This window comes from Leuresthes tenuis, unplaced genomic scaffold, assembly GCF_036924035.1.
Source record: "Leuresthes tenuis unplaced genomic scaffold, fLeuTen1.0.hap1 SCAF_9, whole genome shotgun sequence".
NCBI classification, from domain to species: Eukaryota; Metazoa; Chordata; class Actinopteri; order Atheriniformes; family Atherinopsidae; genus Leuresthes; species Leuresthes tenuis.
Window position 1 is genome coordinate 17,381,349 of NW_027325363.1, and position 72,089 is coordinate 17,453,437.

The window sequence follows — 72,089 nt, forward strand, 5'->3', positions numbered from 1 at the left end:
TTAAGACTATTGTTTCCTCTAATCTTGATGTCGGATGGGAAAGTTTGTCAAACACTGACAGAAATTATTTTTACAAACAAATAAGGGATTGAGCAGCAGGTGGCACTTCTCCTGCGTATGTGCCCACATTTTCATGGGTTTCTATTGTTCAATGTGGTGGAATGAGATAGTAAACACAGTAACATGGCAGGTTGTTCTTTTCACATGGATGCTATGTGCGAATGCTTTGTGTGTTTGACTGAGACCAGAGCCAGTGAGCAAAAAAAACAAAAAAAAAACAGATGATGTGTGTGTTTTTAACTTGTCTTATCAGTGACTGCATATCTGCATATGAGCCTGATGAATGGATCTGCATGACTTTGTTTTGAGCTGACCACGTGTTAAATCGCTATAGTAATACAAAGGTACTGAGAATGAGAAAGAGAGGGTAAATATAGCTTTCATCATTCTTGTGAGGGAAATGGCCATTAAGCTTTACTTACTTTACAAATAGAAGCTGAACGAATAAACTGCTCTTGCCAAGTCCCTTGCTAATTCTAGTCACTATCAACTTACAAAATCATTTGCCGTGCTTTGTTTACCTACATGGGAAAAAGATACGAAACTCGTGTTGCAGTATCTGAACAGACTGTGTGAGAATGGTATGACGTTGCGTAACTTATCTTAAAGCATTTGCTACCTCGAAACAGGGTGGGGATTCCCACAATGACCTCATTGTAAGTGACTATGATCACAAGTGCAGGCATTTGTTCAGTGAGACAAGAGAAGCAGTAAGCACACACTCTGAAGTGAAAAAACGGAATGAGTGAATGAAAATTCATTAAACTAAATTCAACACTTGTTCAGTATGACCTGCAGATTGTGTGAATTATTGAGGCATAAACAGTCATGTGATTTTAGAAGAAACTGTTTAGCCACTACAGGAAACAATCCAGTGATCACTACTAGTTAAAACACGTATGTCCTTTTAGTGATCACCATCATCATTTCTATCCTGATGGAGGTGGAGTCTTCTGGGAAAGCAATGCTTCACTCCACACGGCTTGAACTGTCTGTCACATGCACATGCTTTGTATAGTCACCAGATTTAAACTTTTACAGGACATCTTTGTGAAATTTTCCACCAAAATTTTTCACAGTCCACCGCCTTTATCCAAACAACATGTGAAGGGATTATGTCCAATTCCTCCTGCGAGGTTCTGCAGTCTTGTAGCATGAATGCAAGTTTAGCATGTAAAGGCACAACACCTCGTGATGACAATTAATGTTATTTTTTTTGCTTCCATTTGTCAACAGCATGCTGAGGTATTAGTATGACCACAAGGTCTATAAGTCAAGTAATGTAATGCTATAATATCAAGCCATAATGCTATAATGTCTATATAAAGGGTGACTGGGATAGTGTTGTGGTATGATTGCCACCTTTCATGAGGGAGACCTCCAGTAGGGGTCCTTAGGCAAGACCCCCTTACCCTACCTGCCTACCTGTAAGTCGCTTTGGATAAAAGCGTCTGCCAAATGCATGCATAAACATAAACACAATGTCAAGTCAGTATACTGTTCCAAATTACACACAGTCTGATGAGAAAAGAGATGCAGCAGCATCCCATAATCATCACAAAAAGGTGGCCTCAGAAACTGAGTTGATTTAGTGTTTTTTAATATTAGTCTCAATATCAATATTAGTTCCATCCAAAACTCCTGTATACGTAATGATTATCTTATAAATGCGTGTAATGGAGACTAAGTCTCCAACAAAATGGACATGTACTAATGTAGAACATGTAATCTGTTATATTTTTGTCATAAAAGAATGTCAGAGTTATGAACATCATTTGTATTTTTCCAACAATCACTATTGCTGACACTAAGCAGTATGTGTTATGTACAGTCCGCTTGATAATTTATTGTCTGTAGGGGATTCCCTGTGATGTTGTTTCTTCTTATGACAGATACTGCTGCTCAAAGGGGGGTGGGGTGAGGTTATGTAAGGGTGTTTCCACTTCACTGTTCATTGTTGGTCATTTTTCCTGCTGTGCTGTTGATATTTTGAACTTCAGGTGAAAATTTGAGCACAAAAAAACTATATACGACATACAGCTTTTTAATTTACCTCTCATTTCTCCTGGTAAATCCTCACGCAAGGATGAAACACTTCAGACACAACTCTCCACCTGGGAATTTCCTGAGATATGAAGTCACTATCAGATGAAAGGTCAAGACGGAATTCATTTCCTCTCCAACACTTTTAGATAAGTTCATTTGAAAATAGCGAATGGAAAAGGAAATCAGTATTTTGTCTTGGATTAATCTGACTTTTAACACAGCGAGTCAGAAATTTACAGCAGAGGAAATGGAAGTACTGTCTTCATAGTTTAAAACGTTCAGTAATCGATTTCTGTAAAACCACAGATGAGCCAACAGAAAACTGAAAGAATCAATTTCCCCTCTCCAGGTACAGGAATACACCCTTCTCAATCTTAACATAAACAGGCCTTCTCTTATATTGCTCTTGGGGCTTTCCTTTGGCTTGACAGTTGAAAGCTCTCTGGGTGTGTTCTCTTAGGATGAGTGAGTGTATTTTGTCTTATAGTGTAGAACCAGACAGCTATTCAAATGAGTTTGCTTCTCACTGCTTTAATTAAACACACACTGCATTTAAAAAAAAAAAAATTCAAAGATGATTTTGATAGTGTAAAAATGCAAATGACATGATGGTGGTTTGAGAGGACCAGGAGTGCATTTGTGGGCTGGCTGATTAATTTTTTCTTCTGTAGTCACAGAACAACTGCACAATCGCCACACTTTTTGCGATAGATCATTTTCTTTTCCTTTTTAAGAAATTCAACCACTCACCTGATGATTTAGAGCAAATCTGACAGACAGAGACAGTCTATTTTCAGTAAAGGCCAGTGTTCAGTTATAAACTTGCCACTGTCTGATTAATGCTGTTATTCACCGATAGCACATTTGATCAGAAAATAATCCATCCTCTTACAGTGGTTAACATGTTTGTCCTTTTCTACAGGCATCAAACTGCAGAACACAGAATCCTCTGTAAGTAGCTCTCTCCTTTCCCATTGCAAAATTTCAGAGGCGAACAATGACACCACTTAGTAGCCTAAATGTCATGACCTCAGTTCTCTTAATCCTACTTTTAATGGGTGTATTTGGGTTAGCTGATGCTAAAATAATGTAGACATGGAAATGGGTACCATCATAGTCCATGTGAGTCACTGCCAAGAGTGAAACCTCTTTTACTCAGAGCTGACTAACCAACTAACTAACTAACTAACTAAAGGACAAAACCAAAAAATTACCAGGAAAGTCTGAGGCCTAAATGAAACATTTAATTAATATGTCTAACATGCCTGTGGCTGATCGTGTTTACCACTGGTTGGAAAAATATATTTTACTCTCCCACCACTTAACCAACTTCCAAATGTGCACTTTGTTGTTTTCATTTGTCCTCATTCCCCAACACATTCACCAATCATTACCCTGGACATTGATAAAAATGTGCTAATATGTATAAATGTAATTGCATGGGCTCCTGACAAGCATCTGTAGGTGATGAGTTGCAAGTGAGCCTGAAAAAACTAAAGATGCATGACAAGTTCTTCCTCCCATAACTTTTCTGATAGTTAATTTGGGTGTCGAGCCATTATTAAAGTAAATTTTACTAACTCGCAATCTTTATATCTTTGAGTGAGTGCCCTTTTTTTTTTTTGCTCTTCTAAGGATAGTTAGAACCATCTTTTTGTTTTATTCAAAAGAAGAACTGGTGACTCGTTCGTTTAAATATGGCAAATCTGTGTCCGATTTTTTTGTGGCTTCTGATGAACTTTGTATATGTATCTCTTCGTGAGTGACTGCCGTGCTTCAGCACTACCTTCCGATATGAAATGTTTCTTTTTTTCTTTCAGTTTTTTTAGAAGCCCGTGGCTTCTGTGTCTGCTGGCTCTGGTTTCAACTCAGTTCTCAACTGTCATAGGTGAGCAGTTCTGTTCTATTTGCACTTCTGCTTTACAAAATGATCCCATTGAGGATTTAAAGTGGCACCTCTTGCATATCAAAGTACAAAAGTAAGTGACTTCACAGCACTATGCTTGGTCGCACATGAATAGAGCAATAAGCGTGACTGAAGACCTATGCAACTATGTTGCTCAAAAGAAAAAGTTTTACTCTTTTAACATGTTCAGCCCCAGACGTCTTTCTGGGATTCTTACTTGAAAATAAGATGCCCAAAAACAATTTGTCTGCAATTACAAACACTATGTAAACCATCTTGATATCAAAGAGAGCTAACACTTGTGAGACTTCATCAGAAGCAGATCAAACCGGAGGTTCGCCTCCTGCCCCCAGTACCCCAGGCTCTGGGATTGAAGAGGTTATTTTATTGGTTTGGTCACCTTCTTTTTTTTTTTGTTTATAAAATATATTAATTTGTTTTCTTGTGAAGAATTAAATTAGATGATTCACGAAACTCATAGGTCTCTATCATACATAAAAGTTACATTGAGGGCTATGTCTGGAAACCAAAGGAAACAGACAAGCTTTTAAGCCCATTGTAAAACCACTAAGTGTAGACTGGCTAACTGGCTGCTGTTTATTCTAATTTTAACATACAGACATAATAGTGGCATAGGTTCTCTCACTTGAATCAAATCAAGTGAAAAGTTAGACAAATTTCCCAAAATTACTTTAACTCAGTTTTTTCTATAAAAATCAAACAAACTGAAATACAGTCAGCTACCTGCCCAGGACTAAATAAAAGACAGCATGTTATGAAAGCTTAACTCTACCCCGTTAAAGACAGACAGACAGGGGCCAAAGCAATCTCAAATAGGGCATTCAAGAACCTTCAAATCATAGACATGAAAAGGAAAAAAAAACTGAGGAACTGAAATGAGTCTACCACGTCATCCAAGTTTCAGCAAAAAAACCCTTAAAAACCACATATACCCACAGCAATAACAATAGTTTACCCTACATTATATTATCTAATAAATACTTTATTTTGTCTTTCATTAGGCTCGTAGGACATTTTGTGATTTCCCACTTTGTTCTTACTCCTGCTTCCTTTTGTTTTCCCAGGAAGTTCTTCTCAGCGTCAGTATACAGGGGAGATCGGTGGAACCGTAACCTTCCAATGCCCAAGGAAGGATGACCAGAACAGGAGCATCCGACTTCTCTACTTTCAAAAGGGGGACAAGTTTGTCAATGGATTCTATGCCACGAAACCTGTAGACGGGACCTGGGAGAACACAATATTTGACCGTCAAAGCTCAACACTTCAGATATTAAAACTTAACACCTCACATATTGGAAACTATCAATGTCATATCATGTACTCAGACGATGGGAGTGAAATCAAGCATGAAATATACCTCACTGTCACAGGTATGCATGTGCAACACACACACACACACACACACACACACTGCACACAACGCACACTCTGCAGTGCAGACTCCTGTACAATGTGCTCCAGGCGATGTGGACTGTTTTGGTGTATTTCAAGACTATTACTTTCCTCTGGCACATCAGAGCAGCACCCTAAACACATTATTCACTGAATAAGAATATATCAACAAGAATTAGAAAATAGATGAAAAGTAGCCACGGCAGTGCAGCTTTCAGTACTAGGCGGTATAGAGGGCTGTGAGAGGAGAGATACAGAAGCTACTGATTTTCGGCACTACAATTAGGATTTTAGCATCATCAATACAAAATAGAAAGCACAATTAAAATGAAATACAGTAAATATTTTTACAATTGTCCCCTCCTCCCAAATTTCACAAGCGATTTTATCAGGCAAGTTCATGTCTTATTAAATAGAGCCTAAGTTCTGCAAGAATGTGGGAACAAACTGTAACACAATTGTAAGCAATAGCATTTTGTGTAGCACAATGGGGTTTTGAAATATATGTTCATGCATTTGGTAGACGCTTTTATCCAAAGCGACTTACAGGTGGGCAGATAGGGTAAGGGTCTCTTGCCTAAGGACCCCTACTGGAGGTAGTATCTTTCATGCAAGGGATTTGAACCTTGGTCTCCCACACGGAAGATGGCAATCATACCACTACACTATCCAGTTATTGTTGATCAAATTCAGAGAGAAGTCATTTCTACTATATTCACTGGTCATAACAATGTGTTAGCAAATAAGCCATCTTCACAAGAGTTGGCAGGTTAGCAAGACAAGATTTAGTCAACTTCTTGAAAAATGTAATGACTTTTTTCACTATTTAACTTGTGACCCAGCAGAATTTCCCTTAAATCCCATGCTAAGCAGGACTTATTGCAGTGTTGCCTTTGTTTGGATTGTCTGTGTGGATTAATTACTGGTAATCATGCTACACTCTCTTTAAATTGGGAAATACAGAGGGTCTAGGACATTTGCATATTTATTAGGTCATACTCCTGTGAGAGCATGAGCTGAGATTTGTACTACTAAAAGAGATTCCACATGATTTCCATGGCAGCCAATTACACATATCAAATTAATAGTGTTTTCCGCTGTTAATAAATGCTGAGCTCTCAAACCGTATGAAACCAAAAATCCACACTGTCTGTTAGACCAAAATTTGCATCTAAACAGTCAAAGAAGGATGTTTGTTTGTTTTTTTGTTTCGACTACTTAATCAAACCACAACATATAGATATATGAGTATATATTGGAATTAGAATTAGAGAACTGACCACAATCACTCTCCCTCTGCCTGTCTTTTCTGCAGCCCCCTACAGCAAGCCTGCAGTCACAAAAAGCTGTAAAGAGGAGAATGGTGTCCTGGGTTGCCACGTGACATGTTCATCACATGATGGCTACCCAAGACAAGAGATTCAATGGAAAACGGATCAGATTGCGAATGTCAAGCATCAGACAATAAATCCCATAACAGAGCTGTTCAACATTTCTAGTACTGTATACTTCAACTGCTCCAGCGGAGAACAGCAGCTCAGCTGCTTTGTGGGGAACACCACCTCAGATACCTTCTCAGTCTGTAAGTACTGAACTCAAACAATGCAATGATTACACCGACAGAAGTCTGTCTTTTACTTTCAGTCACTTGGCAAGTTTTAGGAAGTACGATAGCCAATGGAAGCCCCTTGGCAAATGTACCTAATTTCAATGGAATACGTGAGGGAATTTTTTTTTGTAACTTTTTAACATCATTTCATAAAAAAGTCCAGTTAGTGTCTCTGAAAGAAGAGTTTGGAGTTTATAAAGAGTAACATTCTGTGTCCTGCGTTTAAAGGCCAATTCATGATATCCACTATGCGCATACCGATTCAGATTCTGCAGATACGCACGTGATTCTACTCATATGAAAATTTAGGTTTGGGAGGAGCTTTAAAAAAGTTTAAAATACAAGAATGAAATAAAATAATATTTCTTGAAAGATTAAGACTTGAAAGACGTCTGGATGGGCAAATTTTCTCTCAGTGTCTCCTCAAGTGTGTTGTAGAGACACATTACTTTGTGTGTTAACTGTGGTAACAGGCATTCAGATTGTAACATATAAATAAGTTTATTTCTAATTTAATACATTTTTTTTGTTAGTTTTCATTTGATTATATTGCTGTTACTTGACTTGACTTGACTTGACTTGACTTGACTTGGCTTACTTGACTTTTTCAAATGTAATTTTGATCATTTTAGCTTCATGACGACGTTACGCAATGTTAACGGTCTATAATTGTTGGATTCTAAGCGGAGATTCCAAAACAAATATTTGAGGAACAGAGCAAATGACACCCACATATTATAGTCTCCAATCAGTCATTGGGTGTTTTTAAAAAAGAAATTTCCTCCCTCTGCCTCCAACATGCCATTCACTGGAGGTTTCTGGCTCTTGACACTTTCTGTCTGGTCTATTCCTGTGTGCTATAACCTTCCAGTTATGTCCAAACATTATTAGTTTGTTAGTGGATTCCACTTATTCCATTTTGCTGCAGAAAAAAAAAAACTTGATCCAGAGACACTGTACCGCTCACCTTTCAGAAAGCTGTTCAACCTTTACACACACAAGAAATACAACATTTTTAGATTTTCATAGTATATCCCTCTTAGGATAAGATAAAAGGCAACAGACGAGTAACAAAGTAAGAAAATGTTGAAAGTTTTCTGTGGGATTTGTTGCCAGTAGGAAGAGTATGAAACTTGTACTTATACAGTTAACTCAGCCTTCACAGAACATGCCTTTGACTTCGATGTATGTTTGTTTTTATCCGAAGGCACCGTGGTTCAGGTCGACTTTTCGAATACATATGTGATAATTGCAGTCGTTCTCGTTGTGATTGTCGTGGTTTCGGTGGTACTGTTTCTGAAATTAAAGAAAGAAAATGAAGGTAAGGACAAAGTTGATAGTTATCAGAGTATCACAATAAATCACTAAATGTTGATGTGCATAAAAAAACTCACAGTAAGTTCCATGTTGACTTTTAGTGCCAGAAGAAGACAATTTGAGAGGAAATGAACTGGAGTAAGTGGATGTTTTTTGGACACGATATACCACTTGGATTACATGGGTATAACACAGCAAAGCACAAAATGCAGTAAATTATGCTCCACTTCCTTCAAAATGTTCTTTATAATCTGTAATATCTAACATATTGACATCCATTAATAACCTTACAAGCCCTTTTCCTTTTCATTTCATCTAGGGAGGCTGTAGTCCTCACTAAAAGCAGAGGAATGCCAGACGCGTCCTGAGTGCTCGACTGATGAGGTGTTGGAAGAATTTTCAACTGTGTTCTGGCATCTAGGACACACGTTATACGTTACTCATGTGTACATTACATTATTGAGTGACAGGTTACACTCAGCCAGGTGTGACCACACCAGTCTGTGACTCACCAGGGACAGTGTTTCAGTTCAGTGACACTTGACATTTGAGTGTTTGAGGAAGTTGTTTCCTATTTAGTGAAGTACAGTGCGTCACTAAACTGAGAGTGGCCAACTTCTTCAAAGAAATTACAGTTCCGGTGGTATGTGTTGGAAATGTTATCATGCTGTTGATGTATACTCGTAAAACTGTATGAAGTGGGAATTCATTTACGGAGTTGGGAAGCTCTCTTTTAAGAGAACTTCAGACTCCTAAGAGGAAGATGTTGGACATTTTTAAACAGCATTTGTCTTTGAAATGTTCTTTGTTAAAGTTGTATAGATCTGTCTATTTAAATTATTATGTCAAACTTGAACAAACAGTTAATAGAAAAGTGTAGCATTTATCTCTTTGTTTTTTAAATTTTATAGAATATATTTTTGGATTAGTGTTCAGAAGATTTTTTTACAAACTTTTCTTTTTTTATCTAATGGAATAGTCATTACTACTGCTACTTTCTCAGGTGACTGTTCTCATGTGAAAAAAAAAACAAAAAAAAAGAAGAAAAGGATACTTGTGCTCATCAACAAAATATTTATTTAACTGTATGCTGCGTTTTCATCTAACTGTAAAAAGTTGAACCTTTTCACACTATTTTGAGAAGAGAGCCTCCTGCTCTCCCCCTTACTTTCATTTCCTAAATGTACAGTACTGACAACACTTCTCGTCACAGGCTGTTGTGACTTCTCTTGGTTGTTTGACATTTAATATCCCGTCTGTACCTCGTTTCAATCTTTGTAGTGTCAGGGAGGAAATTCCCATTCCAATTGCTGCAATGGATTGTATTCAGGCCCTCACAATTATCTCCTTCAATGAAAAGTAAATAAATAATTTAAAAACTGCTATTTATTATCTACAAGTATCCATATCCTTCACTTGATACCACACTGATAAAGAATTCTGTTCCTGCACAAAATTTGTCAGGACAATGACATATTTATAGAAACAAGACACTATCGCTGCTAGACAAACAAAAGACAACCAATAAAAAGTTAAATATTCCAATATAAATGTTGGCTATGGTATTTAAATAATTTGCTAATATTGTGCTTGTATTTTTTGTAAATGCATACTATTTGAATGAACTTTCAACCCCTGGGAAAAACAAATAGAGCTTCAGCCCAGCCAGATCTTTTTTGTTGTAATGTTGTCAAACCTCCACTAGATGTCACACAAGCACCACAAAGTGAACCTGAATCTTGACCTCCCTGCTGCTTTTGCAGCAGCTGTCATAACTTAGCCTGAAGGCAACCCAATTTCTACCTTTTTTGAAAGAAGAATAGCAATGCATCCAACAAACTATGTATCATCAGAGCAATGGGAACCCAGGAATGCATGATGTCTCCTGCATGGACTAAAATGAGTAATCCTTGCTCACTGAAAAATCACGAAAGCAGGAACGAGCTTGGAGAGTAGAAGGGAGATGAAATTTGGGATAGACAACAGTGGATTTAAACATACAAATAGAAACATCAAAGTGTCTTTGCATATCTTTGTAAACTTTGTTCTTCTCTTTGTTCTCACTTTTACATCTCTCTTATTGCCATTGTCTGTCTTTGCAAACACACCCATGTGTTTCTCTCTGTCCCATGAGTCCCTGTGACAGACTGTCAGTCGACGTCTCTGCCTTGTGTTTACATTTGGGCAGCAGAGCAGCACTAGGCTGGTTGCACTTTAGGAATTTAACCCCACGGCCCGTGCCCTCCCCTAGTCTCCCCTTTATCTTTCCCATCCTTTTTCCTCCATATCTTCTGTCTTGTATCACCTCTTTGTACGAGCTTGCCCATTTCGCTTCTCCTCACTTTCCCTCTGCTCCATCCTCAATCATCCCAAATCCTCCTCCCAATTATCCACTCCTCTCCCCCATCAGCCTGTGCCCCTCTGCCTGTCCTCTCTTTTTACCACTTTTCTATCCTTTTTCTTTGTACCCACCCTTTTCCCCTTTCTCGCCCCCAGTCCTTTACTCCCCTCCTGCGTCTCCTTTTTCTTTTACCATTTTAAAATTCAGAGCATTGTCCAAACTCACTCACACCCCCTTTTTCCCTGTCATCATCCCGTCGCCTCCCACTCCGCTCCATCTCGGTGTCCCCCCTCCCTTCATTCCTTTGCTGTCTAACCCAAACAAACCAGGGAGGACCTTCCTCTGCAGTGGCTGCAAGAGAAACACACCACATGTCAGAGTTGGCTGAAACATAAACATTAGTCAATTTGAGGCACTGAAAAAGGATATGAGGCACTTAAGTTCAATATTGAATAGAGATACCGCAAGGAAATCTCTATGCTAAAACATGCCATAGAAAACAGTATGACAATGTACAGTATATTGAAAAGAAAAGACTCCTGAACTGTGTAAGTTTGTTGAGTTCAAACTTTTAGGAAGCACAAACAATTTTCCTTTCCAGGAGGTCTAAAACACACCAACAAGAAGAGACTTTGTAGACACAGAGAGAATAACAATGTAAAAAGAAACTATGTAAATGAGCAACAAGCTAAGCAGAGTTTTTGTGTGTTCCAGTGACGCAGCGTGGTGTATAATCTCCTGCTTAAAGGGAGAATGCTTTCATTCGAAACAGAGTCCTGTGGCATTTCTCAGCAAGAGGTTTGTGACCTCTGCCACACTGTTCTGTGTGGGATTTATAATCAGATTATACTAGTTATGAAAGTCAACTAGATTAGTTTTAGTGCAGAGAGCTGGAGCACAAGGCATCAATTCACAGAGGGAGCTGATCAGCTTGAGGGAGACCGGACTGTTAATATCTTTAAGCTTCACAGCGAAGTAGAACAACGCAAAGAAGAACGACGATAAGGTGGAGCTACTGACATGACAAAAAGTTCAACTGAAAAATCCTGTTCACTTTCTTTGTACTTTTTTCTTAATATCTGACAGCAAGCTCATAATTGCTCTTTTCCTGCCTCTGTGATTGATAGAAATGTGCTGACAGCTAAATGTGAAGACAGCATTGAAAACATTACGTCAAATAAAAGCCCATTCATTTACATTATGAGTTTAAATGGTGGCAAAAAAATAATTGTGTTCTTTGTATTGTAAGACCTGCTACCAGGTTCAGTAGTGCTGCGCAGCCCCTTTGCTCTAATTTAACAGATGTCTTTTTGTGGATGCCGTTTTTTTTTCTTTTTGTTAGAATGAAGCTGATAGAGCAAAGGCAGAAAGAGAGTAATCAGGACGGCAGGGTCAGCTCTGGTGCTGCTGCAGCTGAATGATCACGTTGTTGCTGTCACTGCAGAAACCCTCTTCCTGACCCAAGAGACAGGAGAGGTGACCTGGAAGCATTTATCACCTTGGTGCTGTCTGACCCGTGACCTGATGCCTGAGATAGGGTAAAAAGCACAAATGCATCAGGGAGTAGAAGGGAGGAGATAAAGAAAGAATTATGGAAGGGAGTCACCAGTGCAACATGTAAACTGTAATTTCTTCACCAAATTCCTGACATAGAACCATTTCTTATTTCTTATTGGACGAATTTGTGTACTTGTAGAAGAAGATTCACTGTTCGTACCCAGATGGGTACAGTGGCAGGTTCGTGAAGGTACTGGAATCCAGCGTGGGTCATACGTGTGTGCGCCCAAACCTGGTCAGATGACGAAAACACTGCTGATGCAAATGTGCGGTGTTGGTTTGGTTGACCCTTCAAGCCACCAGCAGAAACTTGAAAGAGCCTGAGCTCGTTTGCAAGACAGAGAGATGCACGTTGGCTCAGAGCCCAGCAGAAGTATTATCACCTCTCTGTCATGGAGATACACCAAAAAGCTACTGTGAGGGTGAGAGCCTTTTCAACTGGGCTGTGACCCAGAATGCAAAGTTGCGTGTGCATGTGTAGATGAGCGAAATCTGAGCAGACACTGACAAGACTCTTAACTCCTTTGAATATTTATAGAACTGCTTAAGATTTGACCTTAACATTTGCACACATTCACGGGGACCTGTAAGTGGTAACATTGCTTTGCTGCCTGAGACACTCAGACAGGTGATCATAGCTGACTCTCCCGTGGGGCAGGGGGGGGGTTGAATGAGGGGAGCCAGTGAGAGATACAGAGACCAGAATAAAGGACCGGTGGGTGAGATGCCCATTTGGCTGAAGAGACTTGGCAGCCTCATGTTTCTGCAAAAGCAGAACATCAAAGACTAACAGCGGTATTTGTAACATGTGCTGAGGAATACAATAAGCTGCGACTATGTTTCCTACTTACTGCAACATCTCACAGCACACATGCTGTTCCACAGTACACAGTCTAACACCACACCCTTATTTACCTATAACTACATTTGGCAGAAGACAACTGCAAAGAAATATAATGCAGATTCTCAGTTTCTTCACTTTAACGTTCATAAATAAGTAGGGCCTCAAGAGGACTGTTGAGAATATTCGATAGATAAATGAATGATTAGGATTGTTGTTATTACGACAACAAACATACTAAAAATAGTAGCAGCAATAATCACAATCATATGTGTTCAAATAATCTTAACAATGGTATCAATATCAATGATAATAAGGGTAGCAATGATAACAATGATGACCATAAAGACAAAGTTGAGTTCAAGTGAAGATATTTAACTTTAATCTTTATTATCGGTTGTATGTGTCTCTTACATTTTCCTTTGGGATAAATAAAGGTTTTATCGGTTTGTGTTATACAGGAAGGCAAGTAGTACTGATAAATGGAGTTCTGCATCGACTGAAAGAGTCCATTTGTTTATTTTGTGTCATTTGTCTTCCTATTGAATTGTATTCTGAGAGTAGAGTTAGACACTGAGATTAAATTTATTCAAATGTATTATTATCACAAGCATATTTATTTATTCATTACATTTTTTGTGAATGTGAAGATAAATCTTGTAGGAAAACTAGAGCACAAGACATGAGTACAAAAATGACTCAAAAGCCAAGTGATTTTAAACGGTATCACCGTACAATAATGGCATCAAAAGTTGAACAGTAAACATTTTTTTTCTCTTATGCATTCATGCATTTTCCAATTTATCCAATTCAGGGTTATGTGGGTGCTATCAATCCCAGCTGCCATCGGGTGAGAAGCAGGGTACTCCCTGGACAGGTCACCAGGGCATCATAGGGCTATCACAAAGACCTGGAGTAAATCAATAAATTATTATCACTATATTATCTTTTTTTTTCATAATCATAATCATTGAAATACGACAAGGGTTTATCATCCTATATCCAAGTCAGGTGAGGTGCTTGATCACATCAAAGTTTTCACTTTTCTCACTTTGATTTTAATAGTGCAATTTGGGCTGTTGCCATGCTGAAATATCCCTCTTTCGCCAAGCTTCTGGAGACGGGGAATTATCTTGTCACTCACTGTTTAGCCTACCTACAGGCTTAAATTGCAGGTTAAATTGATGATGTTAACACCTTTTGTACTCGTACAGCCCCACATCATCCCACTCTCTCCTCTGTGATTCACTGTAGCAGTTCTGGCCAGGTTCACACCAAACATGCTGGACAACATCGAAGCAGAGCTAATTTATTATTGCTGTCATCTGACCAAAGAATGAGCTCACAACAATCAGCGGGGTTCTTTTCATGGGATTTGGCATACTTTAAGAATCTTACTCTTTAATATGTTTTTTGTTCTTCTTCTTTCTTTTGTTACATCTGAAGCTCTTGGTTATCTGAGCTAGACTTCGTGAGTAGAGCACAGTTCATACTGTCAGACTATAGTACCTTTTTTTTTCCATGGGAAGGAATAATTCATGCTGAAAATAAACACGGCCCAAAGGTTCACAACGGAAAGCAAGTGAATAACAGATTAAATCAGGCTAACTGGATACCCTGCCTCTCTCCAAATGGCTCCTGCCTCCCCCGCGACCCTAAATTGGATTAAGCGGGCATAGAAAATGGACGGATGGATATCACGTGTACACGGTTTTGTTTCAGTGATTATAGTTTTTTTTTTAAATATTTGGAAGTACTATACTTATCAGCTTAGAAATGATAAGCATAGTAAAGGATTTACAACAGCATCTGCAACACCACGAAGCAAAACAGCATAATGACGTCCAAAGAGTTCTCCAAACAGGTCAGGGACAAAATTGTGGAATTCAGATTAGGGTTGGGTTATGAAAAGAGATCAAAAAACTCTGAATGTCTGTCGGCACCCTATTGAATTCATTATAAGAAAATGGAAGGAATGTGGCACCACAACAAACCTGTCAGGCAATGAGGGCATTAATCAAAGAAGTAGCTAAGAGGCCAGAGGTAACCCTGAAAGGGCTGCAAATCTTTACAGCAGAGATAGGAGTGTCTGTCCACGAGGTCGCTCTAATTCCACACACATTTTATGGAACAGTGGTTAGAAAAAAGCCATGCTTAAAAGAATCAATTATTTTTTTGAAAAAACACAGCTAAGAGGGCATCTTGGAGCCGATAGTGTGGAAGGAGAGATGGAAATCTAACTTTTCGGGCATCAAAGAAGCACTACATGTTGTGCAAATTCAATACCTGCCATGGCTTTGAGGACACCATCCCAACAGTGAAGCATGGTGGTGCTGAGTCATCAGCAGGACCAGGACATTTTGTCAGTACTTAGGGAATGGTGGATGGTACTAAATCCAGGGCTTTCAGCGCTCTGGACAGTGGAGACTGGGACAGAGGTCCACCTTTCAGCATGTCAGTGACTTTAAACGTAATGGTAAAACAATGCTCGAGTGGTTCAGGTGGAAACCTTAAGTATGTTTTAATGGCTAAGTTTAATGGCTAATGTGTAATATGACTTGCAGCTGTAAGTGCTGCTAAAAGAGGCTCTACGAAGTACAGTGACATGGGGGGAGGGGAGGGGGGGTGAACTTTATGCATGCTGAGGTTTTAGGTTTCTTTGCTGGTTTCATTTCTTGTTTGTTAACATGACATGAGACAAGTGAAAAGGTTTTGCACCTTCAAGGAGACTGGCTTGTTGCGTTGGTCAAATAATTCAGCACCTGCAAAAATAAATATTTTCATGTCGTATTGCAGCAAAATAGGAAAAGCTTTTGGCAACAATACTTACATTTCAATTAAGCCAGCAAAAACAACAAAAGATGATGGCTTTAATATGTTCTTGGACATGAATATGTGTGTCTGTGTGTGTCCTGTATCTGTATTGCAATGGCTGTGACAGCATATCGCTGATTGAATCATCTCCAGCAAACAATACTATATCTTCTGTTTGTCAACTCATACAACAGTAAGAGGTATGGAGACGGAAATGGAAATGTTTCTATGCTCCTGTGTGAGCTTGGTCAAAGGGCAGTGACAGAAGGAGGCACAGTTAACAACCGAATGCGAGAGAAGAAAAATGGCCAACATACTGCGCAATCAGGGGATACCCGACACCGAAAGGTCCCTAAAGCAGTCTCGATTTAAAATGTTCTTTAACTTCACAGACGTGGTGACGGATTTGAGGAGGGACGTGGTCCACACACACTAATGTGGAAGAAATGCAGAAACACTTGAGAATTTTGTTTCCATATGTTAGATGTATTTGTCAGACCAATGACCTGTGTACGTTTTTTTCTGTAGTCCTGCCTATGAGGCCGACTGTGTAAAGAATGATGTGTGCGAGTGTGTGTGTGTATTTGCGTGCGTGTAATAAGAGACACCTGAGACAGTTAGAAGGTCATTCCTGCAGTCTGGTCACATAGCTTTGATCATTTTCTCGTCGCCTCAGAAATAGACCAGAGAGGAAAGGGCTGGCACAAACACTCCCTCCCCGTATGTCTGTGTGTTTCCAAGGGAGAGACCCAAGGCAGAGTGCTAACCCAACAGACTGGCAGGGAATCGGCATTTGTTTGCAGTGCACAAGCCTGTGTTTGCATGACTAAACTAATGCATTTGCACACATGCTTTTATTTGCCTCTGCTTTCATTTACAGCGTGAATGTGTTTGTGCACACTTTGCAAATGCTTGAAGGGACAGTCTGTTTGCACAACGCGAGTGTTATAGGTGGGATTCAGGTCTCAATTCTTTCGCTGTCAAAACAATGAATTCATGCTTGGCTCTTGGATATGATTCTGAGAGATGTCCCAGCACAAATAACAGCCATGATTTTATTGTGCCATGTGTTTGCCACGTGCGTGCCACTTCAGCAGCATATAATCTGATTTCAACAAGCTAAAATTCATTAGATTGCAAGTAATCGATGTAACAGTTATACTGAAGGGCAAAGTTATATATAGAACAACTTCAGATCAGTTTCTTCTCTCTGACCATGACTTTATTATTGGATTTGTGGGGTTCTTCTGTTTAACTCATTACAACCTGATGTAGTATAAGTTCTTGCTTTTATCCTAATTCTCTTAATTAGAAAATGGATGAGGACAAAGTCAATAATGTGTAACAAAGTAGATGGTTAAACCTCCCAAAAGTATTTTTATTGATTTTTCAAGGAGCCAAAAGGAATCAAAACTTTTAGTGGATAGTTTTCCAGAAATCCTTCAGGTTTTAGAAAAGCGTTTAGAAAAGAAGGTCATGATGCGTTAACAATTTGCATGCATGCATTCGCAGCAGACGTTACAGACAGAGTCATGTTATTGAATCCTGACTGCAGCACAGCTGATAAGACAGGGAGGCAGCGCAGAGGCCTTCTTCAGCGCAGAGGCTAAAGAAGGCCTTATAGAATTTACCAGTATAACAAGACGTGTGCGTGAGAAATCACGAGGGACACGATTAAAGAAAAAAAAATCTACAATGCAAATACAGGTAATCCACCCATAACTTAATCCATCTTTAGGGGTTTAAATAATTTATTAGGACACAAATGTTTGGGATTGCTCTCATGTAGGAAAAAAAAGTACAACCAACAACTATAAAATGGCCATAACAGTATGAAAGGGGCAACGATTTATTTTTTTTTTTGACAAATGTAAATTGTCCTTTTAAAATAGAAGAGGAAATAAGATCCAGAGAGAAATATCCCGGAATTCTGTAAGCCATGTAATGAGATCACAGTGTTATTCAGACTGGCACAGTCGCCGTTTTATAGTCAGACGTATCATAAATTCTTCAGCCAAATGAGGTCCAAACTTTACACAATGCGGTCCATAAACTCTCTGATGCATATCCTTTCAACGCACCTGCACTGCCTGGTTACGAGAAATGTAATTCCCTCCAACTCCCCCCCTGTGAGAATGTTAGCACAACTGAGGCTGAGTGTGGTTTACACAGTTAAGTTTGCTGATTACAGCTTAACAAACTGTAACATGTCCACACGAAGGAACCCTTTTTTCCCCCTCTATTTTATATACCCATAACAATAAAGTGTTCTGGTGTTTAATGACCAATTAAGATCTACTACAAGCATGGCAGATATTTGGTCTTGGTGACAATTGCCGTCAGCTGTCATGATTGTGTTTGTTATGGAAATTTCAAAAGTCATCTCTCAATACATAAGCATCAAAATCAAGTCCATATAGACAGATTTGTGTGCAGCAGCATGACAGAGGTGCATGCACAGCAAAGGGGGCAGAAAACGGCACTTTGACCAGTTCATTGGTAGAACCAAGCTTTTAACAAGGCAGTTAACTTTAGTCACCTAAAATATCAAATGAAAGGCAATGAAGTCTTTACAATACTCACCTTATATCTCATAATGCAAAACTCTGATCCCATGTTATAAGACTGGTGTCTTAGGAGTGCCCAGACAACGCCAATACATGCATCCAGGCACGTAGATTTTCCTTTGTACAAACAGTCAGCGACATCCATGTTGCTGTGTATCAGGCCATGAAATGACTCTCAGAAATATGACAGCAAGCTCAGTCTGGGACAGAGGCTGTTTACATGAATGAACCTGTTAAATGTAGCTATATTCCATGTAGTGAAAATAAAGGACTCTTGAATGAGAAAATGCGAGACTCTAAGACTATTCCTGACAATGAGTGATTTAAGGTGTCTTGTACTGTAGGTGTCATTTCTGTTAAATGTGGCAGGTTGTAAAGAACATGTTGTGAACATTTTACATATTGAGCCCAGAGAAAATACTAGTACTACCATGTTAGTGATTTTCTATAAAGATCAGACACACGACCAACTTAGAAAAAAAAATTATTCAAAAATATTGTCCACAAGTCAAAAGTCTGAACTATGAAATAACATTTTATGTTTGTGTCATTCAATTATCGAGTCAACAAGAATTCATAAACAAATACAGATTTTTTCAAGGAGGGTTTATAAGAATTCAACAGCAGTTTTGCCCCCCTGGATGTGCTCATACGGTAATGTTTGCTAGCAAGAATCCTGTCTATGAAATTTAAACCAAAAGCAACACACAGCCATCATCACCTCTGAGAAGACCATGTTGTCACTGGCATACACAAGTGGGACCTGCTGAAAAGAATAAAATGTGTTTGAAGTGCAATCCCCATTTAAGATAATACTGCCAAGCAGTTTCCTCAAAGCAACAGCAGTAAATTGTGTAAAGATAACATTCACCAGGTGTTAAATTAGATATGAGGTCCGGGGCAATGGGAAAGAGTCCATTCCCTGGACTCTCATTAGATTGATGCTCCCTCTGTGGGTTGTTCTACACAGGATTTCAGCCACACATGGTCTTTGTCTGTGCTAACCTTTGCTTGATGAGGATTTGGGCTTAGTTTGGAACCTTACATAGAAAAGTCAAAGCATGTTTGAATCAATGCCCAGAAAGAAAAAAAAAAGGAGTATCTTTGTTTGAAACTCTGCATAAAGACCATTTTTGGTTGTATTTCAAATCACAGAAAGGGCCCACAGGCACCATCAATCCATTATAAAGGTATTGCAGCATCTCATCTTTCTCATAGTGGGGTGGAACGGAGCGTCAGGGTGCGATGCAATGCATGTTTGGCCATCTCTCAACAGTTCCAGGGAGGAAAATTTCTGGAAGCAGAATATTCATTGTTAAAGGATGTCACAAAGGGACGTGGTCAGGCTCACCTTCCTGTTTCACAACCCATAAAAGAGATGAGGAATATGCATTCACAGAGAAAAAAACACATTGAAACATGAAGGCATGGACTCTGAAGCCAGAGGATAAACAAACACTGAACACACATTCATATTCACAAGGGACTGGGTGTAAATCAAAAGCATGTTGCATGCAAACAGACCAGGGGAAATCAGAAACCCTGAGGATGAAGAGGAAGATTGTGAGAGAATTTCTAATGAGAGAGTCGGGATTATTGATAATCTATGTCTACAACAAATGTGAATTCCTTATAGATTCTGTGAGACAATTCTACCCATGTCTGTGAACAGGAACAAAAGGATGTATTGTGAAGAGAAATTCAAATGTGCAGGAACACCAACACAAACAAAGCGTTGCATTAGGATACTGTATGTAGTCAGTTGGCAACAGACAAAATACATGTATATGTCTTTATACTTGGTACTTACATTGCTGGTATTTCGTATGAGAGGACACAGTTTAGAAAATTGATCAATCTCTTGGTATTTGGCTCAGTAAGCGTTTCCCAGTTGAAAAAATTACAACGGACACTGGGGGACAAGACGTTTAGAATGAGGGCAACGGATAGATTTTTTACACACTATTTGAAGACGCTGATCAGGCATCACATTTAGCCCACTTTTTTCCACATTGCCTTTCAAAAGCAATGTCTCTCCAGCCAGACTTTCCAGGATATTCATGTTCATCGCTCATAACCAGAGCAGCACTGCTTACTTTCTAAATTGTGGAAAACAGAAGTAACATATTCAGTAGTAAATGGTATGCAATATTTTCTGCGCATGTAGTCAAATCAAACTACATTTTGGCAGTTCCCTGTTTTGCATTAATGCATCTACTGTATCCGCTTACATTACTGCATGATTCTCCAGAAACCTCTTGTTGGCAGCACACAATCTATTCATCTTCATAGTCCATTAAACATTCGATGTGATGAAATTACTCAAACCGCATTTGGCCTGCCAATGCAATGTGACTGTAGAGGAACAGCAAACACTTCTAAACCCTTACATAACAATTGAGAAAATGATAGAAACAGCTAAACTCATTTGTTTTACCTGCTATGCTGATGCAGCCACAATCAAGTTGGCTGAAGTGGCTGAAAAAGTATCCAATAAATCAAGTGTTAGTTGATTATGAAGCTTTTCGGTTTTGTATTCTCATATGCAGTCACAGTTGGAGTCATTTACTTTAATACCTGCATTTTGCTTTGCTTTTATGTGCAGTAATATATCCACTATCCCTTTACAGTACAGCATCCCTTCATGAATCTCTCTTTCCTGGTTCCTACAGGCATGAACCCACTTGCACACACACATGCACACAACTCACACCCATGCATTGTCAGCAGGGATAACAATAGAGTTGTATTGACGCCTGGATATCGATATACATCAAATATACATCAAAGGACCACATTGATTGCAAGACTTGCAAGAGAGACAGAAGTAAAAGAGAGAATTCTGGTGAAATGCATGAACACCATACATTTTCTGGCAAAAACATTGTGTCTGGAATTAATCGTAGTTTTACTCACAAACCTACACAGTTGACCAGGAATGTACTTTTAAAAACATATTACCTCCTTGTTATTGATTTCTTTTTTTTTTGTCTTCAGATACTGACTTTATTCCTGTCAAGTATTTCTTGATTTGTGCTTCATTTAAACATAATCCAACAGAGCACAGTGTAATTATTTCTTCTTTTGGGCAGCGGCACTCAGCTTGGCAAACAGAAATACCAAAAGAGCCAAAAATTTCAACTGAGTCAACTTCATATGAAATACCGTTAAGTATCTGGGTTAGATAAAGTTTGTCGATGAAATGCTGAGATTAATTGTCAACGAAATGGGGAGTGCTTGTTTTTGTGAGTCTTGTCTTGTACTTTACTCTCATAGCTGATCTCTGATCTGACCAAGAAGCGATATAAATCCACAAAATGAGCGACGTGCATCTGGGCCAGGAAAAATCTTCTCCAAACACTGCAACAGCCAAGGCACATTTCTTAAGTGTGAAAAATATCACAGAATCCTGCCAAATAATACTCCAAAGAACAAAGCAGCTGTCTATAATTTTGATAGAAAACCAAAGTCTCTCCTAGTGGTTTGAACAAAAACTTTTTTAAAAAATGGAATGTAGTGTGAATGTTATGTGGCTCCAGGTTTGAGCCAAACCACTGAAAACATATTGTCACATATCAAAATTTCATCATTGCTTATAAGAGGGGAAAAAAAGTATGAACAGTTGTTCCCAAACTTTCAAATTGTAGTGTGATGTTTCGGTGGGTTACCGCCGTTTTTTATAATTTAATTCATAGAGCCAAAAATATTACAGAATCAGAATAATCATCTGTCTTACATGTTGTTTTTTGGCAGTGCTCCTTAATAGGGAATAAATTGACTTGGAAGTATACCCAACCAGTCAGTCTGTCTGCCCTCCCTCCCTCCCTCCCTCCCTGTCTATCCAAACTTCCCTCCACCCCCTGCCTCTTACAATTACCCCCTCCTTCACAGCTCCCCTGTCAAGCAACCCTTTGCCCTCTTGTATCCGGCCATTTAGCGTGACAATACATTATTTAGACGGCTCCCAGAGAAAGAATGAGACAGATAAATGGGCAACACTTTGACTTTCAGACATGGGCCCCTATTTCTTATTTTTTTTTTAAAATTCTTTCTCATTCCTCTTCTTTGCTTTCTTCATCGATCTTCCTCCTTTCAAATCCTCTTCAACCACCCCTCAATTCTCCCTTTCCATTTTACTCTCTCCTCCAGTTTAGAGTTTCTCTGTCCACACTTAATTGTATTCCCTGCTCGTCGCTCCCCCTAGTCTCCATGTCTTTTTCTCCCTTCCTCTTTGACTCCATCTCTCCCTCATGACCCACCCTTCCTCCCCACACCCTTTTCATTTTCCTTACCCCTGCAGCCACTCTCCACCCCCCTGACTGGTGCACCATCTCTGTTTGGCTCTGTGTTGCTTTGTTGCTGGCAGCCTTTTTGGAAACTCGATAAGACCTATAGAAAGAAAGAAGCCAGGGTTTAAAATGTCTCAAGTCGATCCCACCACTCTGGCCCCATCCAAACAGCCTCTACTTATATATCAACCGTAAAATCACCCCACCCAAACACACATACACACACATTTCCCAAAACTGGCCTTCCAGTCTTCCGACACCCTGAGCACCCTCCAATACCAACTCTGTCCAACTTCTAGTGCAGCATCTTTGCTAAAACTACACAGGGTGTTTTCTTGTTGGCTTGAGTTTCAATTTGGTAGTAGTATTTACATTTCTACCCATCTCAACTAGTGTCACAACCTGCTGTAAACCCCACTCTTTCTTTATTAATTTATATCTGAACTCACATTGAGGTGATACTCAGCTCCAGATCAAATTACAGTTTGTGAAATGATTTGATTAGAATTCAAGCAACATAATATTGTTCTTGTAAAGATGATGATAAATACCACAAGAGCACCTTCACAAAGTTATCTCACTTGCTTTATGGCTATAAAGACAGTAAACATAACCTGTTTAAGCAAATTGGGTAGAGTACTCTCATTACTGGTAATTGGATGGTGTGCTTGTGTCACGGTGGACATTGAGCCAGTCAGATGTAAAGCACCGGTTTAGATTGAAATTGTGGTATTATGTGAAAAAAGGATGGGGTAAAGGAATTTTTAGAAGCTATATTTTATTTTTGAGTGTCAATACTATAAATAGATAAAATAAAATACTATATGCTAAGTGAATCAATAAACACTGAAACCAACAAAAATCTAACCAGCACAAGATCATAGAAACATTAAACCAACTTTAACATGTAAACATTGCATAAAGAAGTCAGCCAAGGTACCTGGGTAAAACATTGTCATTTAATGCTTAATGACACCTCAGATGTATAGTTTCAATGTTTCCGTGGATATGCACAAGGGCATGAGGCAATTAAGTCTTCATTTAGAGGGTGACTTCAATTGCTGGACCTTTGTATGGTACATCTGGGTGCAAATCCCATGTAAGATCACTTTAAGCAACAAATCAACTGAGCTTTAGAAAAACATCATGTTTTAGTATAAAATGATACAGCTTTATGTATCTTTCTAAAAGCGTCAGAAGTTGGAATTTGTTCCAAATATAGCGCAAAGTGTACCCAATTTTCAGAAATTCAGCTACATTTAAAGTGATTAAAGTAATTTCATCAACATGTGAAATGTTATTATAAAGAGTGTGGTCATCAACATGGCAGCAGTTCTCCGGCCACGACTGCAGCAGAAGAGGGAAAATGAAATTATTTAAAGAGCACTGATCTAGCCAAAAACTAAGGAAAACAAACTGCGTTTCAATTAACGTGATGAAAAATCTAGTGATGGAAAGCATAGTGGACAATCAATTGGAAACTTTTTAACTACCGATACCTCTTCTTGGAGATCTCGTAACAACCCCATGTGAAACTCTAAGTCATGTGATTTCTGAATGTCAGTGAGAATTTATGTGAATGTATTTCCACTGCACTTGCTGTATTGTGAGCAGAAAAACATATTCTACATTTCTGTGATTCTTATGTGCTAGATAGATATGGGCAAAAACTCACCTTCGTAGCAACACAACTACCATATGACAAGATGCAAGTGGGACAAACTGTTGGCTGAGAAATGTTGATATCGTAATATCTTACATGTTTGTGAAAACATGGAAGATAAAAGTAAAGTAGGAGGTCATTTACAAAAAGCTGTATTCTTTGGTATGTCTTTATGTTGGCGAACACCCGGATTATATGTGTTATAGACTCTTTGTTGAATGTTTATGTGCGGCTCGTAGATGCATAATGTCAGCTGTGGAAGTTCAGCAAACTGTAAAGTTATTTCTGGCTGAGTCGAATAGTCAAATAGCGGCTGAATTTTTTAAAATTACAACTAACTGCTGTGAAAGAGTTTCATGACCGTGGAACAATCATGTGATTAAAATGCATGCAAAAGAAAAATTACCCATTCCCTTCGTTTTAAATTGTTTTCACTGTTCATACAAAACACCCAAGCGCCCCCCTGACACCCCCCCCCCCCCCCCCCCCCAATTCCCCAAGGATTCTGTAAAATGTGTGTCAGGGCCTCAGTAGCATGGCCAAGGCAAACACCTGGCAGCACACACTGATTTGCTACATTTCACCTTCTACCACGGAAATATGCACGAAGGGAGTCCATACGCACTAACATAAACTCGTACTACAGTCCAGTCTCAGTTTCAGCGAGCGTGTGCACATTAACACGCACAGCAGATGCTGATGAATGCAGACACGCACACACACATGCAGGGTACTGCACAGGCAAAACGTGGGCTCCAGCGCCTTGTCTCTCTCTCTCTCTGCCTCTCTCCCCGGTGGTGTGTCATGTTTCGGGGGATAATAGGTGTCACAGTGAGACCTCTTTGGTCTTAGCAGTCTGTGTGACTCTAAGGACACACACACTCACACATGCACACGCATGCACACACATCCCAGTACAAGAGGACAAGCAGCTCATTCTCTGGACCATGGGAACCACAGATGACTCACCACTTATCTCATGATTCTCTACCTTTACCAGTTTCTTTCTCTTCCCTCCTCACTTTCCCTGTCCTCCCCTTTGATTCTGGCCTATACACAGCATAAGACTCATCTGCCTCAATTCTGATCCACTGCGCTCTCAGGTGATTTCACAAGTGGCTAACTGTTGAGGTCTCTTCTTGCACTTTCTTTCCATCACTTGTTCAGCTTGTTTCAAAATTGAATCCAGATGTCAGATTAAATTTGGACCTTATGAGGTCATCGCAGAGTATAGCAGGAATAAATGTGAATAATTCATAAACCGTTTGCTTAGATTTGGCAACTCAGCAACATTACGGAGACAGAAGTCAGATGCGGGAAGTATCACAGGCCAGCTATTAAAATAGGTTTTCAACAATCTTGCTGTTTAAACAAAAATGTAGCCCATAAATTGACGGTAAAATTGCTACTTAAACTGTTGTCAGGACAGATCAACTGCCTGGATCAACTTCAAAACAGTTGTTAAATGTCTGCATTTTTGCCGAAAATTATTAAGACAACAAAATCCATTTGGCCACATCTGTTGAGGGTGGAAGTCACACATTTCTTTTCTTTTGATTTGAAGAGCTTATTGAATCGTTGAACACCCTTTGTAGCTTGTTTTTCTTTTCACAGTGGTGAAGAGGTTGCATCACTTCAAATGCACCAGTCAAATGTACCTGTAAAAGTCACACATTGCATAAAAAAATGTAGGTAACCACCAGGGCTGAAATGTACTGGTTAAAAAAAATAATTCTGTGGCTTACCATTCAAAAAGAACTAACTTTCCACATGATCATGTATGACATGTGGATGATGTGTGATGTCCTGGTTTTAAGGCATTAGTTATTGACAACTTGTTTAGTTAGTCCGATGGTCAGGGCTAATAAAGGGATTGCACATTATGTCATTGGAGACATTCAATGCTCTCAAATTACACCCACCAAGTGGCAAAAAGTGACCCCATCTCTATGGCTGCAGACTCTTTGAATGGCTCAAAAGAATAAGAAGCATGTTTAAAGTGTGAAATACCTGCACCAACAGAGTAAGCAAGAAGTCGTTTTTTGCAAATTTCGAAAATGAATTGCTGACTGAGGACTGAAATCCAAGCCTTGATATGCTGATATGTAGAGAGCACTTTGTGTCTGGTGAGTTACATTTTCGGGGATAAATTAGATAAAACTATTTAGCGTCTCAAAGTCTGTTGAACTGTAATGCTTTTGATGAATATTGTCTGTTTGCTGGGTTACAAAATGACAACATTTTGAATAAAATTAAAATTGTTAGTATAAACCTGAATATCTGCTGGGGTCATCGTCACCTCAATTTGGCTGAGAAATCCGCAAATTTGTTTGAATTCTCCGGTTGTTGAAATCGGATACATATAAAGATCAGGAAACCTGGTTTCTGGCAAGATGTTGGTGTCCAAGGTCCACTGATTCAACTGGCAGCGGGAGCCATGTTGAATGTTTTGCCTCTCGTAGGGCCATCTATATATTCAATCTTTCAAAATAACATATTTCAACAGGACACGTGTTTAGAAGAGGGGACAGTACAAGTAATCGAGAAAAAAAGATATAATGATGAAATATGTAATTGCAGTGTCCATTTAAACTCGAGCCATGGTGTTTTCCTCTGCTTAACTGATTCTTGTAATGTATAAAACAGCAATAAAACAGTGAGCTACAGTGCAAGAAAACAGCAGCTGAATGCAGAAAAGACATTTTAAAGGGAAGTTACCTCAAAACATTAGTGGTCAGAACAGGACTTATTCTTGACTTTCAGCCCGACAGTTGTGTGTGTAAAAAACTCAAATCTTTCGCCTGTTAAATGTGATGCCAATTTGTGGCTATTGTGTGAAATGTGGTGACACTGCACTCTACCATGGAGGTATTTTTATGTTCAGTAGCACAAACGCGGACACTGCAAATATCATTTTTTTGTCGGCATGAATGAACAGATTAAGATTCGGGACTATTTCATGTTGTGGATTAAGAGAAAGTAGGGACTGAGCTGTATGCCCCCTGTTCAGTTCAGTTTTCTGTTTTCAACAGTACGTTCATGCCATTGCTCTTCCAAACTGTCGGTTCAGACATGGGCAAAAGTATTCGATCCATCCACCGTACATAATGTTAATATGAAATACAGCATGCTAATTATTCATCTTGAGTTTCAAGTTGAAGGCAAAAGCTGCTTGTTACTCAAGTAGTTTCAAGTCCTTGCGCTTACCCTCATTTGTTCCCTTTAACCTGCCTCAGATCACCCTCACAGCTTTCATATGCCTGTCTTACAGCCTGTTAGAGATACGAGCAGTTAAAACAGATGGTTTATTGTCCGACCGCTTATTATCTTTGTCCTGTCAGACTTGCCTGCTTATATGCAGTAAGCAATATGGACAAAATTACTACCACAGCCTGTCAACATTGGAATAAACAAGAATCCCATTATAGAATTCCTATGCCACAAATCAAGATAAACTGATTTATTTGCTGTGAAGATTGTATTATTATGCATAAGTATATTCAGTGGAAAAAGCTCAAGACTTTTATTACAGTTTTTCTTCTGCAACCATCATTTAGGATGACAGACGCTTGATAAACTGCTATGACCTAAACCTGTATTAACTTTCAAGTCTTATATTACCTATCCACCCCCTTTCCTTTCTAATGACAGGCAGAGTGACAGCTTCTCACAGCCACAAGGCAGAAAAAGGGAGGGTGAAGGAAAGAGATGAAAAGAGGAGGGAGAGGATACCTGCAGGTAAAGTGTGGGAGGCTCCTGTCCTTTCGTCATCCTCATCTCCTCCCTCAGGTTACAGGTAATTACTTCAAGTCAGTGTGCGGTGTTTTTTTTTTTTCGTTTTAAAGATTAGTCTGTTTATCTGTTGTTTCTGACATTTCTCTGCAACTTATTGAAATGCAAGACGAAGCGTTTCTTTTTCGTAAGCACATTAAATTCATAAATGGATACTAAAGTGAAAGTGATCAGTAATAATTTCCAACATGATATTCTAGTTATGACAGAAATGCTCCATGACTTTGATCATTCACTAGATGACCAAAGACTTATTCGTTAGACTGATGGCAAATTGGTCACATGTTATGCCAAATATGGTTATTGGGTAACAAACCAGTATCTAGCTGAGATGATTAAAACTGCTGTCTGGAAAAGGCCCACTAAAAGAGGATCTATCATCGGCTAAAATGTACCAAATATCCTAGATGTGAAAATAAAAAAGATAACAGATAACTTTATCATTTCGTTTTAGTTTGATGAATTTCAAGCATGACTCATTTTCAAAGCAAAATGCTATCGTGTTATACTTTATTTCTCCGCAGATGATCTACAATGTGTGCTCAGTATTTTGCCAACAGTCATTTCTTCAAAGCATACTGATGCGACTCTTCTTTGTGGTTGTGTTCTCAGGACTATTTATCTGCATGTTTAACATCCTCCAAAGACAGTTTTTATGTATAAATATGGCACAGACTCTTCACTGCAGTTCCACATTCTGACTCAATAATTTATTTCTGACCATCTTTAGAGATTTCAGGAGGAGAGTTCTTGGCAGTACAAATATATTCAATGCTAATGTTGATATTTTGATACTAAATCTTCAAGGTTTTTTGTAGGTCTGCTTTCCTGAGGAAGCATTTATTTTTTTTTTTGCTCCTGAAGTCTTAACCAAAAAAGTTGACCCATTCTCAGCTATAGCTACTTTGAACAGAAGATATACGAACACTTCTTGTAAAAAGGTTTACTATGTTAAACTGCACCATCTAAATGAGTATGTGTGTGCGTGCACGTGTGTGTCCATCCTAGCAACAGTTGTTGCGTGTGCCAAACACAGCACGTGTTTATTTTATAACCTTCGAATCTAACCACTGGTGTATGATTGGACATGTTGACACTTCCACCCTTCAGTGTTCTCACTCCGCAGTCACATCATCATGACTTAATGCTTGAAAGTCAGCCAAAAGTTACATAGAGATACAAAATGCTAAATATTTGGCATAGCAACCCAGCAGGGATTTCAAATACTTTTCCTTTAAAATAGAAAACTACCAGTTCCCAGCGTGATCTCGGTTAAGTCTTACATGATGGATACTTTTCGCAGATGATTGGACAACCAAAGCTAGCTTTTGCTTTGGGAAACAAAAGGTCTATTCATGCAACCAGACTCAAGGAGATTTCTTCAAAGCGCAAGTGATTTTTATTTCATTACACATTAGAGAAAAGAAAGATTCACCTGCATATTTTCATTTATTTTATAAATGTGTCAGAGATATGTATAATTTCTTTATTATTATGCTTGTCTTTCTCGCTGTTTAATGCTCGGATACCAGATGGATACCAGGACAGCCTGTCATGGCTTCATGAAAGACAGCTACTATCATCAACACCCGGTGGAAGCAAGCTGGCAGGGTTTTTTCTCAAAACACACTCTGTTTATGTGGAGGAGATGTAATTTATAACTTAAAACGTAGCACTTGAACACAACATGAAAATGATCCGGTTGCTCCTTAGGTTTTAGTTTTATTTTCAACTCGTCTCCATGGAAGTCATGACAAGTTTCTGAACCGTTCCCGAAAGCCCAGAGATTAGAGGACAAAAATCTTAAGTAGCAAACTGAGCACCACTCCCAATGCAACCATGACATCAGTGCTGACAACCACAACCTTCCTTCTTTTTTTGGCACACACTGGTTTGTTTGTGTGCACTTACCTACATTTTGCTTGCTTGTCTTGCTTTAAGGGTCAAGTACCCATAAAGATCTCTTCTCTGTATTTCAACCACTGTTTGATTGCAGTTTAACTTTTCAACTGCACAATTAAATACACAAATATTGTTATGCGTGTTTCACAAGTGCAGAGAATGAGTAGGAATTTATTAGCAAGCATTTGTGGGGTAGATTGATGCCTTTGTTGACCAAGTTCTGGAACTGGAAGATCGAAATCCAAACTGAAGTAGATAGAATAACTGGAAAGACTTAAAGGTGGTCAGACATTCAAGGCTCAGGGTGCCGGTTAAAGTTGTAATCTCAGAGTTTAATCACTCTGAGCTCTTTTAAAACACCATACAATAATGTCATCTTTTCCTATTCTTCTTTTATTTGTCCCTTTACTTATACCCTTTACAAAAATCACACAATTCTCACCTTTTGAATCTCCCTATGTGCCCCCACTTACTATCAAATCTCAGGGTCTTATCCCAAAGTAAGTAGTTTGTCCTCTCTACAGGAGGTACGGTGAGCGACATTATCTTGTGAGGCTGTCCCCTCAAACCCGTCTTTCTCCTCGTCAGAAAAAGAGAAGCCTTCCTCCCCCTTCATGTCAAAACTTCAAGCATCCTCTCCCACAGCATCTCTCCAAAAGGGGCCAGGACCTGCTGACCTACCCACCGACCCCTATGTTGACCACCTCCCCCAACTGTATGTTGCCTCTGTGAGGTTTGAGGATTAGTTGCCAAGGCAACAGTAGCCACTATTATCCTTTAGATTTTGTTTTTCTTAAATTTTGAGAGCAGCAGCGAGTATGCGACTTTGTAGTTTTAGAAACCAAACTTTGAGTTATTGGGGAAAGGAATGTTTGTATAAGTCTGTGCGTGTGTGTGTGTGTGTGTGTGTGTGGGATAGGGGAGTATGGAGTGGTAACCTATATGACCCCTGGATTCCTGCAGTCTCACTAGCAGCCTAATCACTCCCAGCAGAAATAATTGGAACACTAATACACCCTGCATAGTTATATGCAGAGACACAAACATTCATCTCAAGTGAGATATTTCAGCTCTGGAAGTTACTGTAATGCTTTTTATAAGAGAATGTACTCCCACATTTACACAAATGCATGGAGACCCACACACTCTCAACTCTCTCTCACACACACACGCACACACAAGTGGTGTAAAACAGATAGAGACAGACTAACAGTGTACACTTTGAGAGATTGTATCCATTGATGGGGAGGACAGAGAGCTGAAACATTCACGCTTTCCATCATGTTTTGCTGACAAACTGATAACTGCTGTTCAAGAAGTTTAGCTATAATTTGTCTGTTGGTGTTGCAGTCTAGCATTTGGTGGCTGCCTTCTAAAACTTGAAAAAATAATGTTTCAGGAAGAAAAGGCAATTTTTTTTCTTCTTCTTGAATCTGTATTAACAGAAAAAAAGGTTTCCACTGGTGCTGCGTGAGCACTGATAAGCTCAGTAAACCAAAACTAGTTCAGCACTAAGGTGACTCAGTATGATCTGAGCACCACGACACCACCATGCACGCATACTCTGAAATAAAATCAACTGCCCACATAACATCTTTCTTTCAGCTGCTTGTAAGAGTATGGAGGCTGGTGTGACTGAGAAGAGTGGAGGCAAGATGCTGAGTGATCTATGGATTGAGATAGATCAAGATAGATAGAATTGGATTAAGCAGGTATAAAAATGGATGCATGGATGGATGGATATTTACAGAAATACATGAATGTTTTATGGTTATCACCTTTAAAAGTGTATCTCAAGCAAATATTCATCTTGTTTGACAGAACAGCCACTGGGTGAGGAACAGACACTGAGGAGAGCACCAGAATGTGATCTTAACAACAGGAAAAATAATAGAAAAATATTATCTGCCCACTAACTCAAGGTTGGTGTATGCTGCCGTAAAGTTATCATTCACATTGTATGTATTAATCCTGTTGTCCTAAAGTGAAAAATGAATCCACCCGCTTGCTATCAGGTGACAACACTAACCACCACACCACCGTGCAGCCCATGCAAGATTTAAGGCTCAACAAATTTTCAGCAAATATTCCCACTCTAAACAAATCCAAAGTACATCAAAGTGCTACTCGCTGTGCTTCACGCACCTTATGAAAACATTATGCAACATAAGAATTTTAAGATTTTTTTTCTCCAATCCTCTAATTCTGAGGAAGAAGGAATGAATGAAAAGAGTAAACAGGGGGGCTCAGCAGGTCTCTTTACATTTTGGGCACTGTTCTCATGAAACACGTGTCAAGAGGCCCAACTAATCAACACAGAGGTAGGTGTCCCTGTGTGTGCATGTTCTGATCAAGCCCTGGTAATAGAGTGGCAGGAATTAGTGGATTAGCATGACAAAGGCCTGCTGTGATCCTCAAAGAAACACCAGATAGGAAAGAAGTAATCCTCAAACAGCTCCCATTAAACCAGACCATGTTTGTAAAGAGATGTCATACACAGATGGGTGACGGAATAAGGAAAAGGCTGAACCCTGATCCCCTTACAGTGACGGGATCAGGTGGTGTAATGCTGTGAAGAGAATGTTGCTGACATGGTTCGTGCCAGTTCTGCGGGGTCACTGCAAATCACCGGAAAGCAGTTTGATTGTGTACCTTCATCTTGTGTGTGATTAAATATTTGCATTCTGTTGAATGAGGTCTGTCTGTTTGACTGATGTGTCATCTATTATCTCCATCAATGAAACCAAATAAGGGAACATTTTGGAAGAATGATGAACGATAAACCTCCTGTAGAGCTCCACTAAAGCTGAACTGGTGACATGTGGTGGTTCAATACTCTACTGTGACACTTTCAACTGTAATTTATAAAACCTGCAAACTTTTGGGTTTAAATGCGGACGCCTGACTATTCCCTGTATGCTAAATACACGTCCTTCCACTTTTCAATCCTATTCTATCATTATATACAGGTAATGTGTACACTGATTTCAAAATCACTGCAATGTGTCTACACCCCACCCCTCCATGATTATTTACGGAATTTAGTCTACATCCATGTGTAATGCTGAATTTGAAATAAGAGACACAGTGGAATGTAAAACTTTTTTTATAAAGAGGACATACATGGTCAGAAAAGAAAATGGGGGGAGCAGAAGCAAGTGATGACAGAGAGTGAGGCAGAGGTCTGTTTTTATTGGACAGTTACAGGAAGCGACATATGTTCACTCACATTTATAAGGAAAAAATTCTCCCACACAGATCTTTTAGTGTATGACACAGAAAAAGCAAAGCGGAGAAGAGACCTCTAACCCCTGAATGAGTTGGCATAATAAGCCCCTCTTCATACACCATTTAGCTGTGAAAGCTGCCACAGAATCTTGTTCCGTTATGTCATGGAAATTAGCAGTAGTGCAGTGTATCAGTTTCCAACCACTGATTTGTTTCCTTGACGATGGATTAATTTGGCTAAACATTTCATCGAAGGATTCTTTCCACGTAGAAGCGCTGGATGGCCTTCTAAGATTTTATGCTGCTGGTAAACAACGTGCAGTACCAGCCAGATTAGCATAGGCAAAATAAATTAATGAATAAATAGATATTCTTTATCTCCACGAAAGACACGAACACCTTCTCCAACCCACTCAAAGGTCAGGGGGACAAGTATGTTTTTCTACTTTCTGCCTCTTTCTGTTTTCTGTTAGTCCCTCATTCATCCAATAGCAAGTTCCTCAGGGGACAGATGTCTTGCTCTCCTCCTTCCTCTCTACCCCCCCACCCGTGGCACCAGGGGACAGGTGTGGTGTGTAGTGACCTTAGAGCGACCTCCTTTCTTATGGGATAGGCAGGAGCCTCATTCTTTTCTTCCAGCACTCACCTAAAGGCCCGTTTTACACCTGTTCAAACCCCACCTGCCTCTAAGGAGCGAGTTTGGATCAAGAGAGGGTAAACAAGTGAGGCAGTGTGGGGGGTGGGGTGGGGGGGGTGACTGGAGTAAAAGATCAAGAAAAAGAAGAATAGAGCGAGGGGGTTGGGAGAAAGAGATGCAGGGGAGTCACACATCTCCTGGAGTGAATGTTCCGAGTGTATGAGTGAATAACAGAGCAGAGAGTCAGAAAAAGTGAGACAGACATGCGATACGCCACAGCCCAACAGTTTTCTTTGTTCCTCTTCTCCAGCAACTGACAGACAGGACAATAGCACCGGGCACGGCTCCTGCTCTTCCCCTCTGCATTGCTCCTCCTCTTAGAAAACTAAATTCTCCTTGTCTCTCTCTCTCTCTCTCTCTCTCTCTCTCTCTCTCTCCGCAGCTCCATTTATCTGAGTGTCGTACCATTGCACATGATGGAAGTTTAAATTAAATGCCACAAATGCTCATAATCATGTGTTTTAGTGTCTTTATGCTTTGTTGAGTCTCACACCAAATTATCTCGGTGCCTTGGGCCCAAAGAAAACACTTTTTTTCTTCATTCACTCTCCAGTTTGTTCAGCCACCGCATATTATGCTGTCCTCTGCCTCTCTTGGCACAGCTCACCTTATCTTTACGTAAACATTATCAACCATAACGTCTCATATCGATGCTCTCAAACTGGCAGCAGCAACACAAGGAGAAAAAGAGGCAAGATTGTTTACTTGACTGCAAGATAAGTAGCAGCTCACTTTCAATCCTGCTGTGTGGTTGCTGATGTCATCAGTCCAACCAAAATGAATAATTTAACCTGATTATTTTTAGAAAGTTGTGCTCATCAGCCTGCAGGATACAGTGTAATGCCATCCCTCCTTGTTGTTGTAATTACAGACTTGTCCTCTACAAGGTTGTGGTGTTTTCTGCACTGGTTCTGAATACACTGAAGCCCCCAGTACACTAAAAGTAAACATATCAATGCCAATTGTATTCATAAAGCACAATTTAAACAGCACAAGTTGAACTAATGTGCACTAAAGTAATTAGTAATTAAACAAATCAAGAGAAATAAACAAAAACACAACAAGACAATGGGTGAAATGGATAAAATGATAAAAAAATTGACTAAAAGTAGTAAAATACATTCCCATTAAAACTCAATAAAACACAATGAATAAAGACAAGACAACTGTCAGGGTCATCTAAAAAGTATGGTTGTTAGAATTGAATTATCTGTTTTATTCTCATTGAGAGGACGTAATGTAAAATTCATCCCTGCTTTTATGTCATCTAAGCCATCCACGAAAGGCTGCAATGAATACTTAACTGTTTGTCTTTGTGGTCTGATAGATTTGCATGTCATCTGCATTGCAGTGTAAGAGAATTTCCTAAAAATAGACTACAATAAGATCAGAACAGGCCCCAGGATGGAGCCTTGAGGAATTCCACCTCTGAGCAGGGTTATGAATTATGCATATTTATCAAAGTGAACTGAGGAACTCCTGTCAGGTAAATAAGACTGTAAAGCAGTCCCAATGCCTACACTCTATTCGAGCGATGGTAAGAGGATTCTATGATCAGTGTCAAAGACTTGGAAAGATTTAATAAACTTACTGGTAACATGTTTTAACTGGTGTTCCAGTTAACGAGCTACTGGGGGTAATTGTCTAATAAAAGATGTTCAGCTATACAAGCCCCACTCTGAAAGTACCTGAATTTTTTTGCATTACGTCCTGAGCATGCATTATCTGAGCTTAATGTATTGTTTCCTCTTACAAAGAATAGTTCTCTCTCACTGAGGAAAGCTCCTGTGTAGAAATGTGTATTCTATCTATGTCAGGGAATCTGAGTTACAGTACTATCAGATCAATAACAGAGAATCACTTATTTGTGTCTTATTTTTCCTTTTCCTCTTATAATTTTCTAGTTTCTGAATGTCATGACCTGGCCGATGTGTCTGGCATTACTTTACAGAAGTTTCAGAAAAATCACCACCCCCCCCCCCCCCCCCCCCCCCCCTTATCTCCCTCTTTCCTCTTTTTGCTCTATCTGAACTTTTCACCCCATATTTGCACTTCTGCCTCTGCTTTGCCTCCCCACGCAGATGGTTCCCCACAAAGGCTCATTCACACACTCATACACCTGCCCTGTGTTCAAGCACACACCCACCAGAAGTCTGTTTCTCGGTCGCCTTAATTAAGGCTGGACAGACATTCAGGGATGGTACAGTTATTCATACACATGATACAGCGGAATACACGCGATCAAAATACTGCATGTGTTATAATAATACACACATTGAAGTGGAGAGTGGAAAGAAAGGCTTTGAGCATAAATCAGGGAATGGTGTGTAGGAAATGTAAGGCAAAGCATAGAAGGGCCCCTTCCCCACTAACACTCCAGAGACCTATCCATTGTCGAGCCAACATCCTCTCCGTGTGTGTGTGTGTATAACAGGATGTCCCTGACATCTCTCAAAAGCAACTTTACCCCCCTCCACACCCTGCACACCCATTCCTGTGCATTGTTTCCTATCGAGAGGGCAGAGAGAGGGAGTCTATCTGTGTTGGTCTGACTCTGTGTGTGTGTGTGTATGTGTGTGGGTGAGAGAAAGAAACAAAGCAAGGTAGAAGATAGGTGTGTGCGTGTGTGTTTAAAGGAGACAGATCAGGCTTGCACATAGGAGATATTGTGCAGCAGAATGTGAAAGAGTTTTTCTTAGACAGAATGTCCGGCGAACCGACAGAAGGGAGGGGGCACAGATGACAAAAGGACTGAAAGCAGGAGAGGAGAGATGGAGGGATAATGGATGATAATGTGAGAAACAGGAGAGGAGCCGGTGACAGAGATTATCTGATCTGACTGCACTCCACAGCAAAAAAACACAGTGGACGCACGGAGGCCAAATGAGTTTCTGCACTTCGCTTTCTCTTTAGAGCAATCCCTTGCTTTAGCAACTTACAGTTAAACGTCGTTAAAAAAGCAAGCTTTAAGTCACCATGTTGTCAGGAATGCCAGGACATGTACTGAATTTTGGGAAAAAATAAAACGAGGGTGCTATCCAAAAAAATCTACATCCCATTTCCTTTCTAAAAGAGCTCACGTTCTCCTAGATACACTTGTGTACCACAGGTCCTCTGCAAGCTGTTGTCATGTTGCTTCAAATTCTTACTCAGACACTGAAATAGATCAAGAGGCAGTTAGCTGCTACACATGTAAAGGAAGGGATATTAGAAACCTTGTAGAACAATTCCAAACACAACATGCTATCAATCTGAGGCTGGTTTGTCTCCCTTAGCAAAGCAATAATGCATCGGATTTCTAAAGTTGAAATGTCTATACTCATTTCTATAGTAAAAGTAAGACAAAGACTATTTAATTCCCTCCCATTGCCAGTTACAACAGGTTTACCCAGAGTTTGCTACGCCTGTTCTAATAGGACTTTAGGGGAATGAAGATACACTGATAAAAAAATTAGAGCCAGAATGATAAAGATATCATCAGATTGGTACATGGACCGCTGGACTGAATAAAACACCCCATGAGTAAAGTTATGCTGCAGATCCTGTGTAGAGTCCTGCGGGATTTCTGTCTTAGCATCAGAGATTATTTTGAGAGTGAGTCCTTCACATTCTACAGCACCCTGCATATCATTTTAACAACATGCCAAATGCCCTGATATAGCACCAAAAGCTGTGTTTACGTCAACCATCATATCTGAGAGATAAAAACAGATATCGCTGACAAGCCATGCTGACAAGGTTAAAAACATACCATCAAATCTAATCAGCTGTCACACGTTTCACAACTTTTTAAGTCTTCTATTGTCCTGTCCGAAGAATTTTGAAAGTATGTTACAGGCATCACATTGAAAATGAGAATGCAGGTGTAAAAATGCCAGATTTCTCAGTTTTATTTTCCATGATGTCAGTGTTCTATTTTCAGGTAAATTGAAACCTTTCACATCCTGCTCTACCATTTCATAGAGCCCATCTTTCACTGACTATTCTACCTAAACCATCTCTAAAACTTGGTATAGGCATTTAAAGCTAAAAAAACTATGTGTTATGACATTACTTTTTTTTTAAAATGTCAAACTTTTATCATAAAATGTCACCTCAGCCATTTGTGAAAAAGAAATATTGATTCTGATCATCATTGCTGCAAGGAAGTGAAGAAATGCAAAGAAACCTTTTTTTTTCAGTGCGTACAACGAAGAGTTAAGGTTTAAAGGATTTTAAAATATCTGAATTTCATTCTTTTTTTCAAAAAATATTCTATTTTACATAGCTTGCCCTCTTATAGAACATGGATTGTATCTTAGTTAGTATAAATTATGCAATGCTGGGAATTCTGTGTCACTTCTGTGAAGGATTTTTTTTTTTAATTTACCCCAGATGGAACTCAGATGACCCTAACCCTAAATGCAAGTGAAATTAGGAACTACACATGCCTCTCCCTCTCAGTTTAGGGACATTTGCATGGACTTGAACTGCTGTTGGCATGCTCATCAAACATGGCAGCTTGTGCAGTCTAAGAATGAGAATGAATTAATTAGGTATGTGTAATAGTGTTTGGTTTGCATACATAATGCAGTTTGATATGGCATATGAGAGGCAACTATAAAACACTACATACGAAAAAATAGTGGCCAATAATAGTCAAAAGTATACGAAGCAGGACACTCCAAGATAAACAGTGGCGGATGAAAAGTATACCTTTGGCCACATGCTTTGACAAATTTTCAAAATCATTTACATGTGCCACCCTTTTCCCTGTCCGTACTGCTGCCTGCCCCCTGTCAATGACTACAGTAGAAAGAAGACTCACAAAATGGAAAAAACAATCGACAGCAAAACATCTTTCAGTGTCATGGAAGCAGGGGAGCTAATGATAGTCCAGTGAACATCATTTTGAATGTTTGAATGAACTTTTGAATGAAAGTTTAAATGAAAGGTAACATTGCGCACAGCATTAGGCCTTAAAGAGTTTCAAACAACAAAAAATCTAATGTGTGCTCATTCTGTGTTGTTTTTATTTTCCTCTCTTTTTTTCTTTTTAATCACATAAGCCTTTCCTTTTTGGGAAACATGCCTCGGAGGCAGAAGGGCAGAGGTCAACGAAATAGGGACATACCGCTGAAACTTGACCATGAGAACTTTTCCATGTGTGCTACAGTGTGCACTCACTTGCTTGTGTTGCTGAGCACTGTGTGTGCGCATGTGTGAGTGTGTATTTAGGCGTAAATGCTTGCGTGTGGGCTATGTGTGTTTGTGCTTAATCCATATATAATGAGGGATGTGTGATATTTCTTGGGCTTTAGCCTTGTTGACAGAAATGCTTTTCCATTTAACCACCCGTCCCTTTCTTCCTCCCCCTTACTCTCTACCTCTGTCCATCCCCCTTTACCTCCTGAGTGTTTCTTCTCCCCTCATCCTCCTCTGCTGTCTCCCGGTTGTCCATCTCTTCTCCATCTTTCTTGGTCCTTTCTTGACCTTTTGTCCATTTATACAACCCCCTCTAACACTGTACTCATCTAATTTTGCTGTCCTCCTACTTCCCCCATCCCCCCCCCCTCTTGCTGTACGTTGTCAGGCCTTGTATGTGCTGACAGCCCCAATGAGGTGGTCCACTGGAAGACATCTGAAAAATGTACCTGTGCAATTACTTCTGCTCCTATGTCGACAAAGACACGAGCGCACTCACACAACCAAATTCCAGCATGGAGAAACATGTATTTAGAGTTTCAACACTTGACACTTAAGTGTACTAGAAGGCACACCATGCCTAGATAGTGGGTGTATGCTGTCAAAGAGAGGCAGAATATCTATCAGTCTGGAATTATCTGCTGTGTTAAACAAAAACATACACCTAAAATATTCAAAGCAAAACATACAAATGTTTCCACTTGTAGGGTAACACGTGGTATAAACCTACATTCAGCTTCAATAAAAGATTAAGCGAAGATTACTATTTTGCTGGGATGCAGAAAAGAAGAAAATATGATGTCCATATTCAAATATTTTGGTTGTCTGCTAGAAAAGTGAAAACATCCTCCTTAACATCAGGCAACCCCAGGACAAATTGGGATTAATGAGTAAATTCAACAGCACACTGAGAACACATCATAGTTACACTAGTCTTACTGAATGTTGCTGTTGTATGCCTGTGCGTGCAACTGTATTTGTTTGTGTCGTGATGTAATGTCCAGCCTTTCAGCAAGAGTCTCTAAGGAGGTGTCTCAACTGCCACAAGACAAAGAAAAAGATGACATCTCAACAACAATGTGTCTGTGTTTGTATGCATGTGTGGGAGTGTGTGTGTGTGTACGTGTTATCGGGCAGGTTATGTCTATGTGTGAGAGTTAATGTGAGTGAAATAGAGACACAGGATATCATATATAGCCTTTCAGGAAGAGCCATTGTCTGTCAGGAAGGTTTATATTGTCAGCAGTGCCAAAATGACAAAATAGGGGACATCCCAACGGAAGTGTTTGTGTGTTGTTAGTATATTGTGACAGCTTGTATAATTACAGAAAATCTATTTGTCCTTGGAAAAAGTGACATCAGTATGATTAAGGACTTCAAAAATGATACTATTACTACATTTCCCGCAGTCTGTTCCATACACTGTGCAGCCTCAGTTTGATTCATGAGCACATTGATATTCTTTGTCAGCAGGTAGATGGCAAACCTGCGGCCTTCATACTTCATACAAGTCTTCATACCTGCTACCACATGACGATATCCACTTTCGAGTGTCTACTTTGCATGGAGGTGCTAATCCTCAAACCTTCTCTGGTTTGAGACTAATTCTGCACAATGTTTTAACAGTTCTTGTATCACCTCTGCCACTCGTGATTAGCGCTCATAACTGCAAGTGGTTAGCTTAAGGTTTAAAAGTACATGGATAGGGTTTGATACACAATTCAAATTCAAAAGATTTCAGTTTTGTCACGAGAGCCTTGACCGATAGAAAATATATATAACAATAATAGGTTCCTCAGACATAGTGGGTTATGAATTGCTCGTAAAACTTTTATCAGTTTTTATTCTATATGGAAATGCGTTAGCAAACAGTTGCTTATGTTTTCCAGCAGTTATGAAGCAATATCATCAGTCATTTGGAGGCCATAATTCCTGCCATGTGGCAAAGAAATACTTCACATTTACTCTCACACAGACCTCTCTTTTGATCTTCTGTGTGTTCTTTGTAATTTATAATTGAGATGCCAAATTTTCCTCCAGTGAGTTGCTAAATGTACCTGCCTGTCAAGTGCTTGCAGTGTGCAGTGTGTTTTTGGAACATTAGTGAAAAGTGTTGCCTGTTGGTGTTGAAAATGGTGTTATAAGGGTAGCCAAAGTATACCAATAACTAAAGAATAGACCAGTCACTGTAAACTTACTATAAAACTACAAACAAACAAAAAAAAAAAGACTGAGCAGCACTGATTCAGAGGATTTAGAGGAAAAATGTGTGCCAGGTTAACAATACAAAATAGCAGGATTGTCAGAATCTTATTGTAAAATGTAGTTGCTCTCAGAAAAAAATAAGACCCACATTTCTAAAACAGCTTTTAATTCAAATCCATTAGATTATGTTAGCTCTGACATAATGTTACAACTACAAGTGGTCCCTACATCAGTTTTTCCAGAGATTAGATTATAACACTTGTTTTCAATCGCAGATAAAGCCAGCTTGATGTAGCCACAGAAAGCTTTGTTAGCAGGTATGTAAAAGTCCCGCATTCATGACAAAGGGACCTGAAGAGCAGCGAGCCGTTTTAATTGCCTGAAGCACGCAGTCAATGCTTCAGCCCTTTAGATGACCATATCCAACATTTCAATTGGATCTCTCATTTACTCTTTTTTTCCCTCCCTTTCTCCAACTTTGCTTCTTCTTTCTCTCATTTCTCCCTCTCTCTTAACTAGCTCTCTAATTCTTTTGCTTTTGGGACTTTATTCCATTCAGCCTCCCCTGTGAAACCAGCAAACTAATTCATCTCCAGACAAATTGCCAATCAGCTGAGGACAAAGAGAAATAGAGAAAAGAGACTGGTCCTCAATAGAGCTGATCGCTGTTTTACTAAACGCTCCTTCAGGGGGGGAGAAAGAAGACTGACGGGGGTGGGGGAGAGAGAGGAGAGCGCTTTTAAATGTGTGCATTTGTCGGTGCGTCCATGATGTGGGTTAATGTTGGTTTGAAGGAGTATTTGTGTGTGTCAGTGGGGGCATCTGCATGTATGTGTGTGTGCATCCATTGAGACGGTGTGTGTCCTCATCACCCCCTCCTGCCAAGGTTCACCACTCTCTGTATGTGGAGGTTAACGACCTTGCCGTCCAATCACATTCTCCTGCCAGGGCCCCGTCGCCAACAGCAACAGGTGGTCTGGCCAATTGGTGTCCCACAGAGCGGAAAAGTAGAGGGAAAAAGAGATGGGAGGATGAAGGATGGAGAAAGAGTGAAAAGAGTGAACAGACTCATGAGATTATGGTTTCCCCAAATAATTTACTCTTAAATCACTTATCCACTGGCCTACTTTCTGGGTTCTTAAACTCACACTGTGGAGCAGGTTCTATTTTTCTTGGGCTCATTAGGTAAATCCAGCAGTCACCACTAATGTGGACTTGAAGCACTGTATGTACTTCTATGTCAGCTCATCATGTAAAAACTGTGTGTGATGAAAGATTTGTTTTTATATACATGTAACAAATACGAATTTAGGCTAAATCCAGTATGCTTCATTGTCTGATTTATACCAGATATTTAATGTATTGCATACCAGATTTGGTATTGAGTTACCGCAGTGGACACTGATCTCATGCATATGCCAACACTACACCCAAAGCCAGACAACTCTTAACCTCAAACGTTCCAATCCAAAATTGTCAAACCCTGTCAAGATCTGGTAGATGTATTTGAGAAAAAGCTGGCTTACCTTTAATCCTCCAGTACCAGCATACAATCCAGTGGACCAGAGCTCCTCGGTTCACATAATCATGGCCTTACTCAGCCGGCAACCTGTGGAGCAACTTTATCTCAATTATAATCATGTTGAGCCGTCATGACTCAGTGACTCCATGCTATCTCGAGTTACACAATCAGGACTAATTACTTTCACAAACTCAAAGAAAACATTCATTTCCTAATGCTTCAGTACGTTATCAAATTGGATGTAACTTGAGTTAATCAGAATTTTTATTTGTCTAAGCTATATTTGTGACATAATGCATTGGATAATGCATTTTTTCCCTAGATTGAATAAGCAGATAGAAGGGGGGTGGAGGACAGAACTTTTGGACATGAAATGCAAGTTCAAGACCACCTTGGGATAGCCATTCTTTCACCATCTTGTTTTCTTGAAGTCACTGTTTACCTTAATTTCTACAAGCTGTTTGGTAACCTTTTGGCAAAACAGCTTCTCAGTTAAGTTTAGCCAAAACAGTTAATAGATACTGTAGATTCAGCCACCAAAAATTCTTGGGTAAGTTTCGATTGTGGTCTGTGATACAATAAAAATACGTCTCAACATTAATCCACGACACAGAAGCACAATATTTTCAGCACATTTCCAACAAGCTCACACAACATAACTTTCACTGTTGTCAGATCATTGTATTGTAGGGAACACATCAGTTTCAGGGTGGGAGAAATCCTTGTGCAGGTCTTTGCTAACACAATAGAACATCATTCCTTCCAGCAGAGTGAGAGGAAGGTAAAGTTTTCAATTCCAGAAAAAGCTGAACACATTCCAGCTTTCATACGAAACAGGGCTGGTTTCAGAACACGAACAAGGATTTTGGATATTGATTTTTTTCTGCCAATTCACGCTCTCCATCATGCTTGCAAGTTCTTTTCCAAGTTTCTCCAGAATGCTCCAGAATATCTGACATATAATATCAGATATCCTGTAGAAGACTGGGTTTGCACACATAATGAATATTGACCAACAATCAAATTCAGATTTGCCATAGGACAGAGACAATTGTCTGCGATGGGAAAATCTGGTTTAAAAGCTTGCAGTGTGAATCTGCAATCTTAACTTTAAAATATCAGCTCTACCCAGTAAGTGGAAATCTACAGCTACTTTCTATGTTGATATGTGATGAAACAGCAGGATCTGAATTCAGAGTCCTGATTAGCAAAACTAACTTTTTACTGAATTGGCCACATAGAAATTATAGCCCCAAATGAGAAAAAGCTGGGACACAAAGAAAAATCAAAATGAATAAAAGAGGAAGAAGACTCATTAAGCACATTTATAAGATAGCACATTAAAAAGAAAATTACATTAATTGTCATTAGTAAGACCAAAACTGGACTTTTAAAATGCATGTAAATATGTAAGTCTGACCAAAGTAGAATGAAATCAAGCTTCTCAAAACTGGATTATAACACTCCAATATTATGGTTGGGGGTCGAAACTCTCCTGCATGTACAGTATGCACTGTATACACTGGCCCATGGCACCTTTGGACATGCTCCAAAATTCCATCTTTTTCATCTTTTTGTAAAATCAGAAAAGTGTAGGTGTATATTAATGCAGCCAAATTCTCAAGAAAGCCGCTCACATTCATATATTTTTCTTTTTCTCTGTTTGAAGACAAAAATACATAGAAACTGAAAATCTGCTCATTCATGACAACTCTGTCGCTTCAAGCATTCCCAGACTGTTGCTCTGATAAAATCCTGATTTCAAACCTGCAGCATCACCTGACAAAATCACCATTCAAGTAACCATTCAAGTCTTTGTAATGAATTCTGCAATACTTACTCATACACTGATCTCAAACAGAGAAAGTTGGAAGTGGCAGAATGTCTAGAACATTTTCTCACACAGTCCAAAGTGTCACAGTGTCAGACAAATTTTAGTCAATAACCCGATTCTGCACCTGTGCATGTAAACTACTGAGACAAGGACCAAGGCACAGTTAAACGGTCTTGCTGTACTGTACTGTAACCCGTCTCAAATGCGTATGTAACTGTAGAAGTGTATGTAACCAAGAAGAAGGCAGAACTGAAACAAAAGAGAAATACATGTGGGGAGGATTAGCTGGCACAGACTTGACAACAACTGAAGAGTTGATTGGCTTGATGTTACAGTTTTCCTAAATTCACCATCTAATCTAGTGTAAAATAAAACTGCACCAGAGGAGGTCCGACCATACAACTACAGAATATACAAGGAAGAGCACGTGACTGACAAAGACCTCGTAACGGGTGTGCAAGTAAACACAAAGAACGTCACAGACAGAAAGAGACTGTGCGGGAGCAAAAGCGTAGGACAGGAGAAAGTGGAGCAACGACAAATTTAATAGTCTTTTACTTTATAATCTCAGTGATTACCTTACACAACCACTTAGTAAACAGCAACATATTCTTTAATGAAGAGGAGAAGACAAAATAAGGAAAAAAGCTACGTAAGTCTAGACTGAGTACCTCTGTCTTGTTAGACAGAGTGGGACATCTGTTTAAACATTAACCCACTTTGGGACAGAAGGGTCATTAAAAAGTGTTATTCCTCCTTTCTTTTTGTGTACTCGGGCACAATTTTAGTGCTCTGTCATATCTACCAGCCCTCGTCCTCTATTTGTTTTGCCTGTGGACTTGACAGTCTTGTCTTTGTCTTTTAGCAGTGACCATAAGATACATTTCAGCTTACTGTTCACACACAAAAAGGTGCAGTAAGGCAGCACTGCGAAGTATTGTGTTCAATGCAGCAGACTGTCAAAAGGAGCTTAAACGTGGTGATACATCACAACTCACATTCATGCAAAGTTTGTTTTTCTCACAACTTAAACTGACATGAGTCAAATTTGGATACGGCAGATGAGGCAGAAAATGAAGTGGTTTAAAGAAGAGAACTGAACCTGAGACAGGAGAGTGGAGAAAGGATTAAAAAGGGTTAAGGGGTAGAGAAAAAACAGAAGAGGGAGAGGAAGGAAAGAAGGGTTTGGGCATGTTTCCCAAATGTGATTAATTCCCCTTTCAAACCAACACAGTGACAAAGATTAAACGTATGTCTGGGGAATATCTAAGATTGGGAAACCAGGCAAACCGAGTTCCTGCTATCACTATTAACTTTCTATTAGCTGTGTGTGTCTGTGTGTGTGTGTGTGTGTGTGTGTGTGTGTGTGTGTATGTGTGTATGTGTGTGTGTGTGTGTGTGCAGTTTTGTATATACTGAACAGAGCGCTTCCACCAAAGTAAGATTCTTTCTCCTAACCCCTTCAATATGTCTTCAATACACTCCAATCCACACTTTGATCCTTAAATGGTTGATTCTACATTTGCTATTTTAAAATCAGGTCAGTAGCATGATAGCTGAAGTGTTGCCATCTTAGGACAGAATAGACAATAGACAATACCTTTAAATGGTCCCTCAGCAAGAAACAATGTATTATTGCAACAGCACAAGAATAGAACAAACATAGAAAAATACCTCGAAAGCATATATAAAATAAGCATACAAATTAAGATAATTTGAGCCATGAAACCATTAGGTATAATCAAACATTAATCAATCATTCTGCATTCAAATGATGACCACAGCTTTAAAAGGGAGTCTTGGCCCAGGTATTTGTTTTCTGAATGTCCGCCGGCTACACCTTGGACTCAAATACAATAGCCATGACATCCAAAGGATAAGTCATGCTGATTAATTTGCAGGCTGAAGTCAAAGCAGCAGAGGTCAAAATATCCTGGATTTTATAATTTGTATTAAATGAAGAAAATAAATCAAGCATCCAACCATAACTTTGTGTTGAGCCTCCTGTTGAAATAAACTCAACATACATAGAGTCGAGGTTTTCTGTAAGTGTGTCAACTCTAAGCTGACCTAACCTTGATGATATTGGCACAGTTATTTAATTTGAAAAAGCCAATGTGACAATGGTCATTATACAGCTCCTAAATACAGTATATGATTAAATCAAACACATTAATGTTGAAAGCAGAAGCTGATCATGGGTATTTGCCTATTTGCTTTCAGCCTGGCTACCACAGCACGTTTGTCTTTTATTTCCATGTTGGTTCTCTTGCGGTTAGCTGAAAGAAAGAGATATAGGATTAGACTAAATAAAGGCAAACAAATTTATCTTCACGCTAGCTGAAACCGCTCACTTAATCGGCAACAACAAGCCACTTATTACTTTGTATATACTTGTCTGTCTCAGTAATCCTCCACTATCGTTTTTTTTTGTGTGTGTTGTTCTTACAGTCTGCATTTGTCTGTGGCAAACTGAACCTGTTTCAGTTAAATCTTCTCTCAACAACAACTACATTATGATCAGCTGTTTTTGTTGAATATACTTTCTAATCATAGCTGGGGCCAAATCTGAACTCTGAACTTTGCCCATTTTTCTTGATTAATTATCACCTGCGTCCGTCTTTGTTCATGTGTAAGAAAACAAATAAAAATACATTCTCCACTTTTGGCTTTAAAGCTTTTCCTTTACATCTATTTCTGCAGAGCCTGACAACTCTTTTGATGATTATATATACCAGGTCGTTTAGCTACGTGGTTTGCAACTTCTCTGAGACGATCGCAAAATGGTTTCAGAAGTATGTGATAGGACGACGACCTTTCTGACAGATGTAACACAACAGGAGCTGTGGAAACAATGAAGATCAAAAGTCAGAGTATAAACACAAATTCTCTTGTTACATTATGATGACACTTTGAACAAGGGATGTTATTGCCTAAATCAATCAAGGAAGTGACATTACAGTGAGTTAATTACATCATGGTTGAGATTAATGAGATTACCTTATGCCACCAATCATGTTGGCCACCATGGCCATATTGAAACTTTGCATGCAGTTGCTCTCATGACCCCAAGAGGTTGCAAAATCTTTAAACGTAATTATAAGTTGCGCGCGTGAACATGGGGTCGTTTTTCAGAGGAGGATCGTCTCGATGCAAGATAAAGGACAGTGTGTAACTTCAGAAACTGACCAAACAACGTTGGTGCCACTTTGAATTTCTTTGCCTGTTTTACAGCTACTTAGCAACATAAGGAAATATTTAGAGAGAGAGAGAGTTTTATAACAGCGTGGTCAAATAGCAAATCAAAAGTACGTTCACAATTCTCCAAGATTTCCTCTTGAAAAACTGAAAGGACTCCAGACCTTAAATGGACGTTTGGCCAGTCTTTCATTTTTTTTTTTGTTTTTCAGTTTCAGCAGCCCTGGCCAAGAATACAGCACACACCACAAGGACAAATATACTTACAAAAACAGCCTGCCAGACCCAAACACTTAAGAGTATCTACTCAAGCTAACGTCTCGTACTATTATCCCAAAATGTCCAAACATCCCTTAGCCTGAGCAGATCAGAACCAGGATCAACAGTGATTTTGACAGGACCAACAGTGAGTTAGTGTGTGCCAGGTTTCATATTATGAAAGCAAATTTATGGTACGTGCCTGATTACCTCAAACCAATCTGTCAAAATATCAATATTTCATGTGAAAACTATACCACAGATGTTTAAAACATGTAACTTAGATTCCATCTTTTAGAAAGAGCTAATAAAGCTTAGAAATCTTGAGACTGTTGATTCTCCTTCTCATTTCTTTGTCTCACACACAGAGATCTGCCAGCTTTACTTTATGTTCGCTTGAAGCACAAATTGTGATGCTAATGAGTTTTATGAAGGAAAAGTGTGACAACAGTGAATGAGACCGATGGGGGTTTTCCTCAGACTTTGTCCAATCAGGACGCAGGAAACCAAACCCTTCCGTTCAAATACACTAAGAGACTTGTGCACACACCCAGCAGGAAAATAATCAAAGCAGAGGTAGAATGATTCTACTGATCTTTCCTCAACCAAATCCTCTGTGCCTGGTTCTATATGGCCCCCTTGCTCATACGTATAAGCTCACAAGCATGCATGCGCCGACACCAACACAGCATGCAGAGCATTTTTCCCCAAGTTAATCAAAATCTTTGCTGTAAAGAAACACAGAACACTACGTAAGACAAAAGGTCATTATCTAAAATGTTTCTGAATGTTTATTAGGCAGACATATGCTCATGAAAAAAAGTGTGTGTGCATGCTTGGTTTTGATGTCCATGCTTGTGTGTATGCACACTGGTAAGTGTGTGTGTGTGTGTGTTTAGGCGTGCATGTGCGTGTTGGGGGAAATGGGCTAATTTGTCTGTGTATTTTGACCGTGTTCATATGTGCTGCTGATGCTGCTTTAATGAGGAACACATTTAGGCTGATATTACTTCCACATGTTGCGGAGAAGCAAGGGGTGCTCTCAGAAACAGACACCATTCATTGCACATTCGCAGTGGACTTTTCACCCTTCATTAAATGCAGTCAATTTTTAGAAATCTTGAGAATGTTATGGAGATAACTGCGAGGCTATAATGGGAAGTTAACTTTAATAGACAATGCAAATTGGAGTCCACTTCCTTCACAGTCACTGGGACAAACTGGTTTACAACATAATCCATTTATCTCACCAATGCAGACACGGTTGGAAAAAAAATGTCTTGTACATTCAGAATAACTTGGTGTAATGTACAGATCAGAATATTCTACATAAAAAAATGAAAGTTATCCCTCAATAATATAAACTTTATCTGTTTACTCGGGTCCAATATGAATACAAACTGTCCAAAATGCAGTTAATGACTTCTATATGATCCTTCTTCTTAGATAATGACAGCATTCAACTGCTGAAGCTTGTAAGGGGTAGAATAATAGTACTTCCATTTGCAATAGAAGTTGGAGTTGGGACTGATGTCACACCCAAGTCAAAATAAAACGGTGTTTCCTCATTTGTCAGGAAAGGTGCCGTTGATAATATCAGTTCTGACACAGATATGTTTTTTTTTTTTTCATGCTTTCTTTTAGATGAACTCCATAACGGAATACGATCTTTAGGTATTTCATGAAATTGTCAATAAAAGAATGCATATTGCACTCGCCAGGTGAAAAATTAAAGCCCTTCCAGGTCAACTTAAACACATGACTGTCAAGCAGAAGACCCAAGTTTAGGTCTCATCCACCATACTTAGGACCTGTAGTTGTTTTCAGTTCATCTTCCCAGTTCAGTCCAGTTGCCATTTGCTTAGAAATGAAAAGGTATTGGGTTGGTTTTAAGCACCAAAAACTAATATGCTGGTCTTAGATAATAAGAACTACTTGGTTAGAATTAAAATAGTTCAAAGATCTCCTTTTTCTGACTCTGACTTACTAAGGTGAGGACACAAACCTCGTATACACATGAATGCAACACTAAAATACTCTGCAAGGCATGTTGGGTGAAAGAAATGCCTAATTTGTGTACATGGTTGTGCACCTAGATCACAATTTGCTGTGAGACTTGATTAGGGTAAAAAAAAGAGAAAACACTGCAGGAAGAATGACGATAATTTTGCATATTTGATTTGGAACATGGGACAAGTTTGTGCCTTCAATTACTTGCCCTCTGACAACCAGTCATTCATAATAAAGATAAAGTCAGAGCAGATGTTGTCCAGAACCATAAATAGGTGTCTTGTTGGTGTTTTTGAAGGTCACTTGGAGTGCTTTTTTTACTTTATTTTATAAAAGATAAAGAGTCTGACACACACGATGGATGGATGGGATGTGCTGAAAAATCCTTAATTGTCAAAGCAGGTTGACAGAGTGAGACATGGACGAATGGAAAAAGGGAGGGGATTTGAAAAAAAATGGTGAGGAGAAGGGAAAGTGCGAGAAAGAAAAATAGGGGGAGACAGAAGGAATGAAGAAAAACAGATAACTTGAAAGGGATGGTGCAACTTGGGCTTTTTTGTTATCTGAGAGAATGCAGACAGTCGCACTCAGAGACATATGAAATAGTGCAGACCTACATCACCCCAGCCAGTTCCATTTCCCCTGGTGAAGATATCAAAATAGGGCTATGAGAAAAAGAAGTAAGGAGAAAATGAGTGGCATGTCTAATATTGAAAGAAAAAATAAGAGTTAGTGGGCTAGCTGTTGAATTCCCGGAAAGGAAAGGAATAATGTAAGACATGAATCTAATGGAGTACGCCAGAATAAAAGGCCAAGGTGAGGAGGACGAAAAGGGTCAGAATATTATGCAGTGAGGAAATGGAGACATAAAGGAGAACGGAGAGGAAAGGAGAGAATAAAATGCAGGGGGAGCAGGAGGAGGAGGAGGACGGGGGTCATTAAAGAACTCTAATGACCTGCTGATTGATGGGGGGCCCAGACTCTGACCCCAAATTACTGCAGAGCCTGAGAACCAGTCCTGTGCTCTGAAAGTGAGTGTAGGTGGGCATCTGTGTAGAGGTGATATACAGCAGTTTGCTCAAACACTCAAACTTCTCACACAAGTTTTAGGTGAAACATTTAAACTTTCAGGTATTGTTAAAATGAAAAAAAATAGTTAAATACTAATACTAGTCAACGTAATAGCACGCTCACAACATTAACATCAAGATGCCGGGGATTATCAGATTGGAAGGTAAACCCAAACAACAGCAAAGCTAAATTGGAAGGTGATGTGATTGGGTAAAAATCAAAGTTACCACCAAGATTAATCATATAGGAAAGATGACTGCCAGTGCAAATGTTTTTTTTTTTTAAATCAGACGCTTTTGAACTACTGTTTAAAGACTGTCACCATACATACTAAGGCTGTGATGGTGTGTGTATTGTCATGATACAGACATTATGTTTCAGTCCATGCAGTTTGGAGAAAAAGATTGAAGGTGGAACTAATTTTCACCAGCCTGTCTTCCATCCTGGACATTTTGAATGAGCAAGAAGAGAATAGTAGGTGTAAGAATATGATCATCGTGTACTCTCATGAATGAATGTTGTTCAGTCTGGTGTGCTGCTTGTACAAACAAGAGGTTCGAATGGACCTTCAGATCTACAGAAAGCTTCTGTCAGAACTCTACGATATACAGCTTTACTGGTCCATTACCAACAACTGCATCATTTTTCATTCATCCTAATTCATTGAATATATGCCAATAATTCACTGCCTTAACTGCAACAGGAAGTAATGACTAATAACACTGTTAGAAGATTACAATTTTGGAACTAAACTTGGAACTAAAAATCCTTGCTATAGAAGCAGCAAAGTATTTGTGCCAAAGGAAGACCGTATAAAACAGCAATGACATGTCTATGAATGTCTATTAAAATGCATACAGTACTTTAAGTCACTGCCCATGGTTTATCTGGGCCTGCAACCTAGTCTCTGTTTTGCTTTATGTTTTCTGTAACATGTTGCCTTTGGTCATGCACACAGTCACTCAGGCAGACACAGCAGGAGCCGCAGCACTGCCTCTTCATTACAGGGCAGTAAACTGCAGAAATCTGTTAACGTGCAGGAAAGGTTTTTCCACTGTACTCACCTTTTTTCTTATAACCCAACAAAGTTCCTGCTGTTTACATACATAATCACTCACACTGCCACACACTGAGGTGCATCAAAATATCTGTTAAAGTTAACTAAAGTGGACTGATAATGCTTTTTTTTATTATTTGAAAGCCTAGACTGGTCATTGTATAATGTTTGATAAAAATGAAAACATCATTAGAAAAGAGTTTGCAATTAGACTATTAATACCCCAGTATAAACCTTTGTTAATTCATGCATTACTTTGAAGAACTGGGGTGCATATTCATGGTTCATTTAAATTTTCTTGTCACTAGAAACTTATGAGCTGCCCTCATTACAAGGGGAACCGTATTTACTATAAACTGTGGATAATCATGTTTTCATATGGAAAACACCGTTTAAAAAAAAATTTAGCCGTTTTCTGTCAATATGATAAAATCGAAGACAAAACAAATAAGTAAGATAGTGGAAGCTGAGGCAGAAAGACAAAGACCATGTGTGTGTGCTTGGGTGTGTAACTGATATGGGAAGTTTTGCCCAAAGCACAGTATGACCTCACTGCTTCCCTGATTTCTCAGCATTCACAGCTCTCACCAACACGAGTGTGGATCAGGTTAACACAGAAGGCCAGAAGACATGCACACACACACACACTTAATCTTCACAATTCCACCACATCTTTCAGCTGCCTCACAAAACTATTTTCCATAGCTCAGAAAAACCACAGGGGGAATACAATTCCGCTGTGTTGACACATAAACACACACACACACACTTTCACAGCAGATAGACACAAAAAACATAAACGTGAAGGCATATTTTTTTTCCTGCAGAGACACACAAGCCTAAGTGCACCCAGATAACATCTTAAATCAGCTATTGTGGTAACTATTGTGATGTGTGGTGTGGGATAAGTGCAAAGAAGCGATGACTTTTACCTAAAACAAATTCTAGGCAGTGAACATAGCACACAGGATCCGAAAGAAGAAAATCAGTGGAGTTGAAGACAAGAGGGGGAAGAGGAGGAAGAGCAATGAGTATGTTTGGATATGAGCTTTAATGAGGATTAAAAAAGACATTTAAAAACGGGATACACTGTGAAGTAAATTATCAAAACTAATCAACAAATAATCAACTACGATGACGCAAAACTAAAAAGAGACAAAAACAAACCAGCAGGTGTTGATCCACCATCAGCAACGGGCCTTATGAATCAAACATTTAGAGTTGAAAAACTTTTCAAAGGCCTGGATCCAAGTGAAGGAGCATGATCAAGAACACAAATAAAACAAGAATGTCAACTTGGAATCTGCAACAGAAACAGGAACAAAAGAATTAATGCCTTTTAAAGAGAGAGCAAAATACAAAAGAGCGCCAAACACCTGCGGACAAAGGCCCCACAAATCTACCCTTGGCTTGCTGTTGCCCTTTCACACATGTACTGCTTTCCAATAATCTGCTGGGAACTGATCATGTCAGTATCATGTGAGAATCACCTCCCTGATGCTTTTTTGTAGTATAATGATGACTCTAAATGGGCCTCCTAGTCTCTTTTGTGTCACTTTCAATTTGGCACATGTCTGACCGGCCGTGCTCACATTATTAAAAAGAAGTGGTGGGTTTATTTGACATATGATTAGCTGTTCGGAGGAATCTGACAGGTCAAGTTGTTAGATAAAGAATTATAGTATGTTTTGGGGTTTTTTTCCCTCACCATCTGTGCAAAATGCTCAGAGAGGTGTGCTTGGGCTGTAGCTGAAGCTTTTTCTCTTTTGCTCCAACTGTTCCCATCCAACAAAGTTTTGATTAATACGCAATGCTGCTTTTTCACACAGATTTGTGTGTTGTGCAGCCTCTTTTTCTTAAACTATTGATAGGTTTTCACAAACAGTGCATGCTTGTCACACTGATGTGTGTATGACTCTATAAATACTTTTTCTATTATGACTCACATCACTGTGACGAACTGTCCAATCTCTCACACACTGGTTCTTTCCGTCACTTTTGCTAGTATGTCTGAATGAAGGCTGAGGAATATAAACAGGAAAGTGAGCTGTGTTTGAATGACATCACTTTAAAAAAAAAAAAACTTATGAAGCCATTAATGTTATATATATAATGTCTGAAAGGGGCTTGGCTGAGAGCCAACAATTTACATGCTCCTACAGAGTCTGTGTGTGCAGATGTTGTGATGACAGTAGGGCTAGCAGTCTTGCAAGATTTGTCCTACTTTGGCACTACTCTCTTGCTAATAAGCTGGTGTTTGTGTGCGTTTCTGTGGTGAAAGTCAGTTCTAAGTTTATTACAGATATGAGAAGCTCCTTTCATCTTTGTACAGCTGGCCAAACCCTGTATGTAGGTGGGTGTGAGTCTTAGTTTGCCAGTTTTTGAACGAGAACACAAACACACACACCTCCATCTAACGGAGGTAGCAGGTAAAAAGTAATGAAAGATTGTTCCACCACTATCGGACATGCAGTCTGCTCAGGCCATAAATCCCCATTAAGTGAAAGAGATAAAAAATATAGACAGAGAGGAAAGTCTCAGAGGGTCTTTCAACTCATCTCATCTGAACAGGTAAGCAGAGCCAGCTGGATCCTGTTGATTTATGGCAGAGTACTGAGGTAAGACTGAGAGGAAAATTCAAGTCTGCTTAACAAGTACATGCTCCATTACTTCTGCCTTATTGAATGTATCAGTACTTGTTCATCCAGCCTGTGGTAGATGTCTCCAATCCATCACAGAAGGATACATTGTGCACTCATAAACAGCAATATTAAAACCAATGATAAGTGAAACATGGATCATCTGATGAAAGTATAATTCTCCACTGGGAAACTTTGAGTTCATGCAAATACTAATTTCATATTTACCACCCACCTAAACACTGTTAAAGATCCAACACACACTAGCATGGCAAAGGTATTATCTGACTGCAGTGTCACCCAAGGAAGGACAATGCTCACCACCCAGTTGGCCTTGATCTGGACTCCCAACTAGCTAGATTTCAGTGGGATGGAGCATCTGTCAGATTGGCCAAAATTAGACCAACTCATCCAACCTAAAGGATCCAATGCCAGAGTCTGTGCAAAATGCCTCCAGCAGGACCAGAGTGGGACCAGTTGTCACCCTCAGAGTTTCATGTCCAAGACTGACTGAACGAATAAAACCACAGTTCAACTTTTCTAACCATCTTGTAGATTTTATTGGTTAAATGTATCACAATTCCACTTCAGTGTAAACAATGTGCTAGTTTCGACTCCTTTGTTAATCACTTTCTCAGTGTCAGTGGAGATGACGATTTCCTTTTTGTTCCAAATTCTCGTGACGGTTTCTAAGTTTTCCAGAGTCAGGGAGCTTCTTCTTGTTCTTGACAAACTTCAGGACTGAGAAGCTTTCCTCACTGACAGCTTGAGTTAGCCCTTAAACAGTTGAATGATAAGCTTTAATCCTTTATTGATAAATAATGTAGTGAAGATGCAGAGCAGCACATTGAATTCACATATTTCAAATGTAAGAATTATTTAAAAAAATTTAAAAGCTGCTCAAATGCTATAAAGCGTTTGATGAGGAGGAATTTTATCATACTTGCATGCTGTGTTTTTAATGCTTTCAGATTTTGTGACTAGTGATTTGATGTTGTTTGGCAAGATGCAATGGGGCATCCAGACTCATTCCCAGACTCATCATCCCCCAACGTAATTATTTTGCACCAGAGTTTTCAGCTCTTGCATGCATTTACATCATCCGTTTTCTCTTTTTCAAAATGAATTCCTCTCTTCGTAAAGAGATTAATTCAAACCATTTCTAAAGCCAGACTTTAACAATCATCTACTACCTTTGACAGTTCGGGAGAGTGTACTAACTCTTTCCTGCAACAGGCTTCTGTCTGATAGATCCACAAGTTCAACTTGGGATGGACAACTGGAGCTGCTTCTCAATCATATCGAAAAGCAACGGCAGTGAAAACACCGGCACCTGTCTGAGAAGTTCAGAGAAATTCAACTTAAAAGCGCTGACAGTTGCAGTTCAAAAACAGCAGAGCACTCTGAAAAAGAGGTTGGGTGCACTTTTTTTCTGTGCCAACACCACTGTCTGATAAACATACACTCAATGTGGACACATTTGTTGTTCTGATTGGAACATCTGACCAACTTGTTAGCAGCCCACCGGGCAACCTCCTTAAGCTTCCAATTAGCCACTCCAGCTCTGCTTTGTTGTGCATTTGGGGTGTATCAGGGAGGGGTAGTTAGATTTCCCAGTAGTTTTCCTGGGGACCAAAGCCAGCCACTCCATCTATCAGTGGATTTTCAAAGTATCGCTCAAGACTCTAACGTAACTCTAGATACCAACACTGTCAATGATCTAGCTTTCCATCATCCCGAATCCATTGTCCCCGACTATAACTGGCCATACAATGCAGCAGTTTTGACACACATTGTTTTTGTTACAAGCATAAAATACACATGTGACTGGAGATCTTAGAGTCAAAGCTACAGGATAAGCCTTGAAGGCCTTTGCCTTAAGCCTTTATAACCGTTTATGAAAATCAAAAGTACTGTTTTACACAATTCAGTTTGGAACATAAACTGCCAGGAAGAAACTGAAGAAGTCTGTGCACATAAAAATGTCAATTGCACCTGCATCAGCTGACCAACTTGAAATAAACTAGATAGAAAGTTAAATGAAATAAAGAAGAGGCATGAAAACTAAGATAGAAAAACAGAAGCAGAAAAAAATGAAAATGTAAAGCCAGACGGTGAGAGAGAATTGTTTCCATTTTTGGCTAAGGCACTGCTGGTACAGTACCTTTTTTTCTCTGCGGGTAAAGAGCAAGTAGGAGGCCTCTTTCCCTCTCCACTAATCACACTTAATGATTCAAATGGGCCTAAGACATACCTTTGAAATCAAATCCACTTACAACCACACAAAGAAAAACACACACTACACCAGCACCCATACAAATACACACTTTTCATCAAACTAACTGACACACAGTCATGTGAGCACAGCAAGTGATTGTTGTGCTATTCAGTGTATGTGTGTGTGTGTGTGGGGGGGGGGGGGGGGGGGGGGGGGGTGTAACTGAAGAAGTGTGAGTTTGCCTTGTGGATGTTTCCAATCCATCAGCAAACTCCTAACTAGCCCTGCAGTGCCACAACTAATCGTGCCTAATGACCTCCTATGTGTGCAGACACACACACACACATATAAACACACAAGGGTAAGAATGAAAAACAAAATTCACACACATTCACAAGTGCAAGATGTAAAGGAAAAAGAAGTTGGGCCAACTGATGACAATAAAACACTAGCCTGTGTGTGTGTGTGTGAACTCATTTTTGTTACCTCACTGAGCATTTTCCAGTATAAACACTGACCTTGTCAGGACCAGTAGTTTTCATCAGGAGCAGAGCTGCTCCTAATGAGGCAGACTGTAACTTCTGGGGTTCTGTTAGGATTAGTGGTGAGGTGTGAACTGAAGTTAGATTGTTTAGGGTTGGGCATGAATCGGTCACATTTATGGTTAAGTTCTCCTAAATGAATGGAGATCAGAGTGATGTCCTAATAAGGATGGTTGTGCAAGCTTGTGTGTGTGCGCACTGGGTAATACCCTGCAGCTACATCAGGCTCCTATAGCGGCATTTCCTGAAACCTCTATGCAGCAAAAGATATCCTCTTTCACTCCCATCCCCAAACAGGCACACACATACATACACATTCAGAAAAGGACTGGAGGCTGCAGGCTTAGCCTGGGCTTTGAAGTAATTTGCAGGAGGATTAAAATCAAGCTTTACTGTCTATATCTCAAAGAATTATTGGCATTGTACAGAAGTAGGTTATTGTGTTTTTACAGTGTTTCCCTAAGTAGATAAAAGTAATGCTTGTCTCTCACAACATTTACATTGAGGAGATACAAAAATGAAAAACAATCAATACCATAAAGTCAACAAAACATTACATAAACAGCCTGATGTACAAGATAAAACACAAAGAGTTGGTTAAAGAACTGCAAATCTGCACAGTCGGCAGAACTCAGAGCCTCCGATTGGCCCGTTCAGCATTTCAGATGTAGGATCAATCGAATCTAAATGAATTTTGCAATTGCTTTAATTGTAACCGCAATAGTCAACATGCTAAAACATTTGAAGTCATAAAAGATCAAAACAACAACATGCACTGAGACACTGAAGTACTCATATTGCCTAACTAGAGTAGCCTGCTTCAACTCAAATGGGGTGGCTGGAGCTCAGGAGGACGAGCAGTTGGGGTAAAAGGGAGTAAAAAGAATGATAAAAAAGTATGATATCAAAAAGGTCACAAAGGTAAATATCATCAACATGTAGGTATGATGTACATGGTACATCAGGACTGAATTTGTGCACATTGTCATCAATTTCAACAGGTTCTCCCCTTAAATTGACCAGATAGGTAATTTAATGGTTTCCACATCAGACCACACATCCTTCTCAAGTATTTCCATTAAAAAGTTCTAAAATCCTCGTAAAGAAGCATGCTGGTTGGCTTGCTTAGACGCAGCACTTTCAGTGTTTCATGTGTTTCCAAACGTTAGACGAATGTTCAAGACCAATATATGGCAAATGTTTTTTCACTTTGTTCAGTGAATAAAACGTTAAGTCAAATAATACAGCACTTCTGTTACTTTCTTGGTAAGGGTTAGGAATAAAAACTATTTGGTTAGGCTTAGAAAACAACGATGGTTAAGGGTAAGACTTGATCTCTCTACTATGTGACTGTCTGTCATGGAGGACATTTTGCTGATTTTTCCCTGGTTATATATGAGCACAAAACATTTCAATGACTCTTTGTCATTCCCTGTTCAGGTTTAGGCAATAACATCACTTGGTTAGAGTTAGAAATCAAACTACTTGGTAAGCATGAGAAAACTATCAGGATCGGGAGTAAAATGCATTCTTCTTACAACAAAACCCTTACCGAACATGGGTGCCATTTTTGCAATTCATATGCAGTTGCTCTCACAGTCACTAGAGATTGCATAATCTTCTTACTTGTAAATCATTTTGGTCTTAATGAATAAATGAGGATTTTGCAAAAGGGACAATCTTCAGCACCAACACGCATTTATCCACATCTATTCATATGCACTTGGACACTATCACACACATCCAAATCCATAACATTTAAAGTCCTCGTAACGAAGAACAAAACACTGCCACGCAAAAGTGAGTCCATGTGGTTTTTTTGTCTGTTTTGTTTCTAATGCCAAGAATACAAGGAATTTATCTGTAAAATGCTTATTAAAACAACCTCAGTCCACTTAAACACACACTCATACTTTCATGCACACACTGGTTTACCCTGAGAACAGCACTGCTGCTTCTGGGTGGCTTAACAATTGGCAAGTTCACCAAACTAGCACTCCAGCATTGGCATCTGTGGCTTTCTTTCCCTCACTAATCGCTTCATTATGGATTTTAATGGTTAGCGATATTAGTAAGTACACAGTGCTGTGTTTCTTCAAAACAGGCCTCAAGGTAAATATAAACACCTTTAGAAAGTAATAGAATGGTTGGGTGGCATTATTCTCATTCCTGATTCAACTGGCAAACACATTTTCCCGTTTTATATAAAATACAGAAAAAAGAAAAAACTAACCACATTTGTGTTACACAAGTCCGTTTGAATGCTCTCATCTATTAAAATGGTTTAAAACTACTTTATAGCAGTGATTTAGAAATGTTTCTATAATGCCTTTTCTTTTGTAAATCATTGTGAGGAGGCTAAGCAGTCTCACTAGCTAGAATATAGTATAAAAGCATTACCATAATGACGAGAACATCATACACTTCAAATTAAGGAGTCGCCAATTTAACCAAGCAGAGGACTACAGTTGTTGTGCTGCTCCTCAAGTGTAGACAAGTCTGTGCAAGGATGGGTTAAAGTTTAATGAATAATGAATAATCTGTTGACTAACTATCAAAAAGTTTAGTCTAGCAGAGAGAGAGCCATCACAGAGAGTGTCATGAATCTATCGCGGTGTTGAGTTGAGTTGAGTCTGGCAATAACTGAGCTGATGGCATCAGATTCAGCATCTGCAGGTAACACAGGTGAGCTCTCTCAGGAGACAACATGAACAGAAACTTACAGCTAACAGAGCAATATATGAGGTGATGCTGCCCAGGATCACACTAAGGACTGTTGATAAGCACTGCAATCCCCCCTTCTTTACAACGATCTGCAGTCTGTTTCAGCTCCTAAAATCTGAAAGCTATGTAAAGAAGGGCTGTCTCAGGGAAACACGCAATACGGCATTCCCAACACTCCTACAGTGTCTTCGTCAGTGCTCCAAGCACATGCACTATATCTGCTGGTGATCTCAACTGAAAAATCAATGGAAGAAATTGTTTCAGCTTCCTTCTCCTCGCTCTCTGTTTTGCAGCCACGCTACATCCGCAATGTCTCCTCTTCTACTCATCTTTTTTTAGGGTCTCATTTCAGGCATTTCTTGGGCATGGGAAAGTTCAATCCGTAGCTCCCACACATAAGCAACTTTCCTGTTGGCATAATAACGCATCATAACAGATGTTAAAAAGTTCCAGAGGTACTAAAGAATGTCATTCAAGCAGCGCAGCATCCTAACCAGCATGGAAAACTTTTTTTTTTTTTTGGAAAAAAAGACAAACGCTATCACAAAATTAGAAGGAAAAAAAGCTCAGTAGAAATTCTCAAGAAGATGCAAAGAAAGAAACAACAGGCATTTTAAGCAGAGTGCAGAAACGACAACGTTCTTAAAGCACATCGTGAAATCATGTTGTAATTTTACAACGGCTGCTGTAGCTGTGGCAAACAAGCTTTTTGGCTGCAACATCAAGAGATATCGACAATAATTGCACATAATCAAACTAGAGCATTTTGTGCCACCCCATTTCATAAAATCACTTTTACGATAGAATATAACCATAAAGAATAACCATATACTTATTTTATCATATAACATCTAAATATAGACCACCTAAGAATTACGTCTGCACAAATTAAATGCAGTTCATTTAAACACATTGTGCTATTGGACATTACTAAGATGGTATTTCAACTTGAACACTGATTTGCTCTGTATCTACTAACCTTTTGATCATACCATGATGGTAGGAATCTTAAGTTTCAGTAGTTGCAGTAACTGTGCTATTTTATGTTGTACACCTTAGATGTTCGTGTGACCTATTTCACAAGTGCGTATTCCACATTCTCTTATCTTTAACTTCCATTTATTGGATGTAAAACAGAAGGGTTTTTTGGATGCACAATGTCCCCCAAAATACCTCTGTGTTTTGTGCTTTGACTGGATCTTGCCAGCAAGATTAGAAAATAGTTAGCATTCCTGAATAGAGACAGATTTGTGGGCCTAAACTGATATATAAATCAAGACATTGTGTATCTGATACATTCTTACAATTAACAATGCTTGACTCCATTTAATCGGCTTGTTCTATGGGTGTGGAGTTCCTTTGGAGCTTAGCTTACGGCTGGGCTAAGTTATGGGAACCGGCTAATGGAATACACACACACACACACATACTCATACATCTGTGAGCATTAAGTTGAGAATTGCCGGCCATCTGCCAAAATTGCAGTCAGACAACATGTCTGCAGCCTTTCTAAATACACTGTGGTCTGTGGAAGCAGTAGCACTCAGTAAGATAAACAAACATCGCCCCACAACCGCAACAAAGAGTATGGCGTGTATCGTGTGCCTGTGTACATGTTAACACATTGTCAAGTGTTTGTGTGTCTCTCCACATTCACACACCTTACTAGATGCATGATATTAATGCATAAGCATGTCTCGAAATATTCTGTATGTGTACAGAAGTGCTAGTGAGAGACTATTTGAGCCAAAACTGCATTCAGCTGCCAGGATGGAAAGAAACGAAAAAGAGAAGGAAAATAATAGCTGTTCACAGTTTAAAAAAACAAACTATTCCAATAAATCTGCCCCCAACCCCCATTTGCCGCCCCTTTTTTCTTGTTCCGAGCTGCTTTTACGGGTGAAATTAGTTCTCCCAGCCCCCTGACAGTGCAATAAAAAAGTCTGCCAGGTACATACACTCATACTAGGCCTTGGAGAGAAAGAACAGAGTGAATGGGAAAAGATGAAAAACAGAGATGTGTGTGTGCGTGTGTGTGTGTGTGTGTGTGTGTTGGGGGGGGGGCATTAAGACAGTAAAGAAAACATGTGAAATAAAGCCAGTAATAATTTAACAAAGTATAAATGCATTAATAGGTGCGGGTAGTGATGGAAAGATGAATGTGTAAAAAATGTACAACACGCTGAAAAAGAGAAGCAACTAAATGAAAGTAAGCTTGATAAGAAGGGAGAGAGAGAGATGAGGAATGGAGGGCAAAGTTGGATGAGATGGACACAGGAAAACTCAAGAAACAAGAGAGAAACAACACAGAAATGGCTTTTACATATGTGGTCCAAAAGTCCCTCTGGGCCTTTGCATACAACACGTACACACACACTGCATGCAGCCACACGCACGGATTCATCCTCGATTGTCTGAGGGTTTATTTCAACTGAAAACTTTACATCCTGGAGAAAATATATATATATACATATTTGCATACATATGTATGTGTACACGTATCTACTTCCTCGTACTTCTGACGTCTCTCGGAAAATTAGGAATGTGGAAAAACATGAAATCATTGTAGCCGTTGAAAGCAGCCAGAAAAACGAGATGATGACGTGTCTAACCTCATTGAGGTCAAAGGTCACAGAGAAAAAGCAGAAAAGAGGAAAAAGAGGAGGAGAATGGAAGCTGAGAGGAGTAAATATAGTAAATTTTGTCTCTTATTCAAGACAAGACAATCATTTACGTTAACTATGAAATGTTGTTTTATGTCAGTCGTGTGGCTGCCTAAAGTGGAATAACTATGTCAATGCCAGGAGGGCTTACAAATGGAGCCCTGGAGGTTGGAGAAGCTTTTCGTCCTGGTTTCCACAGTTTTCTTCATTCCTCTTGCAACTCTATACTTTTGCTTTGTATTTTCTTTCTTTTACAAAAGCTCCATTACACCAGTCTTAAGTTCCTGTTCAAAGATGAGATGCTTGCAGTTAGTTTCCAGAAACACTGGTAGGAGTCAACTGCTCTATAAAACAAATGCCTTCTAACATTCCTTACACATTCCACAGAAAAAAAAGCACGTATTTGAGATTCAATTTAAATTCAGTTTCTATTCTGACATATGAAGTCATGTAATTTCTGAAAGCACTGAAATCATATGTGTCAGACAAACACTTCTGCATCAGAAGCAACCTATTAAAAGTAAACTTACAACGAAATTTGGGTCCTGCAATTGTTTATGCATGCAGTGCGTTTTAGAGAGTAGCGTGCGTACTAGAATCCAAAGTGTCACTCCCCTGCTGTCTCTCATCATCATTCTGCACACTGAATAAACAGCACACTATCTCTGCCGCAGTAAAACAGACAGGGACAAGTGTAATTGTGGCTTGTGGTTTGGCTGAGCATTCAAACGGAAAAGCAGCTTGTCCACATCTCTGTCTGTGTGTCAGCGGAGTCCATTTGTCTTCCAGTCAGTGCATGCGCGTGTGTGTGTGTGTGTCCGTGTGTGTATGCGTGCAGGGAAAGACTCGGTGTGCATGTAGATTATGTCTGTCAGCCACTGTCTGTGGTAAAGCTAGCAGTCGTGAGACAAAGACAAGGGGAAACATGAACACATAAACGCACACACATACAAGTCAAACCACAACTGGTTTGAACAGACCCGGTATGGTGAGAATGCTCACGCCGGGCGCCCACTGCTGCAACAAATATGAATAAGCTGTTGTATAATGCTTTTTCCGAGCACACGCTCAGACCATATGCTGGGTGACGTATGACGACAAACCCACATCGGGTATCGAAACTTAATACACGCATAAGTTTACAGTGTACACACAGGTGTTGCACGCTTCAGTAATATTAAAAACAGCAACAATCACACACGCAAATCTTAAAAAGCTGTACATTAGACAAGAAGAGTGGGGGGGGGGGGGGACTTTCCTTTCTTGTTAAAAAAAAAACTTAAATAAAGACTGTGGTTATGATGTATTGGACATACTTTGAAAGTGATTGTGCATGCAAGTCTATTCTTTTGAGGTTATTCTGGTCCAGAATCTCTGAATGAGCGGCAAGAAAACAGGAAACTGATTGTTGAATGAAAAGTGTTTGTGTGAGATCCGCAAACTAAAGCAAGGGACGTGGTTCAATGAACACACGACATATCTGACTAAGTGCGTCTGGATTTTAAGATTGCATATAAAAGCATACAACAGCTCCCATGCAGTTCTCGTGTGCAGTTGATCTAAAACAGTTAAACTGCTTTATGATTATAGTGTGTTCTCATAGATTGCACATGTACATGCTCAGTGAATTTGACATGTGCAGTCATGTACAACTGTCCATCGAGTGAACATAAACAATCCCCTTGATGGAAAGTTTATTATAAAACCCATTCATTTGGACCGGTTTCTTTTCTGGGTGTGTGTTTCTGCTTGCTCTCTGAGTGTCTTCAGCGGTTTGGTCACAGGATTCTATGCAGGCTGCCAGTTCATTTCTCAGAAGCACTGAGGAGTGGGTGCTCCCGGGCTGCTGGCCTCTATGAGGTGGCATAGCCTAAAGGGTTGTATATTAACAGCAACCTGGTTAATGTTCAGTGCTTTGATCATTACTGATAAATGCAGATAATGGCAGGTCCTGTATGTTCTGTCACCTTATTCATCATGTGATGATGAATACTTTTCATACTGTGGTTTGATCTCAGCTTACAAAATCAAAACATGACCCATTTCAAATCAGAGTTTTCATACAAATTTACTTAGTTTCCCAACTTCTATGCTGGAGGTAATTGAAGCCCCTAAAGAAAAGGAAACTAACTTTAAGTTACTTGAATGGTGATGTTAGATGACTCATGGTAGTAATGAGCTACTTTTTAGTCATATTATCTGACACGTTTAGCTGCCTGACAAAAGAAGAGAAAAATTTGTGAATGATAGCAGCTTTATTGGGAATTTGACTGCATTAATATACATTTACACTTTATTGTTTTTATAAAAACACGCAAAAAGATGGGAAAGAGCACGAACAGTGTATCATTTGAGTCTTGTTGACCGTATACATGCAGGAGTGATTCAACCATGACTACAATATATATTGGTCTAATTCCAGCTTTAAGAAGCTTTATTTCATATTATTTTTGTCAGATTAACATGTTTATATGCATTTCAAAAGTCCAGCTTTGGTGATATTAGGGCACTTTAAACCTTATGAAAGGTCTTTCATGGGATCATTGGGACTGGTCAGTTATGTTATTGTACCTCTAAAGTGTACCTGCATAAGACTGGTTTGTGGATTGCAAAGACTAATAGATGTCAATAAAAATGTTTAGAAACTACTACGGTACCTGTATCTAATCCATAGACTTTGCATAAACGGAAGGAAGAAAACAACATGAGGTCTGTGGGTTACCATTTCAGAGCCTTGAATTCAGCATTTTGATCATAAATAGCAATAAAAAAGGGAGGATCTGGACATCATACATGAGCATTAGTTTGCCACCACAGTATTCATCTGCCACTCAGAATTTCCACACCCTCAACTATGCATAACTTCATGTGCTTTTATTAAACTTAATGTATTCAAATAAGTGAGTTACTTAATTTTGCTATAAAGTTGAAGCATTTTAACATTGTGGGCTACAAGAATTTTGGGTACCTGCCCTCAGTAGTCATTCTAAGAACTGTAGTTTATGGTACTTGGCTTCATTTTACAGCTCCGGAGACTGCTGTTAAACCATTTCAAGTCAAATCTCCAAACAAAGAATATACACCAGTAGAACTTTTCATCAAATAACAAACCTGAGCTTTATTTTTATATCAGTTAAATCAGTTCAGTCAGTTTGATTAGATTTATTTCATTTCAAAAGGTAGTGCATTACATATAATTTTAACCATCTGTAAATGTTTGATCTTATTTAAAACATGATATGCCACAGACATTCCCTGTGTGTGGTCAGAAGTGAACTATAAGTAAGAGATATCCCTGTGCGTGTTTGTGTGTTGCTCTGTATTCCCACGGCAGGGCCAGTGTTTACTCTTTCTCTGGAGACATGAGTTCTATTTAAAGGGAGTGGAGCAACAAGACGGGGAAGAGACAGGTGCCAAGGAAGTCAGCGCAGAGGTCTATGAATAACAAGCTGAAGGAGAATCAAATGATGGCGTGTTTGCAGTAGAAAGCAGCACACAGAATCCCCGCAACAAGGAATCATTTTAGCCTTTTGTGACTTTTGCAGTCCATTTCAACAAAGAACTATTGATTCATTTCTTCTTTGTTTTTTCTTTTTTTTTCTCTCTGTGGCTGCACAGTCGCATCTCTTTCCAACTTTCCAGCCAGTCTCCTCTCTAAACATCTCACACTATCGGAAAAGCGCCCACCTCCCTTGTTTAAGTACAGTAAATCATTCACTCTTTTGCCCTTTCTCCCCTAAAGCACAGCTGCACGCTGGATGTCAGCCCTTCAAAATTTCAACACAGCAGTTGACAGAACATTTCCACTTCATTGTCAGTAAATTCACACACACACACGCACACACACACACAGGCACACACACGTACTTACTCATACCACATTCCTCCCAACTACTTTGCATGAGTGTATGTGCTCATGAGTATTCAAACCATTCATCGTTGCTGTGTTCGATTTTTATCCACAGCTTCGAAATGTTGCTATCCAAGCCAAACACAATATGTATACAAAGTACAAAAAGGCAGCTCTAAATTCTCATCCTATGGAGGCATGATGGTTCTAAGAAGTCCACGTTGACACACAATCATGCCAGAATGCCCCCTAAAAGTTATTTTAAGTGGAAATCCTACAAGATCTCAATGCCATACCATAAACAGTCACTGGTTAAAATGCAACAAAGGGACCTCTTCATCTCTGCTAATAAACAACTGTGTAAAGGCAGTAGGTACCACATTTAACAGGTGAAATAATTCCCCATAACAAATCTACACTGCCCAGTGTATGAAAAAGACATGTAACCATATATGAAATACTGCACAGTCAGATAGCAAATGCATGCACACCCACCCACGCCGGAAGATAAATCAGTCTGTGAGCAGGGCTACAGAGATCCATATTATGTGGTTACTTAGTTACAGCACATTAATAAAACTCGTCCCAGTCACCAGCAAGAGGAGAGGAGAAACAGCTGCGTCTACAGAAGGTCAGGAGGAGGAGGAGGAGAACTACTCCCTAATTCTCTGAGAGCAAGCATGTGTGTACATTCTATCAGATTTAAGCTCTCACACCATATATTCCTTCTGATTAATTAGAAATAATGACCCCCCAAAACACATCACTAGCACAAAGAAACACATTCAGCAGCTTCTACAGCTACCTAATTGGTCCGCACAGCCCTCTTAACTGACCCTTGCTAACACGCACTGCTAAGACATCTTTATTTCATCCATTCAACGTGCCATTTCAATAATCACAGGAAGCTGCTTTCAGCTGGTGGTGCAGATGTTCGCAGATGTCCTCAAATTTTATTTTGCTATTTTTCATTCCTGAGCCAAATTCTCACCCACGCAGTTATACACAGCAATGGAGACATAGTTTACGAAGCGAGCACATCCGTCCGCAGCCCAACTGGACTGCTATACCACCTGCTCATCAGTTTTCTGGGAACAGCTCATCAGCTGCCCGAGGCTGTGAGAGGGGAGTCTGCTCGCTGTTACAGACGAGCAGGGTTATAGGGGTTAACTCTCCAACAAGAGGCCGATTTACAGCCATGGACAGGAACCATCTATCAGCACTCTGTTGCCTGTCACCAAACGAGCCAGACAGAGCTGCCTTGAGCCAAAGTCACCACTCAGAAAAGTGCCCTAAAGAATTAAAAGTGAATAGATGGGACACTTCCTGGTGCATGGTGGTGTTCTCCAAATACGGGTACTCATACTAAGGTTGTTATTGGGGGAATTTCGTGAGAGATTTTGGTCTTTTTTTATATATATTTTTCTCATTAGCTTCTGCTAAAAAGACAAAAATGATCCAGTTGTTCAGAGAAAAAGAAAAGAAGAGGTTAAATTTGAGATAACACATATGAACAGATATGAAATAGGCTAGTTTTATTTTGTTTTGTGCTAGTTGTTGTGCTTGTGATTACTTCTTCCACACATCTGAGGAAGCGGACAAGGCTCAGGTGGAAAGCAGCTGGCCACTAACTGGAAGGTTAGAGGTTCGATGTCCGGTCTCTTCACGGGTCGAAGTGTCCTTGAACAAGACACTGAACCCAACATAGTCCCTGTGGTGTCGCGTGATGAGGGAAAAAAGAAGCAGTCCATGTATGGCGTAAACAGCACCGAATGCATGTTTGTGTGGACGAGGATCACACTGTGAAGTACTTTGTGGGCAGAATTAGAAGGCGCAATATAAGGGCAGACCAGTTCTCTTCCGTATTACAGCTGATTTCACTGAACGGTACGTTCAGGGCTTCATGGTTTTTTTTGTTATAAGAGCTTAATTTATTTTTTTTCATCAAGTGTTTGGATTGATGGAACTGAACCCATTTTAAGCGTGAACGCTGTGATTTGCAACCAAGAAAGACAGACTATGATCCAATGACTCAAACATATTTGTGATCAGTCCAGTATTGAACAAACACAATAAACACATCAACAAAGGAACAATCATCTGTATCCAAATGAATGTGCTTCACAGGCGCATATTTTGATCTGCCCAAATGTAAACAGACATTCTCAATCTCATGTGGCTATTTTGTTAGCTTGTGCTGATAAATCTCTCCAGTGCAGCTGAGCAGTTCACTTGCATTTTCAACATATATTCATGCATATGTCTTTTTGCTTAGAGGCTGACTCTGACTTTCTGTAAACTCAGCAAGTTATAAGTAGAGGTGGATTACACTGTGGACCATCAAAAGGACAGTAGTAGATCATTTTGATAAAATTGTCAGTAATATATATTAGAGCTGAAGTTCACAGAGAAGGACTTAAATCGAAGGACTTAAAGCAGAGGTCAACTCACAAGTAATGAAAAAAATTAGAAAAGATCCAGCTTGACCAGATGCAGTAAACTCCACAAAGAACAGAAGACTGTATGGTGTGTATCTTGTCATAATGGTCTTACAATGTAGAATCCTGCAGACATAAACCATCTGGTTTGCTACTACTTCTCAAGAACAATTACATGCTAAACTGAAAGCCATCCACAGCTATCTACATGTAAAAAAATGGTATGTGGAGAAGAATTCGCTCGTAATTAGGTCAGACAGCAAGGATCCTGGTTGGAGACATCACAGTTGGAAAATGGTTAATTTCTGTGTTCATATTTGGCCATTGCCTTTATAATTCTCAGCCTGTCAACAGGAAGAAAAAAAGAGTACAGGGCCCACAGGTTCATTTTTGCTTGGTAGAAATTGAACATGAATTCTGAGAATCTTTGCTTTGACAAAGTCTTCATTCTCAATGTGATTGTATTTTGCATTTTGACATTTCAAGATGCACAACAACGGCGAGAGAAATGGGAGGAGCAGATGAGATGTGGTAATCTACAGCAGAGTTATGGGAGAACATTTCACCTCAGGGAGCAGAGCACCTCTAGAAAGACCCTCTCTGTTCTTTCAAACTCCCCCAACATAATAATGACATAAGCTCTCACACCGCCTCGTGCATATTCAGCCTTACCAGAACCTATTGTCCACCTACATTCACATGCACAGAAGTTTAAAATCCCAAATTCATGGAAGTTAAGCCACCCAACTTCACCAATCCACTGGTGTATGCACAGCATTTCCATTTACTCATACTCACACCATTCCAAGGAGTTGGCAGGCCTATTAATACTACACTTCAAGGACAAAATAATTGGGCATCGGGCCATAAGATGCTATCTGGTGACAGATGCACACTTGTGTCTCTCTTTCTGTCCTCAGGGTACTGCCTTTCACTCTGCTTGCCAAGTTGAAAGGTTAGAATGGTTACATTCCCACAGCAAGACCAAGTTTGCCTCAGTGGGGCTTTGGCCAATCCATCATGACTATTTTTCAATTTTCAGGAGGCAATGTACTCCACATGAAAGGCAGTGGTAAACTTCAGTTAACAAGTTGTGACATTATCCCGTCCAAAGCTTTTATTTTGACTGAATTCTACGAGAAATTTTGCCTCAAACTGCAAATGATTTTTATCCAAAAAAATTTTAATATAAGGTTCTTTCATTAAGGCTAAATTAATGTGTCAAAGTTAACACAGTGCTGTCAACAAAGCAGGAAACTGGTATCAAAATAAGAAAATTGATGAACAGTTAGTAAAATAAATACAGGACAAATTTAGGTATCTTGGCAACTCTAGTACCGTAGTTGATTTTTTTCAACAGCTCTCTGCTGAATCGAAGATATGTCATCGGTAATCATGAATTAACCCCTCCACATCGGTGCATCAGTTATATACCACGAGTCACACCACAGAAGTTAAAGATAATTGACTCTCTTGAGACAAGAACTTAATTGATTTGCGTTCTCCCTCCAAAATCCTTCGTTGCTAACTGAAGACTGCATTGATTAGACTCAACTCTAAAGCCATCTGTCAAAAATAGTTTAATTTCCCTCATCCCTTGCACATGGATGAACTCCTTTAGGGATGTCCTGTGGTGCCTAGCACTTGATAGCTGGTTCTTCTCTTCTTCTGTGGATAGTTTTGTTCTACACGCCCTGCACATGCTCGATTAGATGTCAGTCTGGGGAGTTTGGAGGTTAGGTCAATCCCTTGAACTATTTGTTGTGTGTCTTGAGTCATTCATGAGCAGTTTTAGCCCTTTTGTGGGGTGTAGAGGACGCTGGGAATGTCCTTGCCATCAGGGTTAACGCTGTATCTATGTCAGCGTTAAGGTGCATGGAGCGATTTAAAGCAACGTGTACATGAAGGTAAGGACTAAAGATTTTCTAGGAGAACATTGCCTTTTTTACTAAACTAAAGTAATGTAATTCAGCTTGCCTGTCAGTGATTTTAAAGCTTTAAGTGACTGATGATTTATTTACTTTTCTTAGTTTGATTTTTCGTTTCTGTAAAGTTTGGTGGCAATGGTGCAGAGCAGGGATAAGGGAATTCAAACCTCGGAGAAGGTTTGAGCCCAGGACGCAAGTCCTTCCAAATGCAGGGCTCCCAAGCATCAAACCATCAAAATGTTAGCAAGTGTGGGTAAAGTGGAAAGGAAAACCACACCACCGAGTCCTTTCTGCTGGCATCAGTATGCAAACAGAAACACATGACACACTGCGTCTAAGAAAACTGTGTGGCATAGATAATTAGAAAGGCCCTTTATTTTTCTTGGCTCACAGCAGAGGAAATCAGTGACGAACTGGACTGCAACACCAACTATCATACATTGTGCTACGTGTCTCAGAAACTTTACTCTCTAAAATCAGTTAAGTAGAGCTGGGCCATATAAATATACCATCAGGGCAGTTGGACGCATTGCTGCCAACAGTGAACTGCATGGCTGAAATTCTTCCCACTTTAACAAAACTGTTTTTTACACATTTTTGTCAGATACTGATCAGAGTCCAGGAGCAACCTCTGCAGCTGTCAAATACCATTTTCCATACAGTCACCAACCAATAACTAGTTAGTGTAAATGTTTATGTTATGCCT

General features: G+C 39.5%; 1 protein-coding gene across 1 annotated transcript; it reads left to right on the top strand.

Annotated features, from left to right (window-relative positions):
- Positions 1–3,367: 3,367 nt before the first annotated feature.
- LOC140313639 (T-lymphocyte activation antigen CD86) lies at positions 3,368–8,618 on the top strand. Its single transcript, XM_072391638.1, has 5 exons — positions 3,368–3,396; positions 3,927–3,994; positions 5,098–5,403; positions 6,741–7,014; positions 8,246–8,618. Exons 1-5 carry the CDS (start codon positions 3,368–3,370, stop codon positions 8,400–8,402), a joined length of 834 nt encoding a protein of 277 aa, XP_072247739.1. The 3' UTR covers positions 8,403–8,618.
- Positions 8,619–72,089: the final 63,471 nt, after the last annotated feature.

Bases quoted from the DNA above. Each gene is read 5' to 3' on its own strand.
- LOC140313639 (XM_072391638.1), top strand. From the start codon at position 3,368: ATGCCTGTGGCTGATCGTGTTTACCACTG. The intron at 3,397-3,926 runs GTTGGAAAAATA...TTTTTCTTTCAG, and splicing joins GCTGATCGTGTTTACCACTG to TTTTTTTAGAAGCCCGTGGC. The intron at 5,404-6,740 runs GTATGCATGTGC...TCTTTTCTGCAG, and splicing joins AATATACCTCACTGTCACAG to CCCCCTACAGCAAGCCTGCA.